General features: G+C 34.2%; 1 protein-coding gene across 1 annotated transcript; it reads left to right on the forward strand.

Annotated features, from left to right (window-relative positions):
* The first annotated feature begins 30,224 nt into the window (after positions 1–30,224).
* On the forward strand, positions 30,225–36,985 carry SLITRK6 (SLIT and NTRK like family member 6). Its single transcript, XM_033177441.1, has 2 exons — positions 30,225–30,797; positions 33,239–36,985. Exon 2 carries the CDS (start codon positions 33,263–33,265, stop codon positions 35,783–35,785), a length of 2,523 nt encoding a protein of 840 aa, XP_033033332.1. The 5' UTR covers positions 30,225–30,797; positions 33,239–33,262; the 3' UTR covers positions 35,786–36,985.
* The last annotated feature ends 35,104 nt before the right edge of the window (positions 36,986–72,089 follow it).

The raw sequence follows: 72,089 nt of genomic DNA on the forward strand, positions 1-72,089 counted from the left end.
ACATTTTAAAACTATATGTCCTCAATTATTTTAAATAAAATGATTTATTCATCAGTACATATTACTTAACCACAATTGAGTAAAACCTTCTAATTTCATTTAGAAATAGTTTCACATATGTTGAATTTCACATAACATAAAACATCAAATTAAGAACCCATGCTTATTAGCTGGGCATGGTGGCAAACTCCTGTAATCCCAGCTACTCGGGAGGCTGAGGCAGGAGAATTGCATGAACCTGGGAGACAGAGGTTGCAGTGAGCCGAGATCGCGCCACTGCACTCCAGACTGGCTGACAGAGTGAGACTCTGTCTCAAAAAAAAAACAGCAGAACCCATGCTTATAAAATTTTTCTGTATTTTGTTAATTCTAAAAATAAGACTTTTCAATATATGTATCCTTCTCTCCAAATTAAAATATGCTTGCAGGAAAAGCATTTCAATTGGTTAGAAATATGTGATATTGATTATTAGATGGGTGAAGCAAGTATCTTTATTTCGGCATTCTTCGTGTCAGTCAAAAAATCAGAAATTCTTCCAAATATGTGGGATTTCTCTAGGATTTAGAAGCGAGGATTAAAACATAAGATGCACGTCTTATGTCACGCCACAAACTCATCCGAAGAGGGGAGAGTAAAGGGAAACTTTCATTGGCAAAAAGTGAAGTTCACATAAACTGCATGGAAAGAGAGTTCGTTGGTTTCAGAGAGTCAGTGAGAGAGTTAGTGTCAGTTCATTTTGTGAGATGCCATTACTGGGTAGGTGTTCCTTCGAGTCATCCGGGGTTACTTTAGAAAGTCCTTGAGACAGTCTTTGTCTTAAACATACAAGCATGAACCCTCCCCTTTTTCTCTCCTGGCTTTGTATGACAAAAAAGGATTTCATCCTAGTTTCATATTAGTGATATATACCAACTAGCAAAAGAAAGAACAATGACTAAAAACTTCTAAAATCCAACAATACATACTGGAATTTAAATATTCTTAAACTTAACTAATGTGTGAATTACGATGTTACCCACTTTCCCTTATTCATATCCCAAGCCACTGCATCCTCCAAGTCACTGATGCTTATAAAACAGTCAATGTTACTTAAATAATCTCCTTTTCCTCTCGTTTGTAGCTTCTCATTGCTAATGTCCTCTCTATTACTTTGAGATTATCTCATTATTGTCAGAGGCTGCCTACATCTTTGCTGTTTGAGCCTCAGAGGAGTTCAGTATCCTGTTTAAAAACGGACATTTCTCCCTTTTGATCCACACTTTCTCACATACTAACAAGCAAACAAATCCTGTGAACTTCCCACCCAAAACTTTGCATCATGTGGCTCTCCTTGAAGACAGCTTCTTGAAAATTTGCTTATAATCTCTCTGACCACAAATCAACAATTAACACCCGACTCCCTGACACACAAAATTAAACCTAAAGGCATCATGAGTTTGGGTTCATTCCGTGTGCCATAATAACTCAATTGTCTGCATCACTTTTTCTCATCAGTTATAGTATACATCCTGACTTGGGCACACAGTTTTCTCTACCATGAAACAAAACTGATAATGTTCTCCAATTGTCATGCTTCAACAGATATAACCAAAAAATTCTAAATTCCTTTATGTAAAACTCTACCTACAAAATATTAAAAGAACGGATTGAATATCAACATGTATCCATGTCCATCTATCTCCATGCTAGCTTCCAACTTACACATATAGCACTGACCTCTACAAGATCTCTTGACCCTAGTCAATCTTTCTCATAATTCCATGAAACTAGCTAGTATAATTTCATGGTGGCTAATATAATTCTTTTCGTTCTACGTAAGATGAACACTTTGTTGATAGGTCAGTTTATATTTCCTCTTGATTACCCTAAATTGTCACATCAGTCATTACTTAATTACAAGTACATAAAATACATACAATTAGTATGAGTAACAGGGGTTTTCTCACTCTCTAACTCTTTGAAACAGTACCATTAGGGAGAAAGACACTGTAGGGTACTAGGAAGCATCTGAGAATGTAGTTGTTTTCATGCTAATGAGTTAGACTATGATAGTCTTATAGACATTAGTAGAAACTATGAAGCTCCTGGGTCAGAAACAACACAGTTTACTATTCATAGCTAGAGCAGTACTCAGGATTAAACATTTTGCCTTTTCCCGAAACAAAATTCATGCAGGGTAATGAAATGAAGACCAGGTATTCCCTGCACACACAGTGTGGATTGATATAAAATACCCATGACGGATGACCCAATCTTCTTTGAGCTTTCTTGGCCAATTTGCCTATCCTCCCATTCAGTGAAAGACATTATCTTTATTACCTTGGAAAGTCATTCAAATCTGCTTTAGGAAGGAGACATTTCTATTTTTACTGTCCTAGAATGTAAGCAGATCTGTTCCAGGTAAATGAGACATCCCTATCTTCCAAGGCTATCCATTTATAAGAACAGTCTTGAAAACATAGTCTGGAAGACATTCGTTGTTAGTGCCTAGACATGTATATACATTAGAGACACATGGATTTCAATCATTTCTTTAAAATACTGTGAAATTACTCCCATTTTTTGTATCATTTTGTTTTCTTTGAGTGTTGCCCATAATAAACAATCCTAAAAGAGGGTGATTTTTTCAAAAAACAGTTTATTATTGCTCATAGTTCTGTGGATTATTTGGGCTGACCTAGGTAATTCTGCTACATGTGCTGTTGGCTGGAATTGTTCATGTAGCTGAATCTAGCAAAAGCTCTCCTGTTCTTGGAACACCCACGGCGGTTTTGCTCATATATCTAACATCTCAGCTTGTTTAGGCCTTGGTCTCTAGCAGGAGAATGGGATGGTTTATATAGTATTCAAGCCTTTAGGAACAAATGTGAAAGCTGCAAGGTTCTTAAAACCTAAGTCTGTAACTAACTTCCAAAATTCCAATGATGAAAATGCGTTTGAAATCTAGTTCAGATTCAAAGCATGGGGACATTAATTCTACCTCTTGATGGTGTATAAGGATGGGAAGATTTGTTGGTGGCCATATTTTCTGACAATCTAGCATACTTGTCATTATGTGCTATTTTGTGTAAGTGTGCAATTTGTACCCTCATTAATGTATTCACATTTGTGATAAATGAAGTAAATGGTAAGCAGAAAACAATAAGGATGTTCTGGGATTTTTTTAAAAACAATATTGACTTTTTGACATCTTGGCCTCAAATGTTTTAAAACAGATATATGTGAGTTTATACTTTTCACATTAAAAGAGTGACTATTGATGTTTGATATTTTCCTAAATTGTACTTATGATGTGTTACTCATATTAGAAGGAAGTGCTCTGCTAAATTATTAACAGTGAACTTTATTATGCAGATCATTTATCTCATTCTTACCAAAAAGAAATAAGTAAAATAACCTTTATTTAAGTAGTTAGAATTGACCAAAACTGTTTCGTCACTACTATTTTAAAATCGGGTAGCTTTACCTCAATTTGTAAATTTCAGTTGAATTTTCATTACATAAATTAAATATGTTTAGTAAACCCATTCCATCAACATTACTTAATGCTTCTTCTCACTCTGAATATATCCTGTATCTGTGGTTCCCAAACTGCATGTTGAGTGTATCACAGTGAACTTTTAGGGTTGCAATAAGACATTTTATATTTTCAAATGAAACACAGAAATACTCAACATCTGTCATATATTATACAAAATATTAACTCAAGGTAACCTACAGTTTCAATGTTAGATAATTCTGTATTCCTTTCAATTATATCACATCTCTACAAAGCTGGAGTTTTGGCACTTACTATGACAGAATACAAGTGATACCAGAAAGGGGTCCTGATTCAGACCCCAAGAGAGAATTCTTAGATCCCATGCAAGAGATAATTTGGGACGAGGCCACAGAAGAAAGTAAAAGCAAGTTTATTAAGAAAACAAAATAATAAAAGGGTGGCTACCTCATAGGCAGAGTAGCAGCATAGGCTGCTTGACTGAGTAAACATATGGTTATTTATTGATTATATGCTAAACAACGGGTGGATCATTCATGAGTTTTCCAGGAAAGGGATGCGGATTTCTCGGAACTGATGGTTCCTTCTCCTTTCAGACCCTATCAGGTAACTCCCAGACATTGCAATGGCATTTGTAAACTATCATGGCGCTGGTGAGAGTGTGTTTTAGCGTGTTAATGTATTATAATCAGTGTATAATGAGAAGTGAGGACAACCAGAGGTCACTTTCGTTGCCCTCTTAATTTTGGCACATTTTGGCTGGCTTCTTTACTGCACCCTGTTTTATCCACAGAGTCTTCGTGTAACTACTGTCTTCTGCAAGAATCTATATTATTATCTTTAAAGCAAAGCTTATTCTTAGACTAAGAATATTTTGTTCTTAAGATATCATCAGGACATTCCCTGGCTCTATTAAATCCTGGGTCTGTTCAGTAAACATTATTAACCTATTTCCTTGACTGTGAATATGCTGTTGACTAAGAATGCCCATCCTCCTAGGAATACAGTCCAGTAGGTCTCAGCTTTACTTTACCCAGCCCCTCTTCAAGATGGCTTTGCTCTCATTCAAATGTCTCCGATGCAAGTACTGTGGAAAGTTAAGGTGCACTATGAACATACAATTATAATACATTATTGACTTTCAGTTTGGTGTTCAGGCAAATAAAATAATCATCTTTTATTCAGTTTCTCTCATATTATCTAACGTGGTCATTTTAATCATTCAGATACAATAAAGACATTTTATTTAGGATATTTGTGATGAATTAAGTAAATTTTTTGTTAATAATCTGAATGATAATCTGTCAAATGTTTTATTATTCTGGTCTAATGTGACAGGTTACAATTCAACCATTCGACCATTACACTTCAGTTAGTCAAACAATAAGTAATTTATAACTTAATTGCTCTTCCTTGAGTCCTCCTCCCCTTTGGGTATCCTTCTGTTGGTGAATATTTCCATGTGTGGGTGGGGAGGCACCCACCAAGAAACACCTTTAAAACTTGCTAATCAATGGAATCTCAGATTCCCATTAGTCTTTGTTACGTATTATCTCATCTTTTGTATTTCCAGACTGGCTTTTCACGAGATATATAGATTCTATTTGGCCTAATAGGAAACACAATGCAGGAATCTGCTGCTGCAGTAATACAAATTTCTTTTACATCCTGCCTTCTTTGACCTGATACCAGCCTACCAGCTCTCCTTTCACATCCAAGATCACTCAGTTCTCCAGTGGCAAAGGAGGATGGCATATTACATGTATCAAAATATCTGCCTCTCCTGTCACCGCTGCATCAATGTTCCACACGCAATGCTCCACACCTTTCTGAATAAGAAAAACTGAGAACAGGGCTTCTTCCAGAGTTCAACATAGAGACGCTAGAAAAACACCCTTGCCTTAGGATTCCATTCAGTCTGCTTAGTACATCCTTCCACATGACCTGGGGACACAGAAGGAAATCAGGGCACATTTGTCTAGGCTTCTACTTCCTTTCGGTCATCAATCTTTTTGGTCCATTCTCTTATCCCATGTGTTATATCTTCCCTGTTTCTGACGTAGAATTTTCTTCTCCCCATCTCCTGGAGTTAAAATGGCGCAATGAATATTATAAAATAATATTTATAAAAACATAGAAATCAAATCAAATTGAGATTTCTTTATTGGAGCTCAAATGCAGGAAATTGAGTTAAAGTCCTTAGATGATATCATATTCTCATTTCAATTTAATATCGTAAAACACTGTTTAAATGGAAATTCTTCTAAATACTTTGGGTTGAGGCATCAGAAGACCAAGATAAATCAATATTTAGTAAGTATCTCCATATCCAAAATGACATGGTAATTAACATATGCAAGACTTGTAGGAAGATATGTATAAAGCTGTTTAGAGGCGCAGAGTCAACATAAGCCTTCAGAGTGTAAATAAGTTTGGGGTTATTGGAAAAAGAAGAGATCATCTCTTTGGAAAATTCTAAAATTTATCACAAGCATCCTAAAGAAAATATTTTTATTGCCAGGCACGGTGGCTCACTCCTGTAATCCCAGCACTTTGGGAGGCCGAGGAGGGCAGATCACGAGGTCAGGAGATCGAGACCATCGTGGCTAACATGGTGAAACCCAGTCTCTACTAAAACTACAAAAATTAGCCAGGTATGGTGGCAGGTGCCTGTAGTCCCAGCTACTCGGGAGGCTGAGGCAGGAGAATGGTGTGAACTCAGGAGGCGGAGCTTGCAGTGAGCCGAGATCGCACCACTGCACTGTAGCCTGGGTGACAGAGCAAGACTCCGTCTCAAAAAAAAAAAAAAAAAAAAAAACCGGAAAACATTTTTATTATATCTGAATGACCAAAATGATCACATTAGATAATATGAGAGAAAGTGAATAAAAGATGATTATTTTATTTGCCAGAACACCAAATTGAAAGCCAATCATTTGTTATAATTGTAATGTTCACAGTGCACATTGACTTTCCACAGTACTTTTAGAATTTTAGAATTCTGTGGCATTTTCTTAAATCTCCATGTAGAGGACAAATATGTTATTTCTTTTCATTTACAGAGAGAGGAGCTTCCAGGAGACCACTCAGAACTTAACCTGTGCCTCTTGATTCTGAGTGATGCACTTAGGCTAGACCCAAACCTGGACTAGGCTGTAGGCTAGGTCTCTGACGACAGTCTAGTCTAGGGAACTAGGCTTTATGAAGAATGACTAAGACTCCTCTAAATTTTTTGGGCAAAGGATGACCGATTGTTACTCATGAACAAGATGTACACAGAGAGGGAAATAGCAGGTCTGGAGCCATTATGGAAGTTTCCCTCCCCTCCCCCACCAAAACCTTCCTGCAGGCATAAGACTGGAAGTGACCTGCTAGGAATTGTTAAGTGATAGCACCTGAAGTAGCCGCACAACCACAGGTCCGTATCAATATTCTTCATGCATGGCCAATCTACCAGTTGATTGTTCTGGAAACAGAATGTTCTCTATCATCTGAAAGAATCAAGCAGAAAATGTGAAGGGGCTGATGGCAGCTGCCAGGAAACCTGTACTTTCATCAGCTCTGTAGCTCTTCATGGCTTCTCTGTTGAATTGTGTCCCCTACACACACCTCTCACCCTTGGTTATAACTGCTTTCTCTATTGTGGAAAAATGGGTACAAAATAGGTGTCCTGGACAGGCATGGTGGCTCACGCCTGTAATCCCAGCACTTTGGGAGGCCGAGGTGGGCAGATCACCTGAGATCAGGAGTTCAGGACCAGCCTGGCCAACATGACAAAACCCTGTCTCTATTAAAAATGCAAAAATTAGGCACGCATAGCGGCAAGCACCGGTAATCCCAGATACTCGGGAGGCTGAGACAGGAGAATTGCTTGAACCCAGGAGGTGGAGGTTGCAATGAGCTGAGATCATGCCTACTGTACTCCAGCCTGAGCCACAGGGCAAGACTCCATCTCAAAACAAAACAAAACAAAACAACAGAATAGTTCTCCTAAGTAAAAATGGAATGAAACGAGTGACATTTAAAAACTTTTGCTCAACTTAGTCTGCTATACCCAGATATTTTCTATTACAAGCTGTCTTCACCTGGACATATATCAAATTATGGAAGCTTTGTTTGCCCAGGCATTGTCAGAGTTTTTTATTAGTTTATAAGATCCATACTTATGCCTTATTTCATGACTTCCTAAGAGTTGACTGGGGAGTAGAAAGCCTTCCATCATTAAAATTCCTTTCACTTATATTTATTTTTCAAAGTTTACCACACACATTTCATGGCATGATACATTATGTGTGTTTTTATTTATTTTAGCTCTGGGGAAAAAAATAAAGAGGCTTCTGCAGTTATACATTTGGCCTTGCTGTTCAGAGGAAGCAGAGTATACGAAAATCTTTAATCTTCCATGTGTACAGCTCATAGTTTCCTACCCAAATGTTGACTAATGAGGACTGAAACTGCCAGAATCCAACATATATTGTCTCTTTTTTCAACAAACACTCTCTCCTGCAAACACACACACAATCAATGAGCCCTTTTCTGACTACTTTTTCTGGAAGCTTCAGCAAAAATGTCACTTCTATTTGGAGTCTTGCTTAAATTTTCAAATTCAGTTAGGTCCCCATATTACAAAAAAAATTATCATCATTCATAATCGTTATTAACCAACTATATATATGTCTGTGTGTGTATGTGTGTGTGTGTATATATATATATCTTTCCTATTGCTACTCTGATTACAGTACAATCTAGAAGTTCTGGACTCTTTTTTCCTGTTGACTGTATGCAGCATCCAGTGTTTTGACAATGATTAGGTTCTCAGATAATTTTGTAATAAAGTGATGAATTAATTTATGATGATTGTCATTTAAATAAACTGTGAAAGGAGAAGAGTAGTGAATATCAAAATCCAGCTTTCAAAAAATCAAAAATCAAAATTCAAAATGATGCCAAAGGTAAGGGGATAGAGATGGATAGAGGTATAGGCAGGAGTGTGTGTGTGTGTGTGTGGTCATTTAATGGTGGGGCAGCAGTGAGTCATTTCACAGTGAATGATTTTTAAACTGACTTTGAAAGAAAACTACAAATTTTTGTTGTGTTACTATTTCTTAAATAAGATATTTAGGTTTATTTGTCATTCCTATTTGCAATAGCAGCATAGATCAAAGATAATGTAAAATTATAGATCATTTAGCTTACTAAGAAATACATGTTTTTTTAAACAGAGAAAGCTTTAAATATTGTTGCCTTATGGACAAATCCATTCAAGTGAAGAAATAAGCCTCTAGAACAGCATTACTTAGAATTACTCAGATTTATCTACATGAGGGTTTGGGATAAAACTCCACATTAAGTGAAGGAACAGATGGACAAGTGTTATATTTTTGGCAACCTGTTTTTCATTATATAAACTAAATTGACTGTTTTGCATATGTGTGGGCAGAGTACTAAGTATCTCTTTGATCTTTCCCATTACTGCAAATAATACATGTCTGTTACACAGATGCCTTTTAAAGTACATATAAAAACAGTTGGCATTTATCCAACCATTTTGTTGCTTTGATATTGATTTCTAGACATGTTAAACGTTATAAATGAGAAAGTTAGTCAACATTTAGTTGGTCAGAAGTTATTTATAAAATTAAAAAATTAACTTATTTTGATAGTTATAATAGTATACTTTAGTTCATGTTTAACCCCAAAGGAACATGATTACATGTTTTGTACAACCTTGTACATGGTTAAAATAATCTACAAAGCAACTCCAGTTTGAGCTTATTTTCATACATAGCAACATTTTAAAATTAGAGATACAGAAAGAAACTGAAAAATGTTTCAAAACAAGAGCGACAAAAGGAGTTCAGTAAATTAAACATAGAACAGTTCAAAACACAACAAATGTCTTCCTTGATTACAAAAATTATGTAAAAAAACCTAGAATATATGTGATTATTTATTAATATAATTATAAAGCTTTAATGGGCCAGGCACAGTGACTCACACCTGCAATCCCAGCACTTTGGAAGGCCAAAGCGGGCAGATCATGAGGTCAGGAGATCGAGAACATCTTGGCCAACATGGTGAAACCTCGTCTCTACTAAATACAAAAATTGGCCGGGCGTGGTGGCACATGCCTGTAATCCCAGCTACTTGGGAGGCAGAGGCAGGGGAATCACTTGAACCCAGGAAGTGGAGGTTGCAGTGAGCTGAGATCTCGTCACTGTACTCCAGCCTGGTGACTGAGCAAGACTGTCTCAAAAATAACAAAAAAGAATAATTTTTAAATGACAGGAATAAATAGAAACACATGCCATATCCCAGTGTGGGAAGACAGACTATAAGAATGCTTGTATTCTCCAATGGATTTAAAGTACTAAATTTATTACCAGCACAAATATTAGCTTGACAATTTGATTAAAATATCTGTCTAGATGAGAAAAGTGCATGTGCCTAGCTACATTTTAGGACAACTAAAATGGGAAGTTTTTTTTTTTCTGATAACAAAAATACATGTGCAAGAATGTAAACTTTGGCACTGACAATTGAAGCTTATCTTCAAACATCTATTAATCAACTCAAAAGAGCACCTGACAACTTCAGTATCTCTTGAAAACCGCAAGCAACATGCACGGACAAATATTTAATTAGCCATCCACTGCATGTAGAACACATGTGGGACATAGTTACATGAAAGTGTTCTCTTGAAGACTTATGACCTCCACCAGATCACATCAGGAGAACAGTGTTACTGGTATTTTCTCTATTATTACCTTATTTGCACTTATTTGGAATTTACTATCATCCTCTTCAAGGTGAAGAAACCGATTGAGAAGGGAGCAGAAGCCTACGATCTTTCTAACTTATTTATTTTATCCTTTTCTTCCTCTTTCTCATACTTCTTCTTATCAAAGGCGAGGCTTTCTGTAAGTTTTTCTTTTCTGGAAGGAACTTCTATTTAATCATATTCTTCTTCAGTTTTAGGCGAAATGGGATCATTTCATGTTTTATCAAAAGAAAACCTACATCATGCTCATAAATTAAGAAAAATATAAAATACTAACACCTATGTAATTTAAAAAGAAATTGTAGACAGAGACAAATACGGTAAAGAAAGGATACTAGCACTAACTTCTAGTTTGTACGAATGTCCAGTTAATTCAGAGCTCCAATATAATGAAGTGGATATTATATGCATCACTTCTAGGTCTAGCCCAGTAATGGTTTGTCAGTTCTTCAGGCCCTCTCTCTCATTTTCTCTGTCTCCATCACTAGAATAACTTAACAGCCCTAGAAGCTGTGAGAACCACAAATGTAAAGAGGCAGGACTCTAATTACTGCTTGGAGCAAAGTCACACAAGAGATTCCTGTTCAGAAACAACCGCACTGGAGTCTGTGCAAGCAAGAAATTCATTTTTATTGTATGAAGTTGAGATAAATTGAATTATAAAAATTCATTGCAATCCATATGAGGTTTTAAAAAAGTAGAAATAAAAATGGGGAGCCAACAATAAAAGTTTAAGGTTTCATTGTGTAAATCATTAAACTTGATATTCATATAAATAATAAATTAACTCCATTGCTAAAATAATTTTACTGGATTGCAAAGCACTTTATGCCCTTTCCTGGATTTATACAAATTAATTTAATCTTAATTTTCTTTGCTTCCTGTGATTAGAAACACATAATTTTCCAAATATTTTAGTCTTTAAGTTTCTATTTTTTCTTAATTATCATAAACAGTAGAGAAGACTAATTGATATCTACATAATGTTACTACAATAAATATAATTTTAGTAAACACCTTATTAAAAACACAAAAGATTCTTTACAAATACAAAATAATGATATATTTCTTTGAGTGTCTATGCTCTGCTTTTACCTTGGGAACAAAATATTGGTAATATAATGTTTTATTTAGATCATTTATGATACGACTTTCTGTATTTGTGATTTGTATTATTTGTTATTATGAAATTGTGTTCAATACTAAATTTAAAGCTGTAAATTTACTAATAAAGCTATTGAAAAAACAATATATTAGGTAATAGTTTGTCCTGTCCTGAAAATCTATGAAATTTAAGGTATTTTTAAAATAATTTTCAATCATATATAGAAAAAAGAGTTAGCATTCCAGTGACAATTAATAGGCCATATATTCACCTGAAGCAGCTTTATGAAATAGACTGATTTTGGAAGGATAAATTTATTATATAAATTATTCACCATAAATTAACTTTTAACAGTTTTTTTATACATTTCAAAATAATAAAACGTTTTCTTAAATATAATCTAGGATTCACAATTTTCAAAGACAGGGAAAATGATTATAAACATTTTAATGAGCTTTAGTGTTTTAAATGAATAAAAGTATTATATCATTTATATAGGCACATTCTTAAATGATTTTCACTAGTATTTTCCAACAGTAGAGGGAGTTATTGAACTACAAATTACAATTTGAACATGCACATCTTTTGCAGAATGATTTATAGCCAGTTAGACATCTGATTTTGAACTTGTTTTTCTTGAAAAAACACCTTTCTTACAAATACTTTATGAAGATATTTTTCTCTTCAGATACGTTTAACAACCCACAACCAATAGTGTTTTTAAATTTGAAAATTAATAGATTTATATTATGCTAATATATCACTTGATATTTTACTTAACTGTCTAACTTCTAAATGTCAAGTAACTCAAAACTAATGCATTTTATGTTTCATTAAAACTGACTGTGGCAGTAAAGCATGATCTTTTACACTCAGCCAGACCTGAATGGATGCCTCTGTTCTGTTATTTACTAGCTGTGTGGCCCTCAGCAAGTTATTTTCCTTTTCTAATTTTCACTCTTTTTACCTGTAAAATAAGGATCATAATAATATATCATTTACAGGGTTGTTGTGAAGACTCTGTCTATATACATATATATACACACACATATATAAGTGTGTGTGTATATATATGGTGTTTACCAAAGTAATTTTCCATTAAAAATGGTCAATATACATTTATTAATAATCTTGACATTATGATTACTACTTCTAGAATTTAAGAAATAATTATTAGTCAATGCATAAAAATACATAAATCTTCAATTATAAATCATATACAACTAAATTATATAAAATAGTATTCATATACACATACTTTGTAATACTTTATGTTCTAGAGTAAAATACACAGCATAACTTATAACATTAAACATGCAATTAAATTTTGTCTGGTACATGATAATCATCCTAATCTTACTTGTAATATAAAATTTCCTTTTCACGTTTTTGATTTTATTATAAGAACTGATTATTTATTTTAAAATGTTAATGTCCTCAAAACACATGTCATCTCAATTATATAATATTTTTAAATGAGATTAAAGAAATAAAATGTGGGGAATAAGATAACATTGATATAAAGTAGATATAATCTTGGAAGACTGTTATTTAATAACTTCAAATGATATAAGATTGAATTTGATTACATTGAAATTAGGAGAAACTGTGGATTTCTCTGTGGTTCATAGCATTTGATGATTGCTATGTCTTCTGTTTCAATCCAACATTATTCTGTGCAGGATAATTAAATCTAGCTCTTGTTAAATTTTGCCACCTCATTTTCTGATTCATTTTATACTTCAGTATAATATATGGTACGTTTCCACTATTATTATACAAAACTGTTTTCCACGTTAGTAGGTCCTACAGCTGAGGTTTCTACCATTTAATTTAACTTCTGGGGTCATGTAAGAATCAGTCATTGTTTCTGGTAGATACTAGATTTGAAATAGATCTGTAAGTACAGATAAGACTTTGACAGGTAAGGTATGCAACAAATAATGTAAACTTCAGGCAAAAGAAACAGTTTAAACAAAGACAGTCTGAGTAGTGGAGGAATAGAAAGGATATTATTTCTATACAAGGAATATATAATAATTTAATGATTCCGGCTGGGCGCGGTGGCTCAAGCCTGTAATCCCAGCACTTTGGGAGGCCGAGACGGGCGGATCACGAGGTCAGGAGATCGAGACCATCCTGGCTAACACGGTGAAACCCGTCTCTACTAAAAAATGCAAAAAAACTAGCCAGGCGAGGTGGTGGGCGCCTGTAGTCCCAGCTACTCGGGGGGCTGAGGCAGGAGAATGGCGTAAACCCGGGAGGCGGAGCTTGCAGTGAGCTGAGATCCGGCCACTGCACTCCAGCCCGAGCGACAGAGCGAGACTCCGTCTCAATAATAATAATAATAATAATAATTTAATGATTCCTCAAGGCTATAGAACCAGAAATACCATTTGACTGAGCAATCCCATTACTGGATATATACCCAAAGGAATATAAATCATTCTACTATAGAAACACATGCAAATGTATGTTTATTGCAGCACTATTCACAATAGCAAAGACTTGGAACCAACCCAAAATCTCATCAATGATAGACTGGATAAAGAAAATGTGGCATATACACACCATGGAATACTATGCAGCCATAAAAAGGAATGAGTTCATGTCTTTTGCAAGGACATGGATGAAGCTGGAAACCATCATTCTCAGCAAACTAACACAGCAACAGAAAAACAAACACCACATGTTCTCACTCATAAACGGGAGTTGAACAATGAGAACACATGGACACAGGGAGGGGAACATCACACACTGGTGCCTGTCAGGGGTGTGGGGAAAGAGGAGGGAGAGCATTAGGACAATTACTTAATACATGCGGGGCTTAAAACCCAGATGACAGTTGATAGGTGCAGCAAACTACCATGGCACATATATACCTAAGTAACCTGCACGTTCAGCACATGTATCCCAGACTTAAAGTAAAATTTTTTTAAAAAAAGGATTTAACTGAGAGTCAAGTTATGGAGAATTTTGGATTTTGTACCGAGTCAAACTAGTAAAAAAAAAAAAAAAAGAAAGAAAAAAGAAGAACCTTAATCACTAAAACAGCCTAGTCATGAATTTATTTGCCAAACATTAACAGATGATTCTGAGCTGGATAAGGACAGTTCAAAAGTGGAGAGTCAGTCTTTTAGGAGAAACCTGAGCACTTGAGAAAGATGTAGAGATTATCTGAGACAAAGTACCATGAGAATGAAGTGCGGAAAGGGGAGGTGAAGGAAATTAATACATTTTCTATAGACCTTGGAACGCCAAGGTAAAATGATAAGGTTATCTTATTAAAATATGCACTGATAAAGTTTAGTCTATAAGAATTTTCTTATGTCAAATGATCATACCCAGAAGCCAAGGTTCATCATTTTAGAATCACATATGGAGAATTTTCATTAAGAGCTAGGGAAGATAGGCTTATATCAAAACATTTTGGCACATCTTAATATATTTTGCAATTTATAAAAATATGACCATAAGGCAGGTGTGGTGGTGGGCGCCTATAGTCCCAGCTACTTGGGAGGCTGAGGCAGGAGAATCACTTGAACCCAAGAGGCGGAGGTTGTAGTGAGCCAAGACTGTGCCATTGCACTCTAGCATGGGTGACAGAGTGAGAGTCCATCTCACTATATATATATATATATATATATATGAATGACCTTGGCCCAAATGTAAAGCAGATGTTGTCCTTTAGTCAAGCAATATGGTTTGACTGTGTCCCCACCCAAATCTCATGTTGAATTGTACCCCCATAATTCCCTATTTCCCACGTGTTGTGGGAGGGATCCAGTGGGAGATAATTTGAATCATGGGGGGCAGTTTTCTCCATACTGTTCTTGTGGTAGTGAACAAATCTCATGAGATTTGATGGTTTTATCCGGGGTTTCCGCTTTTCCATCTTTATCAGTTTTCTCTTGCTGCTGCCATGTAAGAAGTGCCTTTCACCTCCTGCCATGATTTTGAGGCCTCCCAAGCCATTTGGAACTGTAAGTACAGTTAAACCTCTTTTTCTTCACAGTCTCGGGTATGTCTTTATCAACAGTATAAAAATGAACAAATACATCAGGATAAAACAAATAACTCATCACCCCATAAGCAGTATTAATAAATTTACTTCCTATGTTTTCTTTAACATTGGTCTTCCGGAAGAAGATACAAATTTGTTTCTGATAATATGCACTGTCATATGTAAGGATCAATATTTTATTTACAAACCCAATAGTAGTGTTTGACTTGCCTATTTTTATTTCAAGTGTTCCACATATTAAAGCATTATCGACATCTGATTATAGTTAGCAAAAGAGAGATATATTTTCAAATTTATTTACTTGAAATATATTAGATATTTGTATTCTTCCTAGTTAAATTAGACTAATTAAAAATCTAGGACATTTATAGTGAATGTATTATGTTGATCTTATCATGGTCTGTGGCTCAGATTATAATGAAATCATCTACTGTTTATTTAAAATCAAATATATACATGTTTATAAAACCCACATGTATTTAAATGATGCAAAGAGCTATTTGTTGTTCACTTTGTTCATACATATTAGGTTAAGACAGAAATATGAATTCATTGTTTATTTACCATTTATTTGGATATTGTATTAAATATTTAAATAAGCTATGGGAATTTACATTAATGCAAAATACATGCCTAAATAAACTCAGATTCACCTATATAAAATGCTTGCTAAGTGAGATAAGTTGCCATGCATGTAAGGTAATAAAATTAAGATATGAATCAATATATAAATAAAATATATTCTCCTCAATATCTAAATAAACTAAAATTTATGCACCATCAAATGTTATACCAAGCTATCAGTCTGGTTTCAACCAGAGAAGCAAAACCTCTAGAAGACATAGCGAGACTGACAGATGGATTTGTTAGAAAGATAGAGTTGTTATTACAGAATTGTGACAGCTGGTGAAGCAGTCCCGTAAAGCTATTATCTCTGTGTCTAATGCTGGAGTTTGAAGTTCACAGAACAGGCGGTCAGAAAAGAAGGTCACAAGGAAGCTGGAAATCATTATGAGCTTGAACCCTATAAGGACACACTGAAATCCATGTTCATTCTTGTTGACTCTGACCTGAATAATGAGGGTGTCCTGCAGAAGCCAAGGCCTTTCATCACGGAGCCAAATAAACACACTACCTAATAAAAGTTCATTATATATTCCAATAATTTACGATATTTTTAATTTTTAAAATTTGTTTAGAACACAATGATCATTAATAAAATTATAGCTTTATCTTAATCAGTATTCAAAATGATGAACCAAATCAAACTCTTCCAATAAATTATCTATTAATTTGGCTCTCATCCATCCTGGCATCAGGCATTATAGTATAGCCAAGGGGCAGGTGACTCTACTATCCTAGAGTTTCTACCACAGACACATTCCAGAGGTCAGTGCCTAATACATGATCTGAACTCAGACAACTTGTACTGCTGACATGATCAAAGTAGTCAAATTTCTCATCCCTTGCTCCAACACATCCCTTACTTGGTTGCTCTGGGCAGTGTTCAGTAGTTCCATATACTCACATAGCTGCTTTGATTTTTCAAGGCCATTTGCAGAAGCACTTAAACAACTTCTAGATCATATATGCTGCCTCCAAGGATATAGATGGACTACAAGTATTCATAAAAGCTTTGTGCGCCAATAAATAATTTCTTTTAAAACTAGTAATATTTTTATGATGCTTAAATTTTATCACAACTCTTACTCAACTAACCACTATACCAAAAATTAGTTCCAGCCTCCAAATATTTTCTAAGAGTTTTGATATTCAATATTCCTCTATTAAATTAATCATGTTAGAAGAAAAGGCCCATGAGTGATTGGTATTTGTGGCATTCTACTATAATGTGTTACACCAATATATGTTTATTACAACATGTAATTGATTCTCATTATTTGCAGTAGTTATGTTTTATAATGTCATCATGAACACTGAATCAGTGAATACTTAAACATTGCTCCTAGAGGAAACAGAGGAGTAGGTTCCTGCCAGCCTCTGGTCACAGCACTTTCATCAACTGATCAATCCTTAAAATCTATAACTTTTTTTTGTTGTTGTTGGTTTTTTTTTTTTTTTTTTTTTTTGAGGCAGTGTCTCGCTCTGTGGCCCAGACTGGAGTGCAGTGGCCAGATCTCAGCTCACTGCAAGCTCTGCCTCCCGGGTTTACGCCATTCTCCTGCCTCAGCCTCCCGAGTAGCTGGGACTACAGGCACCGCCACCTCGCCCGGCTACTTTTTGTATTTTCAGTAGAGACGGGGTTTCACCTGTTAGCCAGGATGGTCTCGATCTCCTGACCTCGTGATCCGCCCGTCTCGGCCTCCCAAAGTGCTGGGATTACAGGCTTGAGCCACCGCGCCCGGCCTATAACGTTGTTTTATGTGTGTTTCTTTTAAAACACCTTGTTTCATGTTTATTTTTGATTCATTAACATTGAACTCATGGCCAACAGCACTACAACGTATGCTTCAATGAAGTTTCTCTAGCACATATATTTTTCTCCTTAAGGCACATCCTTGTCTTTTATTTTTCTTTTTTGAGACGGAGTCTTGCTCTGTCGCCCAGGCTGGAGTGCAGTGGCTCAATCTCCGCTTGCTGCAAGCTCCACCTCCCGGGTTCACGCCGTACTCCCGCCTCACCCTCCCGAGTAGCTGGGACTACAGGCGCCCACCACCACGCCCGGCTAATTTTTTGTATTTTTAGTAGAGACGGGGTTTCACCGTGTTAGCCAGAATGGTCTCGATCTCCTGACCTCGTGATCTGCCCAACTCGGCCTCCCAAAGTGCTGGGATTACAGGTGTGAGCCACCTCGCCCAGCAAAATTTTTTTTGTTTGTTTGCTTAGGAATATTTGAAAGTACTTTAGCATTATGCTTGCGTGACATTTTAATCAGTGAAATCACCAATAAACAGGAAAAATGTGAAAAAGGTAGCACTAACTATACTGTGAAACTGATACGTGTTTATAATATAAGAACTACAACAAGAAGACAGTGTTGCTTCCTTCTTTGACCTCTGCTGAGAACTTGCACATCAGGTGACTCAAGCTTTTTATTGTTCTGTACTTTCAGAAATTTGCAAATGGTGAGAGTATTCATTTGGGTGTAACAAAAACATTTTAGTGATTAGGCAAATTCAAAAATACGGAATCTGTAAATAGTAAGAATTGACTACGTTATCACTTAATGTTTACACTTATCATAGTTATTCTTATGCTATTTGTATATACCAATATGCTCAAGACTACCAATATCAGTCATGAAACATCAACCTGCAAGAACTGCTGTGAAAATGAGCCATGAACTTTTCCAAATGATATATAATTGTATTCATGAAAAAAGTGGTGACAATACTGTGAATTTTACAATACCCCAAAAGAGAAACTAATAGCAGTTTACCTGACTATGAGTACGGAGACAAAATATACCTGATTATGAGTGTGTATGTGTATATAGATACACACACATATGTATACTATATATATATATATTCTTGAATGTTATATAACTTATATAAAATGAAGCATTTTAAGCATTCATATTAAGATATGAATCAATATATAAATAAAATATATTCTCCTCAATCTCTAAATAAACTAAAATTTGTATACCATCAGATGTTATACCAAGCTATCAGTCTGGTTTCAACCAGAGAAGCAGAACCTCTAGAAGACAGAGAGATTGACAGATGGATTTGTTAGAAAGCTAGAGTTGTTAACACAGAATCATGACAGCTGTTGAAGCAGTTCCATAAAGCTGTTATCTCTGTGTCTAATTCTGGAATTTGAAGCATTTTATATAAGTTAGAAACTGATCTTATTGCTTATTTTATGGTTCCCAAAAGTTCCTTACATTTTTGTTTAGCGCAACACATAAAAGAATTCTAAAATCAAAGGTTCACTTTGAAACTGACTCTTTTTTCAGCTATGGGGTAATTATGAACAACTGACTTTTTCTGAGTTTTAATTTCTTTATGAATAATAGAAGTGTAAGATAACATCTAAAACACTTTTAGGTATGTATCAGTGCTTAGTGTGATTACAGTAAACAATAATTTATTGTGTATTTCAAAATAACTAAAGAATGTAGATTGGAATGTTTCCAGCACAAAGAAATAATAAATTCTTGAGGTAATGGACACCACATTTACACTGCTTTGATCATTAGACATCATACGCTTATATCAAAAATATCACACGTACCCCATAAAATTGTTTATTATATACCATAATAATTACAAATAACAATTTAAAAGAGTCCTCAAAATTGTCTATATACAGGTACTTTTGCATTTATCAATGTTAATGTAAGGATTCTGAATTTATAGTATTTTAATAATTTTCATATTATCATAAATCTGCGTAACTTTCTTAGCTACAAAACTACTTTACCTATCTAGAAGAGGTACAAAAAAATCAAAAATTTTAAAAAGACTTCAGTATAAGACAAACAAGAAATCACAATTTTAATAACCTAATTATTATGCATATATTGTTGAGAACATATTTTCTCAATCCGTACATACATCTAACAAACTTGTACATTTGTTTTAAAGGCATGATATATGTGGGTTTTCTGAAAGCAGTAAGAATAGAAATTAACAGTGTGGGAGAGGATCCACTATGGTTTATGTTTATTTCATGAAAGAATAACAACATGGTCACCAGTGAGGAATACAGGTGGTCTAACTACCAATTAGGGTAATAACTAGTATTCATAATAATACCAAGAAAAATACAAAATTTAATATATAAAGAGTTTAACAAAAGACAGTAAAATTAAATCATTGGGAGGATAAGAAGTATTGTTAGGTGTGTTGTGAGAAGGGAGAAGGGTGATCAAGAAGTGGTATAATCACAGCCCCTTGTCATGTTTGGTGAACACAGGCTCTCCTGTTTCAATCCTGCCCTTGTTTGTTCTTCAGATATCGCAAGAGTCTGGTGCACACCCATCCACATTACTAATGCATGCCCACCCCTTCAGGTACTGAACCATACCTGTATCTATTGTGGAGTAGGAAGGAGATGGCACAGACAGGAGTTATTTGTATTATAAAGGGAAGATTGCATATCTACTTGGAAAATCTCATAAAATATTGAGGCCTACCCTAATTAAGGAAGAGTAAGGAGCTCCTGAGATTCAGAGCATGGAACATGAATCTGATTCTTAATACTTTTGGTCTGTGTATTGCACTAGAGGCTCTTTCCTCAGGCATATCTGAAATAAACAAAGTGGGAGCTTACATTAACTCACTTCCACTTATTGTCAGTCCTTATAGCAGCTTGATTCTCATCTACAGAGATGGAAGGACAAGAAACATGGATGACTAATATAATGTAGTCTGATGAGGAAACTGACACTTATATGCGTACCTGATCATTCAACAAATTATAATTATCTTTCGTTATATTTAAATACACATGTGCTCCTTGATTTAAAATGGAGTTACATACTGATAAACCCACATAAGTTGAAAATATCATAAGTCAAAAATGCACTTAATGTGTTTAATCTACTGAACATGTAGCGTAGCCTACTTTATGCATACTCAGAACACTTAAATCCACCTACAGTTGGGCAAAATCATCTGGCAACATAGTCCATTATAGAGCAGCAGTCCCCAACATTTTTGGCATCAGGGACAAATTGTAGAAGACAATTTTTCCATGGGCCAGTGGGGCAGTGGTGAGGTTTTGGGGATGATTCAAGCACGTTACATTTATTGTGCACTTTATTTCTGTTATTATTACCTTGTAATATATAATTAAATAATTGTACAACTCACCATAATGTATAATCAGTGAGAGCCCTGAGATTGTTTTCTTGCAACTAGATGGTCTCATTTGGTGGTGATGGGAGATAGGGACAGGTCGTCAGGCATTAGATTCTCATAAGGAGTGTGCAACGTAGTTTCCTCACATGCGCGGTTCACGATAGGGTTCGTGCTCCTATGAAAATCTAATGCTGCGGCTGATACGACAGGAGATGGAGCTCAGGTGGTAAAGCAAGTGGTGGGGAGCAGATATAAATACAGATGAAGCTTCCCTGGCTCACCCACCAATCACCTCCTGCTATGCAGCCCAGTTTCCTTTTTATTTTATTTACTTATTTATTTATTTATTTATTTATTTATTTATTTATTTTTTGAGATGGAATCTCACACTGTCGTCCAGGCTGGAGTGCAGTGGTATGATCTCAGCTCACTGCCACCTCCGCCTCCCAGTTCAAGCAATTCTCCTGCCTCAGCCTCCCGAGTAGCTGGGATTACAGGTGCCCACCACCATGCCCAGTTGATTTTTTTGTATTTGTAATAGAGACAGGGTTTCACTATGTTGGCCAGGCCGGTCTCGAACTCCTGACCTCGTGATCTGCCCGCCTCGGCCTCCCAAAGTGCTGGGATTACAGGTGTGAGCCACTGCGCCCAGCCGTGCAGCCCAGTTTCTAACAGGCTACAGATCGAGTCTGTGGCCAGGGATTTGGGGTCCCTGTTGTAGTGTATCAGGTGTTTACCCTCAGGATCATGGTGATTGGCTGGGAGCTGTTGTTCACTGGCTCTGCTCAGCACAGAAACAGAGTGTCCTACTGCTTTCCACTGAATGTCTGTGGCTTTCACATTATCATAAAGTTGAAAAATGATAAGAACTATCCTATGTTGGAGACCATCCGTATATGAATCCTATAAATGTATGTAAAAATATAAATGATTCATCTTTGTATTTTCAGCTGATGCAATGGTTTGCCCCCAATTGACATTAATGCTTACATATTGAATAGGATATGTTTTCAAAAAGTATTTTTATTGAAAAAGATGACCAAGTGTTTCTAAAAATTGGTTTCTATTATATATAAAACCAAAACTTGATATTTCTATAAATTGTATCCACTTATAAAACCATTGTTCTGAGTAGCAGTCATCTGCAGAATGAACAAACTCAGAAGCCAGAAGGAATTGAATCACTGAGAATCTAGACTTTGCCTCTTCATTTTGTGCCAATAGATTTATTACCTTACCTCTATATGCTCCAATTTTCTCATTGTAATAGTAGTTGCCCCACAGGTATCTTTTAAGGATAAAAGGGTTATTATGTGTAGATTAGCTACAGTGGTTACATACATGGAGTGCTCACAGGTATACATATATACGCCCTATTTTTATTAATGTTATTAATTAAATACCTAAGGTTAAAAAAAGCAAAAAAACATGTAGGATAGTTTGATTCTGCTTAATAACTGCAGCATGTTCTCTCCCTTTCTTACTTTTTTAGATAAACTTTTAATTCTTTGTAAGAACATGCTGAGAGATGGTCAATGATTCCTAAAAATTCAGTCTGTAATACTTTGCTTCTAATCATGTTAAATGTGGTTGTTCATTGTTTCTTAAAAATCTATTTTTAAAACATCAGAATAATAATTATGATCGGGCAATAGAACAACTACACATATAATCTATATATTTAGAGTAAAACTTGAACAGTAGAGACATGCTATCCAACTTTTGCAGTAGGTAAGAATTTTTTTAAAGAAAATCCACTAGGGGGTGCTAGAAGAGTAAAAAATGTCTTGAACAAGGCAGGTGTTAAGAATGATTCTTTTAACTCTTATTAATATTACACAAATCTTCAAGGTTGGTTTTAGATTGAAAACCCTGTTTTCATTCCTTCCTTCTTCACCCAAATCAAGGATTCTTAAAAAGTAATTTCTACTAACATCAAAGATTAGTCCTATTTTGTGGAAGACGTGTCTCTAGATAAAAGAAGAGCAGGTAAGTGCTATTTTGAATCAATTCATTTCTTAAGAAAGATATGCTAGGTTTTAAATATGATTTTGCCATCAAATAATTGTTTGAAGCTGTGGAACTTCTTAAATTCAGTATGTGAGAGCTCCAGAAAAAATGAGGGACTGCTAGTTAAAAATGCTTCTCTGATTGTTATTAGTCCCCTCCCCAAAAAAAACACACAAAAAGAGTATTTCTTTTTCTGTAGTCAAGTGACGTCAAACTTAAAACTATTTTTGCAAAAAGAAATTTGAAATCCTACTTAGTGCAAATCAATATTTTATACAGATAGAATTTGGATTTATATTGTCCAGGGAAATCTGATAGAAAATATTCACATTTTATCTTATTTTCCTCCTATAGACTGTTATTAGGTCAATTCTCCTCTCCTCCTTGTGAAAAAGCAAACAAAATCTGTCCATTTAAACAGGAAAAACTTCATACAGCTATTTGGTTAATAGATTTTATTGATTTTCATTATAATTTTATTAGTATTTATGTATTATTATTATATCATAATAGCTTATGTCTTATTTCAGTATATGGAAACATGAAAATTACAGCTAATGCTGCCCTTATTTTCTTCAACAAAAAATATACATGATACTATTTTATACGATACTCAAACTTTTGAAAAATGTTCCAAAGAAAAATAGTTCTAGAAGAGATAGTGGAGATTGATAGAGGTAAGATGTATACAGTAAAATCATCAAAAAGATAATTACATTTACAAAAATATCCCTATTTATCCTTATCACCTAAAGTTTTCACATAGGTATATATGTAAGAAGTGAAATGTATTTCTGTGTGCTGACTATAGACTGATTCCGAACGAATAACTTTCTCTTGGTAACTAAGTGAATTATTTATGATGCAAATGTTTAGTTTCTAAGTTATGTAACACTTAAAATGTTATTTACCAAGATGTATTATATCTTATATTATTTTGGAATTTTTCAGTAAAATTTCTGCTAACAAAAAAGCCAATATCATTCAGCAAAACCTGTCACTAATGATTTATTCACTATCTAGGTTAATATAATACCCATTGATGGCAGTAACAGTTCAGTAAATGCCTTTTTACATTAATTTCATTGTTACAAAGTCAAAATGTACAAACTTAAAAATGTACCAATTTATCTCTCGAACTATGCACTTCTATTTCTCAGCAAATGTGTACCTTACCAATTACTTTCTTTATAGCATATAGATGCAGTTGTAACAAAGTATTTTATTTCTGTCCAGACAAATGTAAAGTTTGGCATTTAAGTTTCCATGTCAACTAATCAACCTTAGGTTGTCATTGGCATTATTGAAATTCTTTATCATTTTAGATGTTTCTTTTGATGTCTAAAAATAACATTCATATTAAATATGTGGAGTAAGCAATTAGTTTTTGAATAACATCTTCTTGAGTACTATTTGTGCATATAAAATTAAAAAGTTATTACATTTACTCAACTATATGGAGATGATCTCCAGAGAGATGATTTCAAATAATAATAAAAAAAAAACTGTCTAGCTATGCTTGTTATGGATAATCATGATTTTGACAGCTTTATTATAAGTTGAAATAAAGATAATTGACTCTTTGTAAAATGATTGTATATTATAATTTTTTAAGATTATAACTATTAAAATAAGTTTGCATCCTTCAATGACACAGCAATGGGTGATAAGCAGAGGCAGTGATGTATGATTTGTGATGGACAATGGAAGACACCCAGGAATTTAATATGTCCTGCAGGTTGTTCAACAAGCATCTGATCTATCACATATATTTAATTCTGTGAGATTTGCCTACTATTACTATTAAGCATCTGAATATAAAATAATTTAGTTACATAGATTTTCTTAGTACAATTACCAAAGAGCATTTGGAAATATACAGAGGATCAACTTATTTATTTTTAATTTTTAATCTTGATCCATAATATTTAGTTATATGGGTGACAAAAATCTATCCAAATACATTCCTGAAGAACAAGGAAGTAACTATCTTAAGATTACACAATGGTGAGAACATACAAAATCCAAAAACAAACTTATTTGACTGTTTTCTATGTGCAACACACACTATAGTGCTATGGAGAAAAAATATGAAGTAAACATAAGCCCTTCCTTAGAGTGTCTCCCTACAGTCGGAATAACTCACAGTCTAGCATTATTCCAACGCACCTTGCCATCTTGCACTTTGTTCATGATGCATCATGCAAACATTTATTCACATTTTTTGGTTCATTTTTCACGTATTTTTTAAGTTTGCTTAGTCCTCCATTTGAAGTAGGAATTGTTATGAAATTTTTCAATAGGATTTATATGAAGACAGACTGGTCATAGTTTAAGCTTTCAGAGGAAAGTTACTGTTTTGTTTTCTTTTGGGTTTTGCCAGGTTAAACAAGGGTATTAGAGAATTCCTTTGTGTTCATTGAATTCAAATCACCAAGAGGAAGTTTTTATTACAAAACTTCTCTTAGAAGAAAGCACTCCCTTTATCAGTTGTATACCTTTGCTATTAAGTCAAATTAAGTATGAAGGAAACCTACGACTTACATAACAAATCAAACTTCTTGTTAAAGGCACAATGCAAAAGGCAAGTTTCCTCAACATCCATCCAGTTCAATGTCATCTTCATGGTGAGACCTTCCTCAAATTCCCCAAAGTGACTTACTTAATCGCTTCTTCCTCTGTATTTCCATAGTGTTTTTTCTTGTCTTCTTATCTATGATATATCCATAAAATATTATATCTATCTTATACATTTCCTCCAAGACACATGACTTTTCATTGAGATAAGTCAAACATGATGAACATTGTGCCAATGACATTCTTATCTACAGATGTTTGTATATTGCAAAAGTTAGGAAGATTTTCTATTCTTCATCATCTAAAAGTTAGTCCCTTAGTTTAATTGTGTGTTGTTATCGGAAGTCAAGATATCCATAATAAGTAAACTCTTATTCTTAGGCAACAGAAAAAGTAATGTTTAGAAAGTGTTTTCGTCCTCTTCCAGTGAAACATGAAAGAACACCCTGGGTTCATAATTTGAAAATTGTGTAGCATACAATTTTGAAAGATGAAAGGCAACATTCTTCTATTATATTTTCTATGAATTGGATTTATGTAAATAAGTCAATTCTATATTTAAGTCGACTTTACTCATTGTTCTTTTTAAATATTATTTTCTCATTTTATAAAAATGATTACATGTGTATACAATAAAGAGAATGGAAATACAAAATAAACATTTGAGTTAAATTTAAGCTATGGAATTGCTAGTGAATTTTATTTTTCCTTATTTATTTTGCATTTTAAAATTTCTTAATGAAACAAAGACACTTCTCAAAAGGTATATACAAACTTAAGGAAAACTTTTGGTGGAAAATGAGAGACATAATTTTTTAAAAGTTTGTAAAATTAGTATATCAGGGTCTCTGGAGACTGTGCATTTATACGTTATTTATAAGTGTTTGTAATATTTTATTTTAGTAGCATTATCATGAGTTTCAGTGTAATTCCCTGACAGTACAAAGAAAGCACAGTCCACAATAATATCTGTTTCCCAATAATGTGTTTAATATTCCTTTCAAAACAATCATATAAGTATGTAAAAAGTGAAACTGAGTTAAGATTATTTATTTTTTTCAAACAGCAAAATGACTAGCTAATATTTAAAATTCCCTATAGTATTAGCATTCTCCCCAAATCACCAAATTTCATACTGTCTAACTTCAGAGTATTGAAATATGCCTCAGTCTATACCACAGATGGTATAGCGTTCTCTCCCTGCAAGCCTTTCGGATTTTTGAATTAAACTCAATCCCATATGTCTTCACTTTACCTCTTAAATGTGACACTAAAAAAGGTGGAAAGCCACCCCAAGTTGGAAAGCCACTCTGAGGTGGAGCTGGTCCTACTTAGAATGAATAAATCTCATTGTTTTACTTTTTTCTTTTCTTTTTCCAGTGCTCATTCTTGGTGTTTTCATTGTATTTGTACCATACACATTATTGGTTCAACAAATTTCATAAAACATTCTACCACCTAGTCTTTCAGGTCATTGGATATTAAGATGATCTCCCCGCATCCATGAAAGGAGGGAGGGAAGGCCTTCACTTCTTATGTCCTCATTTACAATAAAATATGCTGATTGTAGGCTGCTGCTCTAAAATTAATAACAGAGATAGGTTTATTTCTTCCGACTGCTTGGTTTTCTTCAATGCAATTATAATACTTTCATGTTGGCCCTTTAGAAATACACACTCTGAAAGCAGAGATATTGTTAAATGTCACAATAACACATAATTTACAGGTTGTGATTAAAAATAATTAATTAAAAAATTAGCCAGGATTGGTGGTGGGCACCTGTTATCCCAGCTACTCGGGAGGCTGAGGCAGGAGAATTGCATGAAACCAGGAGCAGAGGTTGAAGTGAGCCAACACAGTGCCACTGCACTCCAGCCTGGATGACAAAGTGAGATTCCTTCTCAAAAAAAAATTATTATTTATAATAATTAGCCTCTAATCCTAGCACTGTGGGAGGCCAAGATGGGAGGGACATCTGAGGCCAGGAGTTTGAGAACAGACTGGGAAACGTGGTAAGACTCCTGTCTCTATAAAAAAAATAAAAGAATCAGCTGGGCATGGTAGTGCATGCCCCAAGTCCCACGTACTTATGAGGCTGAGATGGGGGAATCTCTTGAGTCTAGGAGTTGGAGGTTACTGTGAGCTATGATTGCACCACTGTACTCCAGCCTAGATAACAGAGTGAGACCCTGTCTCTCTATATGATAACAATAATAATAATACATAATAATAATATGAAGTTACTGGGGAACAGGCATAGATTAGGTGGAAAAATAAATAAAATTCATTGTTAATTATAATCATGTGATGAATTTATTATTAAAAGTACACTAAGAAAGTACTTTCCCATTGATTAATTGGAAATTAAAAATATTGTTAACATAAGTGTTGTTCAATAATCATTAGCACATAACCTGCCATAATAAACATTTTGGAAAGAATGACTACATTACTGATTTGATATAATGACTGAAGAATTACAGTGAAAAAAAAAAAAACCTAGAGAACAGCAGACTTGTCTACAATTTTTTCAGATGTGCTAGTGTATATTTTAACTAAGTTTGAGATAATGCTGAGTAATTCATTATCAACATTACCACTTTAAATTAAAAGTTATAGATTGCTCCTCAAAGAATTATTTTTCTGGTTTTCTATTCCCAACGAAAACTTATAGAATAAGTGAATAATTTTTTAAAAAGTGTTTTTAGTCAATACTTCTCTCCCTTACCATTGTGGGGAATTGACCAGCAATTATTAAAATTGACAATTTATGCACTAAAAAGACAAGATGTATTATGTAGGAAAGGAATTCATGATAAAAAAAAACTTCAAATTTCTGCTATGCCTATATGATGGATAAAATAGATATATGATTAAATTGAAGGACATGAGAGAAACATGTGTCAATCTACAAAGAAATTACTTTCATTTGTCCACATGTAGGCTTGAAAAATTTTGCCCCACAAACTATGCTACTAGAATATTTCTCCTATGCACTTGACTTCAAAACCTAAAGGAATGCATGTGGAGAATTAGGACTACAGAGTTGGGAGGGAAATTATTCTTGCCCCTTCATTTTTTATTGATTAAAATTCTAATTTCTAACTATCTATCTAAATCATTACCTTGATTTAGTTAATTTGGCCAGCAGCTGGCAGGAAATTGAGGCAAAGACTAATTAATCATATTTAATTTCACTTATACTCTTCATTCTCTTATTTTTTTTAATTTTTACTCTATTTTCCAACCCCCTCCTCTGTATCATCATCTCTTTTCCATGTTAAAGCATAAAATGCCATTAAAATAAATGAGAAACTTAATTACTGGGAAATGTAAAGGAGAGAGAGGATATTGAAAATTCCCACAGAGCCCTTATATTTTTAGAGCAAATATACCACCCTGAGACTATAAAACTATATGAATCTAAGTGTATATCATTAAATAATAATGTGATATTCTTCTATTTTGATGATTTAAACTGTATCAGCTCTCCTTTTTAAAAACAGCACTTTCTGAAATGACACCTACTATTAAGGCCACTAGAATCTGTGTTTATTCTAAACAAAATAAACAAATAAAAGACAGCATCTAGTATATGCACTTGGGATGTTAAAAAGTTCAGGCAGGTAGACAAGAAGAATAATTTTTTAAACCACAGGCTTTTTGAGGAATAAGGAATCTGACAATTAAGAGTAATAATAGTGATGATTCAGAAACTTTTAAGAGTTGAAGAAACATGCAACTTTTAAGATATAACCTATTAAGAATAAATTCTCTCTGAGCTAGCACTATAGAAATCAGGTTATTGTAATATCTATGTATTTTACTTGTTTCATTTTATCTGTAAATATATAATTTTATATTTTTGAAAGTGATAAACAGAACTTGATCAATGATAATTATTTTGTGTTTAAATATTTTAAAATATATTTTAAAATAATTATGCTTTTCTTCAAAATAAATATATTAAAATAACTGGAAGAGCTTCATTTCTAAGTTTAATTATTGAATATTAGCTCTAGGGAAAGAAAATGAAGTAAAAACTTAGAGTCCCTAATATAAGGCTTTAAAAAAGTTAAATGGTGAATACAAAAATACAAATATTGCAGGGAAGCTGTTCGTGTTAACATTTTACAATCTAGTGAGTGCACAATTTCAACTATAAATACCAGATTTTTTTGAAAAAAAGAGGTGACTACTCTATAGGCAACATTCTTGTGTTTCCTGCACACATGTGTGCAAACACTACAGAACAGTGTTAGTTGAGAATTTAACATAATGTATTATTTAGCTGGCTATAATAACACAATGTACTATTAAGCATTTAAAATGATGTGTTATTATTTCCATCAAAATTCACTTGCACTGTATTTGGTATTGAAAGGGAGTGGAAAGACCATTTGCAGAAAGAGGAGGAGTTGAGCATTCCCAAGGTGGAGCTGTCTCGTGTGTTATATGACACTGGCAGATTAAAACGCTCTGATGGGGAAGGGCTTACAGGCTGAGTCAAAAGCCAAGAAGTCTCTTTATTTACGCCTACCTCCCAGCCCTTGGCAATGTGACTAATAACAAACTGAGCTAACAAGAAATACTAGAAAAGGAGGAAGGAGAACATTGCTGCAGCTTGGATCTACAAACTAAGAAAGCAAGAGTGATCAATCCCAGCTCTGTTAAACATCTTGTTTACTTACTGCATTCAGCAGCTTGCAAATGGTTAACTATATGCAAAAAAGTCAGCATAGCTGGGAAGTATGCTGTGAATTTTAATTGAGGGAAAAAGGGACAATTGCTTCAGGATGCTCTAGTATGCACTCTGCTTGAAATATTTTCAATGAATTGCTCAGTGTTCTATCTTTGACCAGAGGTTTTAACTTTATGAACCTATGGGACTTGACAAAAAGTGGTATTTGAGAAGAAAGTACGCAGTGGTTGGTGTTTTCTTTTTTAATAAAGGAACTGAATTACTTTGAACACCTCTTCCAGCTGTGCGTTACAGATAACGTCAGGAAGAGTCTCTGCTTTACAGGTAAGATGAATGTTTCCAGGCTTTTCTTATACTTATTTTTGCATTATAGTAAAGTGATTGAATTTGTATGTTCGCCTCCTTTAAATAAACAACTTTGCACTAAAGGATACTCAATTTCATTATTGCTTACTGGCACAGCTAACACTGTAGCAGATGCCTGTATTCTCTGAGCAGCAGACATTTAGTCTAACAGCTGGCTGTAGAGAAGAACAAATATAATATTCCACTATTTCTTTTACAACATGCAGTTTGTTGTTAGAAACTAAATATGTATGCTTTCTGAAGGATCGCTTCCAAATGTGAATGTTGAATTGCAAATATAAGCAGAATATTGAATAACTCTTTGCACTTTGTATGCTACTTATATTATTTTCTGACTTGAAAATATGTATTCTCAGAAAATATGTCAATGAGTATCTTTTGACCTCTTTACCACTGTATCGGATATTGTCAGTAGAGAACCACTTTTCACATTTGTGTGTGTTTCTGAAGAGATTAGAAACTGTTTCCTAGCACATTTTGAAGAGCACAAAATTCATATAGGATTTAAAAAATAACAAGAGTTTATCACTGAAGAATTATTTGCTATTTTCTCTGATGCTATACCTGGTGAAATAAATCTTAGTATCTCTTGGTAATTCATGAATAAGTACTTTTAGTGTTTGTGGAAGCTAATCCACAAGTTGAAGACTCCAATTACATGCTGCTTGTTTATAACCTCAGCTCACAAAGCTGTTTAAAATCGAACTATTTCCCTAGAGAAAAACAAAGTCTTCTAACTTTCTCTTCACATGGAAACACAGTATGTTGTTTTGTTTCTTTAGCTGTCTTTTGCCTTTCAGGAACTTTGTACTATATGTGTTTTCAATAAAACACTATGTTTTCAGGGAATGAAAGTTTACTTTCAGGATGGTTGATTGGCTTCTGGTATGTTTTACCTGATTGTGAATTTTAATTTGATTCAGTTACTGTTCACATTTCAAACAACAAAAATGAAAACTGATTACTGTTTTGAAAAGTTGAATAGTCATAAGATGTGGTATTTATATTTCAGTTTAGTTTATATAAATTTAAAGTATAATATTTAAAGGAAGGAAATAAAATTAGATATCATTAGAGCTGTAAATGTTTACCTTGCATAACTGTCATTTAAAGGACAAAATCTTTTTAAGAATTGCTGTTTCAGATGCATTTGTTACATGTTTCAGGATTGGAATACATGATGTTATTCTGAACCATCCTTTTTTTCTTTTACCAAATTTGAAACACCATCAAAAAGTTTAATATGATACAGTTTGTTTCAGACTTTATTGTTCGTGACTTTTAAGTCTTATAATCAAGGAGACCAGCTGCTTAATTATGTGATGACATTAGATGCCCTAAAGACTGTTTCAAAACCTCATTAGGAAGTCATTTGCTAGAAGTTTAGATGAAGCATTATTTATTCTTTTACAACAGCCTGAAACGTGTGTTAAAGATTAATCATTTTTCTTTAGTTTTTATTATTTCAACCTCATCTATAACATGATTAAAAAGCAGTAAGAAATATGCTGCTTCTAGAAATTCAATATTAAATATAAGGATTTAAGTGAAATTTTAATGGTCACTCTTAAGTGTATATATCTGATACTATTACGCTTATACAAACTGCCCTAGATTGAATAATTAAAAGAGTTCTTATTGTACTATACTTTATTACCTGATCAAAGACATATTTTCCTCGAGGTTTTCAAAATAAACAATAAAATTAGTGTGTGTAAATATATATATATATACACACACACATATATATATTATATATGTAATTTTAAGCCAAAACCAAAGCAGGTGAAAACACAGACACAGTTATTAGATACTATTGTGTGACACACAGTTCAACAACATAAAGAAAGACAATGCATGCTACATGCGGACATGTATACACACATACACACATGCACACATACACTCTTTTTATCATTTTTTACATTCCTTACAGTTCTCTATGCTTATGGCTAACAACTACATATTTGTCTTATACGATAATCCTCCAGCCTTAAATTTATGTACCTTAAGGTTAAAAAAAAAAGTTTTCAAATATGTAACTTTGCATCATAGTGAAGTGTCAATGCTCTAAGACGGCACCTCTCTCATCTGTTAAAATGCAGGTTATTCATCAGATGTGAACACAAATTATGATACAATATTTTAAATTCCCCTTGACCGAAATTTTATATTTTGACCACAATGCAAGTTAAAAGTCAGCCAGACTTGCCTGTCTTGAGTATTAGGAAGAAAAAAAAAAAAGAAAAAAACGATGTACATGCAGCAAGGTACCCATATTTTCATGGTAGTCAGTCATTTGCTTTTTGGAGACAGACCTATTATGTTGAAACTGTCAGCTTCATCTCCTCCCCAGTTCTGCCCACTAAAGTCCCTTGCTATTGCGTTTTATTTTACAGAATTGGATTTCATCACATGACAACATGAAGCTGTGGGTTCATCTCTTTTATTCATCTCTCCTTGCCTGTATATCTTTACAGTCCCAAACTCCAGTGTTCTCAGCCAGAAGCTCTTGTGATTCTCTTTGCAATTGTGAGGAAAAAGATGGCACAATGCTAATAAATTGTGAAGAAAAAGGTATCAAGACGGTATCTGAAATAAGTGTGCCACCATCACGACCTTTCCAACTAAGCTTATTAAATAATGGCTTGACAGTGCTTCACACAAATGACTTTTCCGGGCTTACCAATGCTATTTCAATACACCTTGGATTTAACAATATTGCAGATATTGAGATAGGTGCATTTAATGGCCTTGGCCTCCTTAAGCAACTTCATATCAATCACAATTCTTTAGAAATTCTTAAAGAGGATACTTTCCATGGACTGGAAAACCTGGAATTCCTGCAAGCTGATAACAATTTTATCACAGTGATTGAACCAAGTGCCTTTAGCAAGCTCAACAGACTCAAAGTGTTAATTTTAAATGACAATGCTATCGAGAGTCTTCCTCCCAACATCTTCCGATTTGTCCCTTTAACCCATCTAGATCTTCGTGGAAATCAGTTACAAACATTGCCTTATGTTGGTTTTCTCGAACACATTGGCCGAATATTGGATCTTCAGTTGGAGGACAATAAATGGGCCTGCAATTGTGACTTACTGCAGTTAAAAACTTGGTTGGAGAACATGCCTCCGCAGTCTATAATTGGTGATGTTGTCTGCAATAGCCCTCCGTTTTTTAAAGGAAGTATACTCAGCAGACTAAAGAAGGAATCTATTTGCCCTACTCCAGTGTATGAAGAACATGAGGATCCTTCAGGATCATTACATTTGGCAGCAACATCTTCAATAAATGATAGTCGCATGTCAACTAAGACCACATCCATTCTAAAATCACCCACCAAAGCACCACGTTTGATACCTTATATTACAAAGCCATCCACTCAACTTCCAGGACCTTACTGCCCTATTCCTTGTAACTGCAAAGTCCTATCCCCATCAGGACTTCTAATACATTGTCAGGAGCGCAACATTGAAAGCTTATCAGATCTGAGACCTCCTCCGCAAAATCCTAGAAAGCTCATTCTAGCGGGAAATATTATTCATAGTTTAATGAAGTCCGATCTAGTGGAATATTTCACTTTGGAAATGCTTCACTTGGGAAACAATCGTATTGAAGTTCTTGAAGAAGGATCATTTATGAACCTAACGAGATTACAAAAGCTCTATCTAAATGGTAACCATCTGACCAAATTAAGTAAAGGCATGTTCCTTGGCCTCCACAATCTTGAATACTTATATCTTGAATACAATGCCATTAAGGAAATACTGCCAGGAACATTTAATCCAATGCCTAAACTTAAAGTCCTCTACTTAAATAACAACCTCCTCCAAGTTTTGCCACCACATATTTTTTCAGGGGTTCCTCTAACTAAGGTAAATCTTAAAACAAACCAGTTTACCCACCTACCTGTAAGTAATATTTTGGATGATCTTGATTTACTAACCCAGATTGACCTTGAGGATAACCCCTGGGACTGCTCCTGTGACCTGGTTGGACTGCAACAATGGATACAAAAGTTAAGCAAGAACACAGTAACAGATGACATCCTCTGCACTTCTCCTGGGCATCTTGACAAAAAGGAATTAAAAGCCCTAAATAGTGAACTTCTCTGTCCAGGTTTGGTAAATAACCCATCCATGCCAACACAGACTGGTTACATTATTGTAACCACTCCTACAACAACAACGAATACGGCCGATACTATTTTACGATCTCTTACAGACGCTGTGCCACTGTCTGTTCTAATATTGGGACTTCTGATTGTGTTCATCACTATTGTATTCTGTGCTGCAGGGATAGTGGTTCTTGTTCTTCACCGCAGGAGAAGATACAAAAAGAAACAAGTAGATGAGCAAATGAGGGACAACAGTCCTGTGCATCTTCAGTACAGCATGTATGGCCATAAAACCACTCATCACACTACTGAAAGACCCTCTGCCTCTCTCTATGAACAGCACATGGTGAGCCCCATGGTTCATGTCTATAGAAGTCCCTCCTTTGGTCCAAAGCATTTGGAAGAGGAAGAAGAGAGGAATGAGAAAGAAGGAAGTGATGCAAAACATCTCCAAAGAAGTCTTTTGGAACGGGAAAATCATTCACCACTCACAGGGTCCAATATGAAATACAAAACCACGAACCAATCAACAGAATTTTTATCCTTCCAAGATGCCAGTTCATTGTATAGAAACATTTTAGAAAAAGAAAGGGAACTTCAGCAACTGGGAATCACCGAATACCTAAGGAAAAACATTGCTCAGCTCCAGCCTGATATGGAGGCACATTATCCAGGAGCCCACGAAGAACTGAAATTAATGGAAACATTAATGTACTCACGTCCAAGGAAGGTATTAGTGGAACAGACGAAAAATGAGTATTTTGAACTCAAAGCTAATTTACATGCTGAACCTGACTATTTAGAAGTCCTGGAGCAGCAAACATAGATGGAGAGTTTGAGGGCTTTCACAGAAATGCTGTGATTCTGTTTTAAGTCCATACCTTGTAAATAAGTGCCTTACATGAGTGTGTCATCAATCAGAACTTAAGCACAGTAGTAAACTATGGGGGGAAAAAAGGAAGAAAAATAAACTCAGGGATCATTGGGAGAAGCCATGGCATTATCTTCAGGCAATTTAGTCTGTCCCAAATAAAATAAATCCTTGCATGTAAATCATTCAAGGGTTATAGTAATATTTCTCCATATACTGAAAAGTGTCTCATAGGAGTCCTCTTGCACATCTAAAAAGGTTGAACATTTAAGTATCCCGAATTTTCTTGAATTGCTTTCCCTATAGATTAATTACAATTGGATTTCATCATTTAAAAACCATACCTGTATATGTAGTTATAATATGTAAGGAATACATTGTTTATAACCAGTATGTACTTCAAAAATGTATATTGTCAAACATACCTAACTTTCTTGTAATAAATGCAAAAGAAACTGGAACTTGACAATTATAAATTACAAACAGTGAAGAAAAAATATAAAGGTTGTAATTACATAGGTCATGGGTGGCTCAAAACTTTGAGCATTTGAGCTTAAACAAATGCCACTTTCATGCATTCTAAGTTTAAAAAGTTAAAATGATTAATAGTTCAGGTGGAATAAATAAGCATATTTTGGGGGGTTTTCTACACATTTTGTGTAGATAATTTTAATGTCAGTGCTGCTGTGAACTAAAGTATGTCATTTATGTTCAAAGTTTAATTCTTCTTCTAGGGATATTTTTAAAATGCTACTGAGATTCTGCTGTAAATATGACTAGAGAATCTATTGGGTTTGCTTTATTTCATAGGCTTAATTCTTTGTAAATCTGAATGACCATGATAGAAATAATTTCTTGTGGCAAGTAATTCACAGTTGTAAAGTAAATAGGAAAAATTATTTTATTTTTATTGATGTATATTGATAGATGCCATAAATCAGTAGCAAAAGGCACTTCTAAAGGTAAGTGGTTTAAGTTGCCTCAAGAGAGGGACAATGTAGCTTTATTTTACAAGAAGGTATAGTTAGATTTCTATGAAATATTTATTCTGTACAGTTTTATATATTTTTGGTTCACAAAAGTAATTATTCTTGGGTGCCTTTCAAGAAAATTAAAAATACTACTCACTACAATAAAACTAAAATGAAAACTCTATTTTTTAAATGTGCGTTCTTAAATTAGCTTTACTTGTCATGCAATCCATAAGGATTAACATACATACACACAAACATACAGACGTATACACACTATGGGAGGTTTCTATTTGCTTACACAAGAAGTATGTTGTTCATGGTATGAAACAGGCTATTTAATTTTTGGTATGATTAACAGGAAGCTAAATTTAATATATGTCTAGCAGTTTTCCCTTTCAAGAAAATCATTTTCTGATGCAATCCAAAAGGAAATGTTTTATTTCTATCCTTTCTAATTATAGAATCAATGAATCAATCATACCTGCACGCTTTCACAAGACAAAGTGAAATTAATCAAGGTAATCTGGGAATGTTTTCTGAACACCACACAAACTCATGCACTGGGCTATGAAGCAACACATTTCCATAAGGAAGTACTCCCTTCAATTTATTCAACAATATTTCAGTGATTCCTAAATGGTCTATTAAATATTTTGGCTTTTAATATCCAACTTTGCTCTAAAGGCAGAATATACATTATTTATTTTACTTTTAATGAGAAACCTTCTGGTTGATAAAAACAATATGGGCTGTGCTGCATGGTATGAAGACTAATTATGAGTAATGTAAAATCATATCATGAGCTTTTTTCTTTAAATTACTGTATATATTAATGGAAATCAATCAAGAGTTATGTATTAAAAGGTTTACTGAAAACCAAAATTTCTTCATTAGCTTCCAAAGTTTGGAAGCACGAAGGTGGAAATCCTTTAAGTAACAATTTCTAAGAGAAAACGTGTGTGCATATGAAATGCTTGATATTTATCTACTAAAAATATTCAGCATGGTAAATAGTAAAATCTCCAAAATATTATTTTAAAAATTACATTCTCAAGAGAAGAACAAATAAAGACCAGAATTCATGTTATTGCACTTCTTTTACTCAATTGAGTATCTGCCAATATTTTCTAATTCTAATCAGGTACATAGAGGTATTAGGAAGACTTAAGATATTTCCATGCCTGGAGGACCCTTGGAATGGATCCATGAATGCAGACAGAGACATGCCCTCAAAAACATTCTTTTCTTAGGGATGGGGAAATATTTCTTTACTCTTTATTTGTTGTTAATTGCCTAAAGTAATAATGTTCACTCTTTGACTTATAATGAAGAGGAACAAAGTTGTTTAAGAAGCCATGTAAGTATATCCCCAAAACCAAAGTACAATCCTTATTCTGGATATAACTTAAAACTGACATCGAAATTACAGTTGTTTCCAAAAGCAAGAGATGTTAACGGTTTAAATGTTTCATTCACAACCCGTTGTGGAATTTGTTTTCCTACTGGTTGTTGAGAGTTGAGAAAGATAATAATGGTCTCTAATTCTTTGTGATCTGTGAGACTTTCTCAGAAACTTGATTATTTGACCTGAATTTCCAATTTCTTCTCCTTTCCACTAAAGAACAACTTTTATTATGCTCCTTGTCTGATTGTTTACTTAAGCAACCAATTTGGTCTCTTTCAGCAGCTAATTGACAGATTCAGAATTTCAATTCCTCTTTCAGTATCCTCAGCGTTATTCACCTGAACCTGGCCATTTAAAAAAAAAAAAAAAAAAAAGACTTTTAATTATCTTGGCTTTGTTTCTTATTTAAACAGAAGTTACACTTTGGCCATTGCACATCAATGCAATTTATGACTCATGTCCAAAAAATGAAATTTTGTTATATAGTGGCAGTAGAGTACAATCATGCTGGATAAATCTTTTTAATTTAAGTCAATTTATTTGATATTGGTTGTATTAATACTTATTTAACAAAACATTTTTTACTAAATTATATGAAATTACTTACTGTATATTTATAAAAGTGTTTTTCCAATATCTTTCATTTATCTCTATCAATGGGATGGAAATTTTCCTCTCTATAAGAAAGAATTATATCAGTGATGTTACCCTCTTTGAAAGAATCTCTTATATTATGGAGGAGAGAAAGCTCTTCCTTGCTGCTATAATATTAAATAAACTGCAGCACCATCTAAGCTGCCTTAAGCTGCCTGAATGCCTTTGCTCAATAATTAAAAAGGCTTAATCCTTGATTCAGGATTAAAGAATGTGACACAAGCATCCCTTTGTCATTAAATTGACACTTTTAAAAATAATGGTTTATTCTCTCCTTTATGCCCTTCAGTATATTATACGTATATGTATGTACAAACACACACACACACAAACACAGGTCAGAGAGACAGAGAGAGACCTAAGGAAGGTGTAGGTCATCTCAATATATCTGTAATTTATTTTGCATTTTTCATTATTTTATGATAGCTAATAGGTATGTAATCAACAGCACTTTTTAAGAAGAGGAATACTACCAACTTGAATAATTGTTTTGCCATAAACTGTTTATTTTTTAATAAAAATAAACACAAATATCCAAAGACAGATCACCAAAGTTCCCCATATATGAGTTTCTGCAAGATTATTTTAGGAGATTGTTTTCTACATAAAAAGAAAATCGCCCATGTGTATACAAATGATAACTATTTGGGAAGGGAAGGCCGAATCTCCTGGCAGTTAAGAAATTGTTTTACAGTGAATTTGAGGATTCTTCTCTATTTCTTTTCCCTGTAGAGCACTTCTATGAAGAAGTTGGGGTATCATAAAAGGACAAGCTTTTATTGTAAAATAAGACACAATTAAAAGACTTTCTCAGGAGGAGTGGTCTTATATCTGGCAGCCACATGAAGAATGATCTCATTGATACTTATATTATTTAACAATCAAATTTTTTTGGAAGCAACATTATCTGTCTTACAACTAGCTTTTGTAAAAGGCAAATTTTATTTATTATATTTGCATTCATTCTTATGTATAGGTAACATAAAGAAGATTGCCAGATGTAAAATCCTCTTCTAGCTGTTTTGAAAGCGAAATCAAACAGACAAATACTCTTCTGTTAGTAAATATCTTTCAGCAGATTAGTGAATGAAGAAAGGAAACAATGCAAAACAACAAATTACACACACAGGTTCATGTATTTCCAACTTAAATTATTTAAAATTGTACACTTTCTAAAGAGAGTACTTTTGTTTTAGAATTTTGAAACATGAACAGCATGAAGACCTGACCTTCCACAAGTAATTATTTGCCTCTTCACATCTCTTAAGTTCTACCAGTGAGAAAATGGATTATATAAGGAGTAAGGCATTTTGAATTGCTTGTCTTGTAGAAAATCTCTGAGCATTGACATGGCATTTCGTTGTATTTGGTTTTATAGAAGTCTTGAAGAGACACTACACACAAAAATAATCATTCTTGCCAAAATGAACTTGATTTATTTTCAATTCACATTGTTATCAGTGATGAAATCACCATTACTGAATGTATGTTCAGTGTATTTTCATCCATTTCCTTGGTGTTGTAAGTAATCAAAAGACTTATAAGCCCCTGTTACTGTCTTTGCATAATAACTACTGCCATATATTAATACAGCAATACATAGTAGAAGAAAGGTAACACTAGGGTTCAAAGGAGTTCTGATCCTCAAAAATCAGATCAGTTTAAATGCTACATATGGCTTCCTCCGTGAAGCGTTCCATGGACACCCTTGGGGCCTGTTCTTAGCATTCTGAAGTACTTTGGATTAATGAATATATATTTGAAGCAAACAATGCACTGTGATACAGCAAACACAATTCCTAGATATAAACACATCATAAACTTTATCTATTCTAACTTTCTCATTTAGAAAATGAAGGAGTTAAGGGGTTTGCCTAGCACTATATAAGTAGTAAGAGTAACAAGGCCAGAATTGAAACCCTGTTTGATTGCTGCTGTTAATTTATATTGTTTTGTTTTATTCTCAGGGCAGTTGTCCTCATCAGACTCTTGCTATAAACATACATATTTACAGGCCATGTGAAATCACAGAATATGTATGTTTTGCCATTGTGCATACATTGCTTCTATGTTTAGGTAGGACACTGAATTTTAACATCTTATTGAAAAAAATGAAGATATTTCACTAACTTTAGTCATGGAGTACCTAATTCTAGATTATTCAGAATGATATATTAGCAGATTTTAGCTACAGCTTTAAAAATGCTGACTGATTTATCAGACTGAACATGTACATCTGGCAACCAGAAACTCATTGTGTGCTTTCTTTTTTCTAATTCTGAAAAATTAATTACTATTTATCAATACCCACTTTTAGGAATTTATGTTTTATTTCATAGAATAAAATATTGACAAAGTAATTAAAATACAGACAGTTCTCATGATAATGCATTGATTTAAAACTTTTACAAACAATATATGATTCAAGTGTTATTAGAACTATCATATACACAAAGATCATGGTGACAGACATTTTCATGTTTTAATGTTTTAAGATCTCTGACTGCAGTAACCTTTGTTTTCATGGTACAGTTTATAAATTAATGATTACTATCTCAATGAATGTGTCATTTGAATCCTGAAGAGACACCTACATAGTGTGAGGAATTTTGTTCCCTTTTAAATAGACAATTTTTTAGCAGTTTTGAGTTCACAGCAAAGTTAAGTAAAAAGTACAGAGTTGTCATATATCCCTTGTTCCCACACAAGCACAACCTCCCTAGCTATCAACATTTAGCAACACAATGGTGTGTCTGTTACAATTAATGAACCTACTTTCACACATCATTATCACCCAAGGTTAACTGTTTACATTAGTGTTCATTTTTACATTTTCTGCCGTTTTGACCAATGTACCCACAATTATAGTATTCTGTAGAATATTATCACTCTCCTAAAAATTGTCTGAGCTTTGTCTAGTTACTGATCTTTATACTGCTTTGATAGTTTTGCATTTTGTAGAATGTCGTAGAATTGGAATCATGTAGTATATATCCTGTTCAAACTGGCTACTTTCACTCAGTAATACACGTTAAAGTTTCCTCAATGTCCTTTCATTTCTTGACAGCTCATTTCTTGCTGGGCACTGAATAATATTCCATGATGTACCACAATTTATTTATCCATTTACATAACAAAGAAAATCTTGGTTTCTTCCAAGTTTTGACAAATATAAATAAAACTGCTATAAGTATTTGTGTGAAGATCTTTGTGTGGATATGCATTTTCTATACGTTTGGGTAAGTAATACCAAAGAATGTGATTGCTGGGTTGTATATTATAATAAGTCTATGTTTTGCTTTCTAAGCAACTAACCATCTTCCAAAGTGGTTGTAGAATTTTGCATTCCCAACAACAATGAATGAAGAATTGTTGTTCCACATCCTCATCAGCTCTTGGTGTTGTCAGTTGTCTGACTTTTGACCATTCTAATTTTATCTCATTGTTGTCTGAATTTACATTTCCCTGATGACATGTAATGTGGAGCATCTTTCCATATATTTGTGTCCATACATATACCTTCTTTGCTGAGGTTATTTGTTTAGGTCTTTCCCCCATTTTTATCCAAATGTTCATTTTCTTTTTGTTGAGTTTTAAGAGTTCTTTGTATAATTTAGATAAAAATATTTTATTAGATATGTTTTGTTTTGTACTTGTTCTACGCCAGTCTATGGCTTTTTTTCCCATTTGCTTGACAGTGTCTTTTACAGAGCTGATGTTTTTAATTTTAATTAAGTCTAGTGTATAATGTTTTTTTGAAATAGAGCCTTTGGTGGTAACTGTATAAAGTCATCTCCATGCCCAAGATCATCTAGATTTTCTATGTTATCGTCTCAGAATTTTTGTTTTGCATTTTACATTGAGGTATATGATCCATTTTGATTTAATTTTTGTGAAAGTTGTAAGGTCTGTATCTAGATCATTTATTTGCACATGAATACCTAATTGTTCCATCACTGTTTCTTGAAAAGACCATATAGGAAAGATTTTTTAAAACCACCTACAATTTAAAAATAATTTCTTTATTTACAATATATTTCATTTTAGCCTTTACATTTAATACTTGATGTCCATTAATGCTACACATTACCTCATGTTTGAGGGACCATAACCTATAAGATAGAATTTTGCCTAATGATAAAGATTAATATCATTGGGCCTAAATTATTTGTAAGACTGTGGAGTATGAATGTAAAACAATGTGCCTAGTAGGAGCCTTCTTAGCTATGGTCTTTTTTCAAGGCCTGCATTATACACTAGTTTCCATTAATGATATTTATAGAAAGCTAAAACTTAGTGTTTGCCTACCAAGCACCTATACCCAGTAGTATATGGTTTGCATATAGTTTCATCCTGATACAAAAGCTGCAGATAATACTGCTATTCCCAGTAAAGACAATGAGGCTCAGAAATTTAAACTGCCCAGAATCACACACATAGTAGTGGACAAGCTCAGATTTCCTAACTTGGAAAATTCTTGCTTCTATTGGCTTATCAGTCTTCATGTCACAATGATTTTAGGAAAGTGTTTAAAACTTGGATATTACTTATTGGATCGAAGCAAATACCATGTTGTCATTTTCAAACATTGGACACTTACCTCACAGTTTTTACATTGTTTTAATTTTGGATATGTTTATTTTAGCTTCTAATTATGTATTAAACCTATCATCACTATAAAAAGTAACCTTTGATATTTTGCATGTCTGAATTATCTATGTTTATTTAGATTTTATTTAATTTGAAATAAATATTTAGTGAGAAACGTTTGCATTGTAGACACCAGTGAGGTGCTTTAATAGTGACTCTTTATCCAAATACAGACTTGAAACATCATATCAACAATAGTTATGAAAACAAAGTAAGGAATAAATTTGACTAATTTTGAATTAATCAATTTAAGTAATTGAAAATTAACAATATAATGTTTGCTTCATAAAGTTGGCTTTAATTTACAACATATAATTCCTAACACTTTGAACTTTTTTTTTTGAGATGGAATCTCACTCTGTTGCCCAGGCTAGAGGGCAGTGATGCAATCTCGGCTCACTGCAACCTCCGCCTCTCGGGTTCAAGTGATTCTCTTGCCTCAGTCTCCTGGGTAGCTGGGATTACACGTGCGCACCACCACACCCGGCTAATTTTTTTATTTTTAGTAGAGATGAGGTTTCACCATCTTGGTCAGGCTGCTCTCGAACTCCCGATCGATCCGCCAGCCTAGGCATCCCGAAGTACTGGGATTACAGGCATGAGCCACCGTGCCTGGCCAATGCTTTGGACTTTTAACTCAACTGCCTGTTCTCTTTTGATACAGACACATCTGTAAAGCCTACTCTAGGCAATGCTCATATACTTTCATTAAGAAAGAGGTCACATTTTCTCAGCGTGACCTAACATTACACTGTACAAATACTCACAGCTCTACTCTGTCTTCGTTACTGTGTACTGACAGCCAATGGCATGCATAATACACTTGCTGGTCACAAGGGTATGCAGGCTCCACTTTTCTATTGCTCTGCCACACAATATGAAAGTAGATGCTGCCACTCATGTAAGCTGAAATCTTTCACTCACTGTCTGCCTTTGAAGTGGCAGGAATGCTAAAACTTACCTACCTATTTGTCCATGGCAGACTCAGCAATCCTCATGGAAAATTTTCTAAGTGGCATTAAAACAAAGGAAAATGAAGTAGGAAGAATTTGTAGAGATCAACTTGTAAGAAATTACAATTAGAGAATGCTAAGCTGGCAATTAAGAGGAGATACAGATGGTCTTTTGGTTCTTGCTTCCTTGCATTCAGGGCCCTTTTGCTTTCTTGTTGTTTATTTCCCCCTGGGCATCATGTTAACCTTCTACAGCCAACACTGCCTAGAGCACCACAAGAAATCAACCTCTTTCCCTTGGCCCATGCACTTACTCTTTTATTCTCTTAAGTGAATCACTCTTCCTCTTAGCCTTGTTGTGGTCATCTCCAAACAAACAAACCAAATATAATAACACAAAACAAAAGTTGGTTTTATCTTGGTTTCAGTCACACCAAGCTGACTGTTTTAGAACAAATTTGTCCAACCTGTGGCCCGCGGCCACATGAGTCTCAGGATGGCTTTGAATGTGGTCCAACACAAATTTGTAAACTTTCTTAAAACACTGTGAGATTTTTTTGCAATTCTTTTTTTTTTTTTTTTTTTTTTAGCTCATCAGCTATTGTTAGTGTTAGTGTGTTTTATGTGTGGCCCAAGACAATTCTTCTTCCAACGTGGCACAGGGAAGCTAAAAGATGGGACACCCCTGTTTTAGAAGATTTAGCAATTGAAAAATTGAAAATCAGAAGCTTCAATAGGTAGCATTTCAGATAAAGTAATAAAGAAGCCATTTCCAGAATATAAAGAAAATATGTAGGCAAGAGTCAGCCATAGGCTGTTTATACTCATATGTCAAAATCAATCTCCAAATCTTACTTGACATGATTCTACAAGAGATAAGTTTGATAAGAATAATTCAGTTAGGAAACATGTGCCTAGTAGAGCCAACCTTGGATCATTGGATCATCACATTTTGAAAGCTTTCTGAATCCTGTCTTTGTACTTTAGTGTTTCACTAATTTTCAACCAATGTACTGTTTCTCGCTTGCATCAACAGACTGAAAAGTTACCTTATTTAAGATGTATCTGGATCACTGATGATTCATCAATCTAGTAACTATATTTCTAAATTGTAAGGTAATCATAAAATAATATCTTTGAGTGAATGGGTACTCTAAGAACATCGAGTCTAGTGTCAATTTAAGTCAACTATTTCTCCCTACAAAACTATTTTATGTGATACTGGGATTATATGGACAGAACATTAGCTTCAGAGGCAGGAGGTAACTGAGAGGAAATAAATCCATAGTGTGACCTTATCAATGTATTCATCCATATTGTAACCTTATCAGCTTATTAAATCCATATGAGTCTTTTTTTCATAAAGGAAATAATAACATATTTGTAGAGTTGATTTTATGGTATATTATCATATATAAAAAATCTCTACTTGTGCATTTTTAGGAATGTTTAGAAATAGTTGTGCTACTGTGAAAGAGAAGAGAAATAAATTTAGTAATAGTAGTTAAATTCTCTGAATTTTATTTAGGATGCTGTTGGTAAAATGATAAGAATAATAATATTTTAATGATATTAAAGACTCACCAAGGCACTCTATGTGAAATAATTTTATAAATAACTCAGCAAAATTTAACTTCTATTAAGGACTCACTAGACCTAATTGTTAGAAAGTTCTATTCCACTTTCAACTCCAACATTCCTTCCTAACATAATTTACTCTTAATATAATTTAACTTCTCTTTTTTTTTTTAAGAAAGGGCCTCACTGTGAACCAGGCTGGAGAGCAGTGGCTCGAACATCATTCACTGCAGCCTTAAACTTATAGGCTCATGCAATACTGCTACTTCATTTTCCCAAAGTCCTGTAATTACATAATTATTTATCTTTTTTATGATAGCTCCTCATATATCTTAAGGAAGACCATTTTGTCTATTTTTATTTCCTCTCATGGTAACTTTCACCTAGTAAAATGCCAGTTTTTTTCTTTTTTCTTATGCATGGTGAATTAGGAAAGAGATTTACTTCAGCTTAACTGAATCATTTCCATCCCCCAAACATATAGAGGAATATAAACAATATGGAACAAATGAAAATGTATTTTATTAACAGACATTTTACTTCCACATCCATAAGGAGGTAGTGTCTTTGCAGATGCAATTAGTTGAGTTTATACTGAATTATAGAAGGTCCTAAATCCATTGATTTATTTTCTTATAAGAAGACCTACAAAGACATGCAGGGAAAATACCATGTGACTATGAAAGGCAGAAATTGGAGTGACAGATTACAAGCCAAGAAGCTTCAAGGATTACCAGAAGACACCAGAAGCTGAAAGAGGCAAGGAAAAATACTTTTCTAGAACCTTCAGAGAGAGCATGGTCCTGCTGACTAAGAAGTGGGGTGCTGGGGTAACAAAGAGCAAAAATCATGGTAAGTCACAGGTAGAGGCTGGAAGGATTTTGAAGCATATGATAGATAAAGCATAGATTCCTTTGAAGTGATTGTTGGTAGAAATATGGATGTTACATGTGATTTTGATGAGGACTTAGCAGGAAGTGAAGAGGATGGTAGAGAACGTTTCTGTTAGGTTGGTGCAAAGGTGATCACGGTTTTTGCCATTAAAAGTAACATCATCTAAGGTAATACACATGTCATCATACACAGAATGTTGCTAGATATAGGAATGTTAGTTAATTCTGGTAAAGTCACGGACTTGAAGAATCATGTCAGTGAAAACATTTCTAGGTATTTATTACAGCAGAACTCCACCGCTTAATAGCAAAATCTATATTAATTTACTGGTAGTTTTGGAGGAAAGTGCTGCAAGCTGGGTGACTTACCACAAAAGTAATTCCTTCTTTCACACACCTGGAGGCTAGAAGTTGGAAACCAAGGTGTTAGCAGGGTCATGCTCCCTCTGAAGATTTTAGGAAATAATGCTTCCTTGCTTCTTCTAGCTTCTACCACTTTTTGTCAATTCTTAGTTCCCTGGGTTTTAGCTGCATCACCCCAATTCCTGCCTTTAGGTTTTCTAAAATATTTGAAGCAGAGAAATTCATAATAAATCATGTAGTTGATTAATTAACCAGTACTTTTTAATGTATCTACTAAGATTAGCTTGGAGGTCCACAATATATTAGTCCTATTCTCTCACTAGATGTTTAAATATGGAAATAAATAACAGTAGTGTTAGTATAGGACAGTATGTGACCAAAAGCTAAGTGTTGTTTTCAAAAAATAAACAAAAATTGAATATGAGTACAGCCAAATGAATAGAGTTTGGAATATTCAGGGGAGTCTTTGTGATAAAGCTCAGAAATGATGTTAATAATTACCAATTGGGGGATATGAAAGAAATGAAGTTCTATAAAGACCCTCAATAAATGAGTACTATATATACGAATAGGCAGGTGACATGAATAAAATAATTGAGGACTTTACAACTGATGTCTTCACCCCATAGGCAAATAATATGTACCTCATTAAATGTCTGAATGTATCAAAACCTTAGACATTTCAGAAACAAGAAATAAAGCACCATAAGGCATATTCATTTCAATAACAAGAATAAAGTATTACCTTTCCACATCATTAAAACTGTTACATAACTGCTTTACAGTTTCATTTTTCCTAATATATTTCAAAGCATCAGTTTCAAAGATCTTGCCTGTAAAATCACCTTCCTATTGTAGACTGAGGAACGTGTATTTAAATATACACGTTTTAATACAGAAAACATAAAGCAGCTGAATGTAGAAAATGAAAAAGAATCTTGCAGAAGGTAAAATTTTCCTTCTAATTTCTTTGAAGCAGAAAAGATAACCATTGGATACTGGGGTTAACACTTGGGTAATGAAATCATAGGTACAACAAACCCCTGTGACATGTTTGCCTCTGTAACAAACCTTCACATGTGCACTCAAACCTAAATAAAAATTTTAAAAAATAGAATACTGAAGGATCTTCGAAGGGGCTAGTTTTGAATTTTCCAGTGATATTTAAGAAGCTGGCCAGGTGCAGTGGCTCACGCCTGTAATCCCAGCACATTGGAAGGCCAAGGCGGGTGGATCACGAGGCCAGGAGACCGAGACCATCCTGGCTAACACGGTGAAACCCCGTCTCTACTAAAAATACAAAAAATTAGCCTGGCGCGGTGGCGGCGCCTGTAGTCCCAGCTACTCAGGAGGCTGAAGCAAGAGAATGACGTGAACCCGGGAGGCGGAGCTTGCAGTGAGCTGAGATGGCTCCACTGCACTCCAGCCTGGACGACAGAGCAAGACTCCATCTCGGGGGGGAAAAAAAAAAAGCTATTACATTTCTTAGTATAATATCTGATTTTAACTTAGTACATACGCTTTTAAAATAACACAATCTTCATTTAAATAAAATCACTCTGCATCAACTGAGTTTAGCATCAATAAAACTTTTCTTTGTGAAGCATATAGTTTTTATATATTAAGATGGGAAAGCACAATGTAAGTACGAAGTCTAGGGAGAAAATTGAAATAAAATATATTATTATTCTTCTTTTTCTATCCAAAAGAAAACAGAAATATAATGTCTGAATTTATCACCTGATTTTAAATTACTGTATATGCTTTTGTTAAATAAAATATGCATCTTTTTAATGTCAACTGGGTTCATATTGCAAATGCATTTCTTTATAATGCATCTCCTTTTTGTATATATTCAGATGGAACCCAGATAACACATTCACAAAATTTTCAAGGAATATGAGAAATATATGAGAAGAATATGAGAGTAATATGAGAAAAAATGATCACTCTTCAGGAATGCTGCACTTAGTGTGTTAGGAATGTGTTTGCTCCCTAATAAGAAGGTTACCAACACTAAAGGAGTCAAAAGATGCTGTTGCTGCATATAATAACAGAAAAAAAAAAACACCTGAAAATAACTGATTTCTAAATCAAAGAAAATTATTTTCTCCCTAGATCTGGTATTGAGTTGTACAATTATGGAATACACAATCTATCAAAACAAAAAATGTAATAAATTGTCATACTAGGATTTGATAAAATGTCAGTCTCAGCACTTCTAGGGACAGCCTATTAAAAATGAAGTATCTGTCAATAGTGCTCATACATATATGTGTTAAGGTATAATGCCTTGTAAAATAATCTCAAAATAAAGTTTCAAAATTATATTGATGCAGTTCATAGGTCTCAAAACACATGACTATTGATGCCAAGAAGATTCAGGATGAGGTAATGTCCAAATCCATATCTTACCATATATCCGGATGTGGTCAGACTTCAGTTTTACTACAGGGTCATAGTTCAACGAACAATTTCCTGTTGCCTTTGTTAAAGTTAATACTGCCTCTTCTGTATTCCTAATACCCTTCTTTGCAAAGTTCCAGATTAAAGGAACATAGCATATTTGACTTTCTTAGCTGAATTTTCCCCTCTGCAATACATTTTTTTCTTTCCTCTAGAGAAAGAGAATTCTAACAGAAAATAATTACAAATGACCTTGACCTTTCAAGTGAAAGATCAAAATTAACTTCCCTGATAATCAGTCTTTTAACTTTGGAATTTAGTAAAATAACACAGTGACACATAATTATGTAATTAGTAGTAAATTCAAAGGAAGCAAGTATAGATCTGGGGTTAGTGTTTCATCACAAAGTATTCAGTCTTTCAAAGCATTTTTTTTTTCCTTACCCATCTCTCTAGTGCATGAGTCACATATACTTACAGCAAAAAAAAAAAGTCAAACGAGTAAAATTAAAAGTACATAGGACTCAAACTTTTGTGACTCAATAATAAGAAAGAAATTACTAACTGATTATGTAAGATAGGTAAAGTCTTATTTGTAGACTTCATTTGGAGAACAATTATTTGCTAGAAAAATTTAGGAATATAGTGTAGTGTCTTATCTGGGAAATGCAATATTGTGTAATTCTCAGAGGTTACAGCTTCTTGTGGATACTTACTCCTCATTCATTTCAATTATGATAATCAGAGATGGGAGATTCTAAAATCTAAATGAATAAGCAAGAGTGTCTTCCTTAAATCATACAAAAGGGCTCAGAAAAAAATGCAGATGAATATCAGTACAAATCAAATCCATGGTATTTTAGAGATTTTTGAATTATATATTCAAAAATTATCATTGTGAGCCAGTTTAATTTATTGAATATTTAAGTAGTATGTATGAGAAGACTCATAAATTGATCATAAGTGACGTATGAAATAAAGGAATTTCCAATCTTTCATTATTTTGACAAGTAACAACATAGATTAAGTGAACTATCATCTCAAACCTAATTTTAGTTCATAGCATCAATTTTATAAACAGACAAAAATCTTAGCTGCTAATAAAAACTGCCATTGACTTTTATGTTTTATCTCTTTTCATTTCTTATCCAGAATTGAAAGTGCTATAAAGATAAAAGGAGGTTGGCAAGAAGTATAAACATAGAGATAATTAGTTTGTGAACATTTTCAAATGAATCATCCTTTTTCTAAATAGTTTTGTCAAGATATCTGGCTAGTTTAAGAAAAAAATAGGTAGAAATACTGAGTGATAAAAAAGGAAAGTGTATACAGAATCCAAGGAGAATAAATACTAGTAATAAGAGGTATGTTACACCTCTATAAAATCCAAAATAAACTCTCTTAAATTTTAAATTGTTACAATATTTTATAACAACAAAGGCATTCTCATTTAATATTTTTAAAAGATTAAAAACTGTAATACCTCTTAATTGGAGGGAGCTTATAAATAACTGAAGTTTTGTCTATAACAACTGCTGTATAAACACGGTTTAATATGACTCTCATTTCATTTTTTTAAATTCTGAAATCGGCTGGGCACGGTGACTCATGCCTGTAATCCCAGCACTTTGGGAGGCCAAGGCGGGTGGATCACGAGGTCAGGAGATCGAGACCATCCTGGCTAACACGGTGAAACCCCGTCTCTACTAAAAATACAAAAAATTAGGCCGGGCGCGGTGGCTCAAGCCTGTAATCCCAGCACTTTGGGAGGCCGAGACGGGCGGATCACGAGGTCAGGAGATGGAGACCATCCTGGCTAACACAGTGAAACCCCGTCTCTACTAAAAAATACAAAAAACTAGCTGGGCGTGGTGGTGGGCGCCTGTAGTCCCAGCTACTCGGGAGGCTGAGGCAGGAGAATGGCGTAAACCCGGGGAGGCGGAGCTTGCAGTGAGCTGAGATCCGGCCACTGCACTCCAGCCTGGGCGACAGAGCGAGACTCCGTCTCAAAAAAAAAAAAAAAAATACAAAAAATTAGCCGGGCATGGTGGCCGACGCTTGTAGTCCCAGGCTGTACAAGCCTGGTTCCAGCATCCATTTCAGCTTCTGCTAAGGCCTGGGGAAGCTTTCTTACTCATGGCAGAAGACAAGAGGGAAGAGCAGATAAGTCACATGGAGAGAGAGGTAGGGAAGGAAAGAAGGGGTAGGTCCTTGGCTTTTTTTAACAAACAAATCTCACGTGAATTAACAGACTAAGAATTCATCCCTTACCACGGAGAGTGCATCAAGCCATTCATGAGGCGCCCACGCCAAGATCCAAACACCTCCCCTGAGTCCTCATCTCCAACCTTGGGTTCACATTTCAACATGAGATTTGGAGGGAAAAGTATCCAAACAATATGAATTATATACTAGTTTATATTGATTGACTTATATTGCTATTTTGAGCTCTCCCTCGCTCCACTGTTTTTACAGGTGCTTGACACATTCACAATTGTGTTTTATTTATAAACTATTTTTGGAAAGATTAAAAAATAATCTAAAGACATGGGGTCAAGGGGAAACAAAAACTTGTGTGAGTAAATGTTTACAACTGTGATATAATTGAAAGTCTTTGATCAGATCTGACAAATTTAACACAGATGGTAATAAACAAATGCAGATTAACTAGTTTCATGCTTTAATTCAGTGTTCTGCAACTGTGGTAGACACATCTGCCCTCTGTGGAGAAACAGTAAACATAAGAAAAATCCGCTGGGCGGGGTGGCTCACGCCAGTAACCCCAGCACTTTGGGAGGCCGAGGCGGGCGGATCCCCTGGGGTCTGGAGTTTGAAACCAGTCTGACCAACATGGAGAAATTCGGCCTCTACTAAACATACAAAATTAGCCAGGCGTGGTGGCACATACCTGTAATCCCAGCCACTCTGGAGGCTGAGGCAGGAGAATTGCTTGAACCCGGAAGGCGGAGGTTGCCGCGAGCCGAATTGTGCCACTGCACTCCAGCCTGGGCAACAAGAGTGAAACCCCATTTAAAAAAGAAAGAAAGAAGGAAAGAAAAGTATTTCCAGAAGTTGTTTACACTACTACTTAACGACATGTTCAGATTCACATTAGTGGGAGTGCACAGATTATCAAATTAGATTAGATTTAACAATTTGAAGACAAAAGCAGAGCCATTACAAAGAGTTGAAAGAGAATAAGATAAATAAGGGAAAAAAATCTCTTCAAATAATTCATAAGCAGTACATAGAAACAATGATAAATATTTTTTAGCTATAAGGAGTTAAGCCTTCAGGTAAAATATAATCAATTTGTTCTAACTTAATATCTTAGAAAAATTGTATTAATACTTTATTTTTCATTGAATTGTCTTGCTATTTAATTATAAAACCATAACAAAATATAAACGATTTATTAGGTATTTACTTTTATTTTCTTATATTGTTATTCTGCATTTAAAGGAAGTTAAATTTCTAAAACCCATGATATGAACATATTTACATAACAGTTTTGTTAATTTGATTATAATTTTTTGTCTTAGTGTATAATGTTCTAACTTTAAGCTATCCTGTTTTGAATCTGTTTTTACAATAATATAGGATGTTTTAATTTTCTACTTAGGACTAAACATTGTTCATATTTCTGAGTGATAAATTATAATATGCACCTAAGATATATTTTTAGTTAACAAATTTTGCCTTGCACAATACAATTTAGTTTCTTTTTATTTGTTTCGATTTCTGTTTTCCAGTTTCTAAGTAATCATTTCATTTTTAATTTGGAAAAGTATCATCAACAAATGTTCTCTATCAGAAAGAAAATAAAAACCATTGATAAAATCACCGGGTTAAAAGGTGTATCCGGAACACTGAGCTTTAGAAAAATTCCAGTCAGTGAATATAGACAGATGCTAAGAATTGTACTGAATGCATATGATGGTTATTATTTTATCCTCCCTTAGTATGTTGTTTTTCTCCAGGTGAGTACAGTTGTCCTTTAGAATTGTTTGGCTTCCTTCTTTAAGTATTTCATAATAGAAATACCATATACACTGAGCATTCTTGGTATCATATTTATTATATTGTATTTATAAATGCTACTTGTATTAATTATACCATAAACTGATGGTGCTGACATGAATCTTGGGATACCGTTACCACTCTGTGAAGGGAAGCAGAGATAACTTTGGAAATTAAATTTTTACAGCAGCAGCTTTTTGTCTGTGAATTGCGTTCTTCTCTTAGGAGGTGTATTTTTGAGATTTTTTGACTTAATTCCAAGTTGATTTGCATTTCTTCTTCTTGGCTTTTCCTGGTTTGTAATGTTCTTGCTAACTGAACTGATAATTCATGTCTGCCCCAACAGTGCCATAAAGAGGCGGTATTTATCAATGATTGCTTATGATTAAAATATACCTTTTTTCTTGGCAGCAGTTTATATCTTATTAAATAACATGTAAGACATATCCAAATTATTTTCAATCTCATATGAGGTAAAGAATCAGTGTCATTTTTAATTTCTCAGTTTAAAACTCTAAAATCTTTCTTTAAACTAATTGAAGAAGTTTCTTTGCAATATTATTATAGATAGTGGTAAATAATCTCAAGGAGAATTTTCTGCAGTTAGATTTTTTTTCAAAACAAAACTTTATTTCTATTGTTTGCTCTCAGATTTTTATCTGTATTATGACTTCAGCCTTCTGATTGCTTTATCCACATCACTAGTGTGTCTATACAGCATTTACAATGAACTTTTTGTAAAATTTCCTTTGGCAACTATGGTTCCAAAAGTTATTAATAGTTATTATTTTTTGCAATGTATAATGGATTAAAATAAACCAAGCCCCCTCCCTTATGACCAGATATCTTGATCTATAACCATCAGACATTTTGCACATGATGTTGTCTCTTCCAGGGATGATTCTTCTCTTCACTTTGAGTGGATAATGCTTTACATTCATTAATCCTGAACTCAGCCTTACCTGATGCCCTATTCTGGACCAAATTCTTGGGGTATAGACACTCATATACTGTAATTGTCTGTTCTCATGCTGTTATGAATGCATATCCAAGACTGGGTAATTTAAAAAAGGAAAGAGGTTTAGTGGACTCACAGTTCCACATGGCTGGGGAAACCTCACAATCTTGGTAGAAGGCAAAGGAGAAGCAAAGGCATGTCTTACATGGTGGCAGGCAAGAGGGCGGGTGCAGGGGAACTCCCTTTTATAAAACCACCAGCTCTCATCAGACTTATTCACTATCATGAAAACAGGATGGGGAAACTGCCCCCATGATTCAGTTATCTCCAACTGGTCCTGCCCTTGACACATGGGGATTATTACAACTCAAGGTGAGATTTGGGTGGAGACACAGCCAAACCAAGCACCATTACCTATCATTTTTCAAGCATTTATAACACTTGCAAATTTATACTTATTTGTACATTAAAACCTCAGTTTCAGAGCAGAGTATGAGCTGCATAAGGTCAGGTCATTTATTTTCTTTGATTACCATTTTGTTTTCACGCAAAGTGTAATATATATTAGATGCTAAGTGAATGTGTTCATAATGAATGAACAAATGAAATTTTCAAGAAGCAGTTTTTATTAGTCATAGAAACCTAATAAAAGAAATAATGCCCCAATTCAAAAATATACAGATAAAATAAAACATTATCATATTTTAGGAAAGACAATTTTGAAACATAGTTTGTGACTAAGATTAACTTATGTCTCATGTATGCTAGTTGAATAATTCTATGAAAATGGATTAATAGGTAGATTGCTAATTTTTCTTGTTTCTAAAATTGAAATAAAAACATGTACATTATTTAAATGGAGAATATTATGAGTGTTAAATAAGATAATGTAAGTATTTAACATGTTTGCTACATAAAGCTTAATAGATAGCATCTATTATTATCACCAATTATCATCACATGCTAATCTATGGTATATAGGTAATAGATAATAATGAACTCCTATATTTGAGTTTAGGAAGAAATTTTTACTTTATTGAATATTTATATAGGAATAGGATGATGAAGGAGTACATTATTAGCACATTTCCTTTTTTCTAGCTTTTATTTTAGGTTCAGCAGTACATGTGAAGGCTTGTTACATAGGTAAACTTATGTCATGGGAATTTGTTGTACAGAATATTTCATTGCCCAGGAATTAAGCCCAGTACCCAATAGTTATTTTTTCTGCTACTCTCCCTTCTCCCACCCTCCTCCTTCAAGTAAACCTGGTATCTGTTGTTTTCTTCTTTGTGTTTGTGAGTTTTCATCATCTAATTCCCACTTATAAGTGAGAACGTTTGGTATTTGGTTTTCTCTTCCTGTGATAGTTTGATAAGAATAACAGCCTCCAGCTCCATCCATGTTCCTGAAAAGGACATTATCTCATTCTTTTTTATGGCTGCATAGTATTCCATGGTGTATATGTACCACATTTTCTTTAACCAATCTGTGATTGATGGGCATTTAACTTGATTCTGTGTCTTTGCTATTGTAAACAATGCTGCATTGAACATTCAGGTGGATGTCTTTTTATGGTAGAATTATTTATATTTCTCTGGGTATATACCCAGTAATGGGATTGCTGGGTGAAATGGTAGTTCTGCTTTTAGCTCTCTGAAGAACTGCCATACTGCTCTCCTCAAGAACATTTCTTTAGGTGTGTATTAATTCCATCATGAAGAATCAGTAAATAGCCTAAAGAATACATAACTCATATGGTTTCCTATAAAATAATAAAACAAGATTTTGCAGATACTGAAAAGTGGTAGAATTCTTCACATAGTTAGAAATGAAAGAGTGTCCTAGAGATAAAATTGTGAGCAACAGAAAGTGATATAGTTAAGTGAATTGAGCTCAGATATCATTATGCCATTCTAAGAAATGCAGAACTCATGATTACGCACTGAAAATGGATCAAATGCTCTTCACATTATCCTACAAATGTGGTCAACATAAAGATTTTATGAAAATGTTAACACACTTTAACACAATAATTAGCTGGCTCACATGAAAGTGAGGCGTAAGCCTCTGCCTATCATTACTTTTATACAACTGTTTGCTATCGGTCTGGGCATTAGTTCTCCATCATTTCTTAACAAGTTACTCCAAAACTTAGATTCTTCAAAGGGCACATATTAATTACTTATTGTTCCTGTGGGTCAGGAGTTGTTTTTTTTTTTTTTTTTTTGAGACGGAGTCTCGCTCTGTCGCCCGGGCTGGAGTGCAGTGGCTAGTTCTCAGCTCACTGCAAGCTCCGCCTCCCGGGTTTACGCCATTTTCCTGCCTCAGCCTCGCGAGTAGCTGGGACTACAGGCGCCGGCCACCTCGCCCGGCTAGTGTTTTTGTATTTTTTAGTAGAGACGGGGTTTCACCATGTTAGCCAGGATGGTCTCGATCTCCTGACCTCGTGATCCACCCGTCTCGGCCTCCCAAAGTGCTGGGATTACAGGCTTGAGCCACCGCGCCCGGCCAGGAGTTTTAAAGCACATTAGCAGCATGGTTCTACCTCTGTCAGGTTACCATCAAGACACTGGCTAGGGTGCAGTCATTTGAAGATTGAACTGCACTCCTGCCTACATAGGTCTGTGGATGTTGGCAGAAGGCCTCGGTTTCTTGCTATGTGTATCTTTCCATAGTATTCTTAGAGGATCCTCATAACACAGCAGCTTGCCTCCCCAGAACAAGTGTTCCAAGAAAAAGGAAGATGTATACTGCAATGTTTTTTATAATGCAGTCTTAGAAACCACACACTGTTATTTTTCTCAATACCCTATTAGTTACACAAGTCATCCCTATGTGATATGGGAGGAGAATCCACAAAAGTGTCAATACTAGCAAGCAGTAATCAATGAGAGTTATTTTAGAGTCAGGTCACCACAGACTAGAATCATTTAGCAATCATAGTTATGATCGAATGCAATTAATGATCTAATTTTGAACATGTTGGGTTGTATTTGACAGTGGTAGTTCCCCTTGTCTCTGGCAAATAAGTTCCAAGATCCCCAGTGAATGTCTGAAACCGCAGATAGTACCAAACTTTGTACCTACTATGTTTTTTTCATGCATATATATCGACAATAAAGTTTAATTTATAAAGTAGGCGTAGTAAGAGATTAACAACAGTGATAATAAAATAAAAACATTCTAACAATATGCCAGCATCACTACTCTTGTGATTTGGAGCCACTATTAAGTAAAAACAATGTTACTTGAACACAAGCACTGCAATATTGCAACAGTGGATCTGATAACCAAGATGGCTACTAAGTGATTAATGGCTGAAGAGAGTAGACAGTGTGGGGACTGTGGACAAAGGGATGATTCACCTCCAGGAAGGATGGAGCAGAAAGGCCCAAGATTTCATCATGCTCCTCAGAATGACATGTAATTTCAAACTTATGAATTATTTCTGGAATTTTCCATTTAACATTTTTGGACCATGGTTGACCATGGGTAACTGCAACTGCAGAAAGTAAAACTGCAGATAAAGAGGAACTATGATACTAAAATTAACATAAAATCAGATACTGTGAATTCTTTTAAGTAAACAATAGGATAAGTAATGTTTTTATTTCTGCTCCTATTTGACAGATTTTGATATCTCAGTATCCCATTCCATTCTTCATAATTAACTCAGAATTATCTTCAAAGATGAAAATTAGATCTTTTCACTTCCTCTTTGTAAAAAAGAAAATACCCTTAACAGCTTGGCACTATCAAAAGGAGTAATTACATATTTTTCAGCTATCATCCATGTAAATGACTGTGATACTATAGGCAGTAAAGAGTATCCATGCTTTGCATTACACATAACCCAAATGTGTTTACAAGCTGGACCACTGGAAGGTACCTGTGGAGAGTTATAGCATGTGGCCATTCCAGCTGACTCAGGCCAACTTTCGATTGCAACTTTAGAGTCAGGAAATCCCTTCGATTCATATCTTTTACTAGGGATATATTTTCATCGACTTGATTTAGAAATAAGTATCTGGCAAGTATAGGATAAGGATGATTTTGAATAAGAGTTTTAGCTTTACAACTAGCGTAGCTAGCCAGATTCTTGTTCTTTTACTTTTCTTGTTACTCGATATTTCAGGAAGCCAGAATTCAATTTTTTTTTCCTAAGAGGCAGTCTGGATGTGACGCCAGCAAACACTTAACAAAATTATAGTTGGTCATAGAGCTTTAAAAAAATCCCACCTAAGTGATCATCACCTTGTCTGTTATGTTCATGCTAATGTTGATTTGAAGTGCATATGTTGCTTGGATACAGCAGTTGCATGAACTATGGGTCTTACACATCTAGGAACAAAATGTGGCTTGCATTTATTTTTGTTGACTTTTTCAATGCAATTTTCTTCAATGGCATTTCATCAATACAAAACCATTGGAGAACAATAATAGATATCTAAGAGTTAGGTCTGAGATTATCCTTTTCAAGATCTATAAATATCATAGCACATGCTTCTGGGCACCAGCATTTTTGTTAAGTGGTCCAATTTCTTTGAGCTAGTGGTCCTGGCTAATACTCTGATGCCACAATGTGTGAAACATCTGTTACTTCTTATCTGCGGTTAAAAGAACGTGTGGATTTTAATTAATCACCTGGAAAAGAGACTATTTATTCACTTAGATGGCAGCTCCTTCATGATTACAAGAAGCACATGAGGAGAGGCAGTGCATTTTTAAGGGAGTGAAACACAGGGCCAAGTAAATGACTGACACATAAGAAGCATGAAGGAAAACATGTAACATCACATCCCAAGTGCCCTTCCAGATGTTCGCTTTTGTAATAGCGCGTTAACATAAGAAAATAGAATATTCTCAAAAGACAGTGATATATTAACTCTGCCACTTTTATTTATAAATAGATGCTCTATATATAACTCTTTAACATCTTCTCAGCATTATAAAAAGTCACTTTTTTTATACGAAAACAGAAAACACAGGTTTGCCTTTGAACTTAACATCACTGCTGATTCACTTCTAGCTACTTCACTCTCCTTTAACAGTGTGCTTTTTGAGAGGTTATAAACAGACACACACTCATACACACAAAGTTTGCTTGGCTACTAAAATTTATTTCATTTTAAAATCCTAAAATAAGCTAACAATAAAATAGGAAACTAAATATAATAGCATTTATTGCCATATTAAAAAAAAAAACAATTGCTCACCAATGGGAATTATTTCAGCTATGCAAAGATGGTCATATATTAAAATATCAATTAATGCAATCAATCACATGAATAGGCTAAAGAAAAAATCATATGATTAGATCAGTAGATGCAGAAAATTTATTTGACAAAATCCCACACCCATCCATAATACTCACCATGAAAATACTAGAAATAGAGACAATTTCCTCAACTTGATAAGGAACACTTCAAAGAAAACAAAAACAAATCCTACAGTGAACATTATAATTAATTGTACAAAACTAGAAGAAGGAATAAATAAAACTGTCTTTGTTCACAGCTGATATAATTATCTATGTATGTGGAAAATCCTAAGGAATAAACAAACAAACAAAAAACCTCCTGAAACTAATTAGTAGTTATAGCAAGATTGCAAACTATGAGGGTAACATACAAAAGATAATTTATCTGCCATACACATGCAATGAACAGTAGGAATCTGATTTTTTAAAGCCAGCGCTACTTACATTAGCATTCAGAAATAAATACTGATATATAAATCTAACAAAGTATCTGCAAGGTCTATATGAGAAAAACAATGAAATGCTAACAAAAGATATCAAAGAAATATCTTAATAGTTGCAGAGTTGTTCCAAATTCATACATAGAAAGACTAAATAGTGTTAAAATATCATTTCTTCCCAACCTGATCTGTAGATTCAATTTAAGTCTGGGCAAAATCCGAACAAGTTATTTTTGGATATCAGCTGATTCTAAGGTTTCTATAGAAAAGCAAAACACCCAAAATAACCACTGCAATACTGGATATAAAAAAGGAAAAAAGTCAGACAGCTGACATTACCTGATTTCAAAACTTACTGTAAAGCTACAATACTCACAACAGTCTGGTATTCAATGGGAGAGAATGAAGAGCCCAGAAATATAGTCAGTGCATCTTTGACAGAGGGACAGTGGCAATTCTATAAAGAAAAGTAGAGTCCCTTCAACAAATGCCCTTGGAACAACAGGAAGTCTAGATGCAAAATAATGAATCTAGACGGAGACCTTACATCTTTCATAAAAATAAAATCAAACAGGATCCTAGAGCTAAATGTATAAGTACCAAGCTATGCAACTTTAGATTGTAACATAGAAAAAATCTAGATGATCCCAGGTTTCATAATTGCTTTTCATATTTAATATCAAAGAAGTAGAATACATTTAAAAATTGACAGATTTGACTTTTTAAAAAAGTTCTTTCAATTTGCAGAAGCCACTGTTAAGAAAATCAGTGAAAAAATGCCAAAGACTGGTATTAGAATCTTCGCAAAACACACATCTAATAAAGGCCTTGTATAAAAAAAAAAATAGAGGTAACTCTTAAAATGTTATAATAAGAGAAAAGAAACAAAACTGGTTTAAAAAACACATTCCCAAAAAGATATATAGATTGCTAAGAAGCATATGGAAAAAATGTTACACAACATACGTCATTATGGAATTACAAATTAAAATAAAAGTGATATACAACTACAAACCTGTTAGAATTGCTAAAATCCCAAATACAGGCAACCTCAAATGCAGTTGAAGATGTGAAGCAACATGATGTCTCTTTCACTGCACCTGGGAGCGCACACTGGTAGAGTGACTTGGGCAGACATTTTGGCAGCTTCTGGGAGAGCTACACATAGTCTTACTGTATGATCCAGCAATTGCCCTTCTTGATGTTTACCCGTATGATGTGAAACCTCATGTCCACACACAAATCTGCACATGGATGCTTATAACAGCTTTGTTCACAATACACACGTATCACTTCTGTAAAAGACGACTGTCATTTCCGTCTGAAAGAACATGACCAAAACAACAGACATAGAACCTAAAATGTAAACAATAATGTATTGAGTATGTACTCATAGTTTTCATTGCAAGAGGTATAAAGCAGGAGGCACCAACTCTTCCCATTTCTGAATTGCCAAAATTTGGAAGCAACCAAGATGTTCTTAAATAGGTAAATGGATAAATAAACTGTGTTACATCCATGCAATAAAATAATATTGAGCAATAAAAATAAATTATCAAGTCACAAAGAGACATGGAGGAACCTTAAATGCATATCACCAAGTGAAAACGGGCAGTCTGAAAAGACTACATACCATGTAAAGACAAATACATGCTATTTTTTAAAAAGGTAAAAGTATAAAGACCGTAAAAATATCAGTGGTGACAGGTGGTTAAGGAGAAAAGAGATAGATAAATAGATGGAAAGCAGGGCATTTTTAAGGCAGTGAAATTTTATATTATAGTGGTAGATGCATGAAATAACGCATCTGTCAAAACAAAAAAAATCTGTACAATACAAAGAGTATTTTTGCTGTACAAATACACTAATATAAATGATGGACTTCAGTTAAACTAATGTATTGATATTGGTTCATCAACTGTAATAAATATATTACACTGAGAAAGAACGTTAAAATGGAAATGGTGTGGGGTAGGAGTTCCCGCCTGCGGGAATTCTGCATTTTCTGCCAAATTTTTTCTGTAAATCTAAACTTTCTCCAAGAAAGACATTTATTCCTCTCTGATGTTCCTAACAAATTGAGGTCCTGAATAATTGCAAGGGAGACTTGGCTCCATAATTTATCCTCATACTTTGTCATCAACAAAATTCATTTATAAAGAAGAAAATTGTTATGGCTTCTATATAGCCATGACAATATTAAAGTTCTTTAACACCTTCTAGATAACCTTGGTATAATGTTTTCAATACTCTCATTTTAAGAATATGGCCAGTTTTATGCAGTACAGGTAGGTTTCTTACTCAAAATTTGCTAATGTCAGACTTTAGTCATGTTAATTAAAGGTAAAACATTGTTGTATTGGATTAAGAAAATGGTTTTAATGCTATATGAAAACTCTAGATTTTATTTTGGGAATCCATTATATTCATAGAACATCAAAAATAAGCTGAATAAAAAACATAATGTCACCCAACTTCGGGTTAATAACAGTATTGGAAGGATATGTTGATAGAGAGACAGCTATTTATTTGCTCTAACGTGAATTTAGGGAACTCATAGGGTTAATGTATTTAAATTCTAGTAATCCTTAAGAGGAAAATAAGTTTGCACCTGTGCAGTGCTGTAGAAAGATAAAAGAATATCTAGAAAAGGAGTCATTAAAACTTCAAGAAAGTCATGTAAATTTAGATGATAAAGCATACAAGCTTTAAAGTAACAAACGCAATTCAATCTTTAGACCATCACCTGGGAAAGGACAAAGATGTAGACACAATGAGAGAAGATAAATATTATTAAAAGCAAAATAAGGAGACATGAAAAGTTTGTTTTGTCTTTATAGGACCAAAAGTTACAAATACCACATCAAAAAGATGAATGACTGTTTGACAATATAAAATCGAAATCAAGAACAATTAAATTATAAAAGGGTTGTGTTGTTTATTAACTCATCTATTTGATTAAATGTCAAAAAGAAAAACTACTTAAGATAATTGAAAAATTTGTATCTCCCTAACCCTAAAAGCCGTCCTTTCCGCAACCCCCAGAAGCCAAATATGCATTTAGCATAAGCAGAAAACGCATTATTTTCTGCAGAGGTTCAGGTTAAGCAGTTACAGCTGTGGACAGATTCAGAGAAAGACATAAATCATAAAGCCATCAGATGAGCAAGGTAAATATTGACAAATATAATGGAAACCTGTCTTACTCCATTCCCCTTTTAGGGTTTTATCACTTGAATAAATGAAAGGAAATGTTAAGAGAATACAGGTGGTGTGATCTGACATTTGAACAATAAAACAGCTTAATAAGAGTCCATTGAGAGGTCCTGAGGAATAAAGCACACAGCCTAGTATTAATCACAGACATTAAAAGAGAAGACTGTTGCATTGTTTGAAGCATGAATGCAATTTTGTTGTTATTGTTTTTGTTTCATGAATAGAATAACATTTGTCAAAATAAGTGAAGTTTGTCAGTAGTTTCAACCTTCCTCCCTACCCAAACTCAGATAATGTTTCATTTTTCTAATGCTCCAAAATTGTCTTCATTTTTTTTCCATTCATAGTATTAGTATAGTATTCAAATTTTTTAAAACACTCAATTTTTGAATCTTTTCAGTGTCAATATGTTAAAATTAGGCACAAACAAGCATTAATTACATTTTTAAATGATGAAACTGAAACAAAGAAAACTCAAGAAATTTAATTTTGGGCAACTTAAGCCAGAAATAAAAGGACAGGTGTTCAAATCCATGCCAGCCTGGGCCCAAACATCATACTCCTCGCCATCCCTCTAAACAATCTCTTGTTCCTCTCTCAACCTGTCCATGCGTCCTTCAATGTTATTTTCTTCTCTAGCCCTGATATAAATATGAAAGTATTGATTCCTATATAATATTAATTTATAGCACATTCTATTCCTTTATATGGAAACGAATGTGAATTAAAAGGAATAATTAAAGAAACAAGGTTATTGTGAATAAACTAAAAACAAAAAGGCACATAATATGTTGAGTGTGGTAAGATTCAATATTTTGTTTCCTTACAATCATGAGATAAAACAAGCTAAGCTCCTTGTTGGGAACTTCCCTGTATATGCTAAGAAAACTCTTGATAACTTTTGGTGAGGAATAGCCTTGAAAGCTCCAGGTCTATTATTATTCTAAAATGAGAGAAAATAAAAATATGGCATATATTGAGTGAACTCCAAACTGAGCCCCCTATAATCCTTGACACAAATGTCTTAAAAGCTTCTTGATACACAGCTAAGGCCATTAGTTATTATTTATTGAATTCATTGAACCAAGGTTTAGAATTACTATCCAGGCTTCCTCCTGCTTATTTCAAGGACATTCCTGTATCAAATTGCTAAATCCTCATTCCAATCCCAAACTTATTTGTATCCCAGAAATCTTATTACCTTCTTATATAGTATGTGTCTTTTAAAAGCTTGGTATTAGGTTAGAGCACCTTAACCCTCGTTTCTCTTTTGCTTTTAAGTTTATAATGATAGAAAAATTCCTCAACTACTTCATTCTACAAATCGTAATTGGTAAAATGAAGTGTTTAAGGCACTGAATCAAATTTTTCTTTTTCATACGTTTTCCTTTTACCACGAAGTCATACCTGTGGAATGAAGACTGTGCCTTTTTCATGTTAGAGTAGCAATTTCTCTTTAGCAGCAGAGCAGGTTGGACAAAATCTGTATGGCATCTCAAATTACTTGAGATTTACCTAGTGTATTTTTTCCTTTTTGTAAAGTTCCATTATGAGTTCTCATTGTGAGATGGATGGAGGTGATTTAAAGGCTACAGAATAGCAAACAATCACAGGCATAATAAGAGAAGGATAAACCATCGATAAAATAAAGTCAAACGAGCCTCACCTGTTTTATTGTTGGTTTTCTTAGTGAAGGGTACTCAAAATGTTTATTAATCTGTAACTCTGTTTTTGGTCTTAGCTTTCAAAATAAAAGCCTTTGCAGATGAGTATTTTAAAGGTTTATAATAGCTATTTTCTTATCAGGAAAATAAGTACATTATAGCGCAAAGTAAAATTTAACGTACATCTCGGGCTATGCTCACATCAGCAGATATATAAATGTTAAAAATGGTAAATTATCCTATAAATGTACAGCCAAATTGGTTTCATAAGATAATCACCAAGTTGTGCCAGTTGTCAAAAAGACTAAATACAAGCCACGCTAATAAAGTTCACAATAAATTGCGAAGTGAATAAAATCAAGTTTCTTACAATAATGAATCATTGAAGTAACAATATTTCCTTTCCATTAGCAGGATATATAATCAAGCAATAGAAATTTATTCTGGTTGACATCTATTAACAAAGTTCAGAAATTTAAAAAAACATACATTTACTCTCTAATTTTAATAATTACAAAAATGAATGTGATGGAGTACATTTCCAAAATAGTGGCCATTGTGTTACCATTAAAGTTTTCAAGAAAATGGTTAAGAAACTGAAAATGATAGTCTGTCATTATGAAAACATTTAATGCCACTGTATAGAGATATTAAGTTTTTCAAAAGATACCATGTGCATAATTCTTAAAAACATTAAAAAATGAAGTCTGTAGTAAGATTACACTAATGTCTAACAAGAAAATAATACAAAATTATTCCATTAACTGAAGATAAAATTCTAGCAACTCAGTTTGACTCATCATGCTCCTGAAAATTGATATCACATTAATGATGGAGATTGGATCTTCACTTACACTAAGTCAATCTGCCATATAAATTCCAACTCAATTTAACTTCTATAACTTTGAGTCATTCAATCTGTCTAATAAATTTCAACTTTTAATTTTTTCTAAAGTTCAAACTACTTAATAATGTTCAGCTTCTTCCCTCTTGTGACTTCTATGCCATGTGAGAACAATTCTTCCAGATATGTTTAATATAAGTGCATTCTGTAAAATAGAGTTGGAATACACATTTGATTTACAGACCAATGTGTGTCAAATTTTTAACCACTCTGCGTGAAAAATTATAAACATCTAAGAAACAGGGAACAGAGAAATGGCTTTAATGCCTCTCAAATGTAATGACCTAATGTATGACCTCCAGCCCTTTGCAAGAAGGTACTATCCACTGATCATGTAAAAGACTCCAAGCACTCAAGCTGCTATTGCTAACTAAATCAATGGGAAACAGAGGGCAGAAATAACTCCCTGCCATCTATACCACAACTTGGTGAAAAGTATTGAGCAACTATTTCAGCAAGAAGAGCAGTGTCATTTTTGGACTGTTGCTACATCTATGTACGATTACTTTTTGCCTCACCAGTTAAATAAGTAAACAGAGGCCTCAGTGATATGTCTATGCAAATATATATATTAAATACATAAATTGCACATATTTAAATGTGTGTGCTTGTAATAATTTATACATTTACATATAAATTTATAAGACATACATATAAACATAATAAGCATATAAGATTCTCAAAGAAGGTATCTTTAAGTTGAAAAAATGCAGTCATTTTTCCTTCTCTCTGATGTAGTGATATATTTCAGAAAAAAAAAGTCATGGATATTGAGTTAATAGTTTAGGAAACATGACTATCAGCTATCACACCCATCTGCTTCTATGTGAAGAAAAAATATTCATTATGTTAGATTGTAGGTATCCCAGCAACAACTTCAGGATTTTTCTGTCACTGATTGAGAAAGGACAGTGTTTTTAATGTTCTTGCAATATTTTAATGACAATACCTGTGATTTCTGCACAAACAAAAATACTCTAAAATATAGAGACCTTAAAAATGTAAATGACAACTAACACATATTTATGAGTAAACAATACATTTCGAAATATATATAATTGCTAAATATAGCTTATATAATAGAAAATGAAGTAATTTATTTTCAATATGAATTTGTTGCTATTAACAAATCATGGAGGTTTTTTTTTTTTTTTTTTTAGAGTAGAGATCTCACTCTGTTAATGGGGCTGGAGTACATATCATAGCTCACTGCAGCCTCCAACTCCTGGGCTCAAGTGATCCTCCCACCTCAGCCTCCTGAGTAGCAATGATTACAAGCACATGTGCCACCACACCTGGTTAATCTTTTAAACTTTTTGTAGAGATAGGGTCTTGCTTGTTGCCCAGGCTGGTCTGGAATTCCTGGTCTTAAGCAATCCTCCTATCGCAGCTTCCCAAAGTGCTGGGATTACAGGCATGAACCACTGCGCCAGTCAGATCATGTATTAATTCTGTGATTGATCAAACAAGTATGTAGATGCAAGATCTCATAAAGATTGTTGCCTAGGAAAATAATAAGTCATGCAAAAACTGGAGTACAACTATGGTGGAAGTAGCTGGAAGACAAACTGCTTTAAGCACAGAATACTGATAAATTCATTATAACTAATGGAAATTAGGTAGGCTTCAAGAATAATTAATGCAGTTGGTGAAAACTGAAGTGTAGCAGAACATCGGCTGTGGAAATTTTGTGAAAGAGCATTCTGAGTAAGAAAACTAGAGCAGCATAAACAAAATAAAGAGGTATAAGAAGAAAAAATTGAATTGTCCTAATGAAGAGTAAAGTATCTGTGAAATACAAGACTGCAAAAATAATTGTGACTGAACTGTTACCATTGTTCATTTATTTAGCAAATCATAACTGAGCATCCTTTAATACAACCGTAGGCTAAGTTAGACACACAGTCGTGAACAAAACAAATTGGCACTGTTGCAAAACAAATTATAAGAAAATTAATTCATTGCCTCTGTGATTTCACTGCAAGGTGCAGAGTGTTATGTGGTGACCTCAAAGGGAACCTTTAACCTTATGGCAAAATGACTATCTTGTCCTAGTTTATTTTCTTCCCCACTCCTTAAGATGCACATGGTATATCTTCCTTTCTTTTCATCCCTCCAACAACTTACAAGCTTACACTTGATGAATGACCTACGTGTTTATTTCACCGAGAAGTCTCAAAGATGTGTAAAGCCTTTGAGGCTGGAAGGAGCTTGACGCTTTCAAGGATCTGAGAAGGCTCTAAGACTAGAGTGTGTAGAGCAAAGGGTGATTGGTGTATGATGGACGACCTTGTAGCAAGGGGCCAGGGGCAGATCATGCAGGGGTTTTCATTCGTGTATTATTCAACACATGCTTACTGATCATCTACAATAGACCATGCACTATTCTGATGCTGGGGACATAATGGTGAGAAAGATGGGAGAGATTGCTGCTGACATGGGTCTTCAATTTTAGTTGCAGAGTAAGAAAGTAAATGAATACACTTCTTAAAAATGAAATGAAATGCATGAAGATAATTTAATAGTGCTATAATCGCTAATGAAAAAAAATGGAAAATGTGTTAGCAAGTGACCAAATTCGGGTGTGGAATAGGAAATAGCTGTTAACTGGGGAGAAGTGTGAAGGCTTCTCTGTGGCGATATCACTTAGAATTTAAGTGATGATAAAAATCATGTGGTTAATAAAAACACATCAGAAAGAGTAGTAAAAACAATTTCCTTTTCTATAGTAACACTGGCATATTTAAAAGAGAGAGAAAAGTCAAATGTGCCTGAGTTATTGTGAACCCTGAAGAGTTAGGTAAGAGACAGAGCAAGTAAGAGCCACATGATAATTATATGTGGGAAAGAGTTGAAAAAGTTCAAAGAAGAGTCACAGGATGATTATCTGTATTAAATGATGCTTAATTACCATTTGCTAAATAAACAAACAAATGGAAACTGCTCAGACACAATGATTTTTGCAACCTTGTATCTTACCAATACTTTGATACTTCATTAGAGAGTTTTCTATTCTGATCATAGTTTTAAAAAGACCACTTGGAAAGTTTTTATGGTACCCTTGGCAAGAACAGATATTGGATTATATTATGGAGGTAGGAATGGTGATAGAAGAAATGGTTTGTTTGGAAAGTATTTTTGGTTACAGCTAAATGATGTTGTTTATAAAAAAAAAGAAAGAAAATGGGAACTGAAAAAAAGAGAAAAATCCAGCATGGAGGGCTGTTTTGCAGAGGAAGATGGGCATGATCTTATTTATATGAGTTGAACTTAGGAGATATTTTGCTTTTTATTTTATTTATTTACTTTTTGTGATAGGGTATCACTCTGTTGCCCAGGCTACAGTGCAATGGTGCAATCTCGCCTCACTGCAGCCTCAAGCAATCCTGGGCTCAAGCAATCCTCCTGCCTCAGCCTCCCAAGTAGGTGGGACCACAACTGTGCACCAACAAACCTGGACAATTTTTGTATCTTTTGCAGACATGAATTTTCACTATGTTGCCCAGGCCGGTCTCAAACTCCCGGCTTGAGCGATCCTGCCACCTCAGCCTTTGTGTTGGGATTACAGGCTTTAGCCACTGTGCCTGACCATGAGATATTTTAGATTTGCAAGTGAGGAACAGAGTTGGTATTCAGAGTATAAAAGTCTAATTTAAAGTCTAGGTCAAATTTCAGTGATGTAAAATTATTGTTGGTATATAAATCCATGGGATTCTGTTAAGAAGCACAGTAAAATCATTGGCAAGAGAATTAAGCCTAGCTTAAAGCCTAGTGGCTTTCTTTCCAACATCAGTTATTTCTCGTGAGCTATTTTGTAAACTTCTCTTTTAATGCTGAAGGAGACCTGCAGTTACCACACTACACTTGTCAGTTCCCTCCAGAAAAACAGAACCAATCAGAGATTTGTGAGAGGGGACTTATGGGGATTGGTTCATTTGATTATGGAGGCCTAGCAGTCCCAAGATTTACCATTTGCAAACTGAAGAATCAGGGAAGATGATATCTTGACTCAGTTGAAGACCTGAGAGACCAGGGAAACCAATGATGTAACTCTCAGTTAGAGGCCAAAGACCTGAGATCCTGGGGAACCACTAGCGCAAGTCCCAGAGTTCAAAGACTGGAGAACAAGGAGTTTTGCTCTCCACGGGCAAGACAAGACAAGCGAGCCAGAGAGAACAAATTGCCCTTTTATCTTTTTGTTCTACTGGGGCCCTCTGCTGATTGGATGGTGCCCACAAGGGTGAGTGGGTATCTTCCTGAGTGAATTCACTAATTCAAATGCTAATATTCTCCTGAAACCCTCTCACAGACATACCCAGAAATAACGCTTTATCAGTTAACTATCCCTTAATCCAGTAAAGTTGATACCTAAAATTCACCATCACACCATTTAATTGTTAAGCAGGTTTGAAATGATTTTGCTCAGGTATTAAACTAATCCCTTGTTTAGCTTTATTTAAAAAGAGATTGTATGGTGTCTAAATGGAGACACAGAGACAGTTAGTCTGCGAAGTAAATGAATGTGGCTCTGACTAAGATTATAGCAAATTGGTAGTGATAGAATCAGCTTGTAGATGTGTTTTTCAGGTAAAGTCTACTTAACTCTAATCAGTTTAAGTTGACTGGTTATAGGTAGGTAAGATGTGGAAGAAATAAAACAGATAAGCATGATTCCAGTTTTTGCATCTGACAAATTAGGAAGATACAATTGCCATCAACTGAGATGGAGAATACTGTAAGTGGAATAAGTGTGTTAAACTTGAGATGCCTCATAGAACTTCAAGTACAAGTAGGTATTTGGTGTTATAAGTCAATTCTGCAGTTCATGAAAGAAGTGTAGGTGTGAAATACAAGCATCTATATGGTGCTTTAAGTAAAGGCAAATAGATTACCAGAAAAACAGAAATAGATAGGGAATATAAGGGGACTGAGGACTGAGTCTGTGGACTACAGTATAAAACGATCTGACAGAAGTGGAGGAGCAAGTAAAGGTGATTGAAAGAAGAAGCATGGTTTCTTGACACTCATATTAAGTTAGTAAGTCACAAAAAAATGGATTATCTACTGGATCAAATGCTTCTTATAAGTTGATGAGAACAACAAAATGAGTTTTGGATTTTCCCATGGAACAGCTCTTCGTAACATTGATAAGAACAGCTTCTGAGATATATTGAAGAATAAAGTAGTATTCGAATGATCTTAAGAGGGAATGAGGGTGAGAAATTGAAGGCCGAATCGTAACTCTTGAAAAATTTCACTGCAATGAAGAGATAAAAATACTGCAGCAGTTGGTCTGGAAAATGAAGTGAAAATAATTGTAATGGGAAAATAATAGGATGTTATGTGCTGATGGGAATGATCTTCAAAAGAGGAATAATTTGATGATACAAGATAACGAAGGATGACAAAATCATTGTTCTTTAGTGTGAGATTAGACATCAGATAATAAGTGAGGGCTAAGTATAAAAATCTGAGTGACCTCAGATATTAAAGGTAAACATTGTAAGGGCATTTGGAAGGTTCCATTTGAGTTTTGTCAGATTAAATTCAAATTTATAACAATAAATTCATTTCAACAGGTATGTCAATCACTGTTTAGTTAGTTGTCTATTGATACAGACTGATAAAATATTTAAGATTACCACTTATAGGATTTACCAGTTGAAGAAGAGAGGGGTAACAGAATCTACAACATGTGAAACTGAATGATTAAGTTGTTGGAATATGGATTCCTACCTAAAAAGGAGGCTGGAAAGACATGAATGGGTTGGTGGATTTTGAAAAATCAGGAAAATCAATGTATTGGAAGTTTCAATCAGAATATATGAATTAAGTGACTAGAGAAATTAGCCCAAGAAGGAGCCAGTGGTCATATTAGGATATCTGAAACAGATTTTTGGAGATGTTGCAGCTACAAT

The sequence above is a fragment of the Trachypithecus francoisi genome, unplaced genomic scaffold (genome assembly GCF_009764315.1).
Source record: "Trachypithecus francoisi isolate TF-2019V2 unplaced genomic scaffold, Tfra_2.0 Lachesis_group18, whole genome shotgun sequence".
Lineage (NCBI taxonomy): Eukaryota > Metazoa > Chordata > Mammalia > Primates > Cercopithecidae > Trachypithecus > Trachypithecus francoisi.

What these genes read in the sequence shown, in the direction of transcription:
- SLITRK6 (XM_033177441.1), top strand. Translation starts at nt 33,263, where the DNA reads ATGAAGCTGTGGGTTCATCTCTTTTATTCATCTCTCCTTGCCTGTATA.